Source organism: Dermacentor albipictus, chromosome 7 (genome assembly GCF_038994185.2).
Source record: "Dermacentor albipictus isolate Rhodes 1998 colony chromosome 7, USDA_Dalb.pri_finalv2, whole genome shotgun sequence".
In the NCBI taxonomy this organism is placed as follows: Eukaryota; Metazoa; Arthropoda; class Arachnida; order Ixodida; family Ixodidae; genus Dermacentor; species Dermacentor albipictus.
The window spans coordinates 115,713,932-115,777,063 of NC_091827.1; the positions used below are offsets into that span (position 1 = coordinate 115,713,932).

Below are 63,132 nucleotides of genomic sequence, written 5' to 3' on the forward strand. Positions count from 1 at the left end.
ACAACCACAATTACCAGCTCTGTTTCTGACACTAACAAAAGCCTGGCAAAACTCAGAAGAAGAAAGTCCCGCACTCACCAAACCTCGCAGCCAAGAATTCAGCGCAGTCGTTCCGCTGCAGGCAACCAGTCATCACACAGGGCTCGTTGCACTGCTCCCGGATGGTCGTTGTGCTGCTCAGCATACAGTCAACCGCATATCTTCGCTGCTGGCCTCCGTTGTCGCGATCTCACCGCTGGCAACCAGCTGTTTGAACCTCACTGATGGCACCGATTGTTGGAATCTCAGCGCTGCCACCAGCTATTGGAACCTCAGTGCTGACACCCGTTATTACAATCGGACCGCTGGCGCCCGTTGTTGCAAATGGGTCGCAAGCCCCAAGGGTAGCGTTGGCCTGGCGGCCTGGGGCACACTGCAAGCATCCGAAGGTCCCAGCAAAGCATGAGTCGACTGCTAACAGAACAACTTGTTTATTCTAGCATCGCAAAGAGCGGGCGGTCAGGTCGACCGAAGTAGAGAGACGGGAGAGCACGTTACTCAACAGAAGAAATCGGAGCCTCTCTCCTGGCGTCCGGGGGCAGCTGCTCTTATACTCTTGGCGTCGCGGGCAAGAAGGAAGGTCACGAGATGACACCACGTGACAGCGAGCTACGGACGGACTGAGAGACATGTAGAGACAAGGAGGTGACGCATCAGCCGGGCCGGCGCCGTTCAGACCTCCTCGCTTCACACTGGGGGAGCTCCTCTCCCCAGCTGCCGCGCTTTGACAAGCGTGGGCACACACACACACACGCACACACGAAGACACGTGGCACTGAAACATGCCGGGACGCGCTCGGCGGGGATGCGTCGCGGCCGCTCCGAACGGGCCAAAATGTCCGCCGCATGGAACGAAGCCCCGGCGTCCGTTGAATCCGCGCCGGCTACAGCGCGCGTCATAGGCGAAACGTAACAGCGGGCGACATTGTGTTGCGAGCTAACAAGCAAAGTGATTTGCAACGTCTGGCTAATATCTGTGGACACGAAGGCAACAATTTAGCTTTTTAATTTAGTGTTAGAAAATCAGGTGTTATGCTGTTTAATGGAAACAGTGAACAGACAGTGGCGACACAGGGCCAAAAAATACCTCGGGCAATTGAATATAATTACCTTGGTATATGGCTAAACGAAGGCAATAGATATATGGAAACATAGGAAAAAAACAATAGCAGTGATGGGGAAGAGAAATGCAGCCATAATGAAGCACAGAGAGCTATGGGGATACAATAGGTACGAGGTGCACCGAGGTATGTAGGAAGGTGTAATGGTTCCAGGACTTACTTTTGGAAATGCGGTTGTTTGCTGTAAATCCGGGGCACAATCAGGACTGGATGGGAACCAAAGGTCAGTGGTACGCCTCGCATTGGGGGCTCACAGGAAGACTACAAATGAAATTGTGCAGGGTGATATGCGCTGGACTAGTTTTGAAGTGAGGGAAGCTCGCAGTAAAATTGAATATGGAGAACCACTGAGGAATATGGAAGAAAGTAAATGGGCTGGGAGAGTGTTGAGGTATCTGTACAGGAAAAAGATTGATTCGCAGTGAAGGAAAAGAACTAGGAAGCTTACCAGCAAGTATGCGACCTGTAGGGTGGGCAACACAGCAACAAATAACGTCAAGGGAAAGTCAGAGAGGCTGGAATAATCTCATGGGTGGCGGCAATGGAAAACAAACCTGCCATGAGTAACTACTTAAGAAGAAAAACGAGATCAGGAAAGAAACAATTTATGATAGCTCAAAGGGAGGCTCATTACTTTTCGAAGCAAGATAGGGATGCCTTAGAACACGCACCTATGAAGCGAGATATAAGAAGGAAGAAGAAGCATGTGATTGCTGCGGTAAATCTAGGGAAATGATGGAGTATGTTTTATTAGAATGTGAAGACGTCTGCCCAGTGGTCGATTTAGGCACCACTGGCCTCCCTGAAGCCCTTCGGCTCAGCGAGAGGAGCAGAAAAGTAAACATGTCCTCAATAGGGATTAGTAAGAGGCGATTGGAGGATTGGTGGAAGAAAGGTAGGGAAACGACAAAAAAAAACGGAGATGCACAAAAGCACAGTTCGCAATAGGGGATCAGATAATATGGTTGTGGGAGTTAAGAGTTATTTTTTTCTTCTTTGCTGCGGCAGGGCATTAGGCAGTACAGTAGGAAAAGCTTGGTGGCGCAACCCACCGTCCGAATCCAAAGGGGACGTTCATAACATCCATTCATCCATCCATCGTAGGGTGCCTCGATGCGCGTGCCTCCGCTAGTGGTGGCGCGCGCATCGAGGCACTCTACTACATCGCCGTCCACGAAAGAGGCCACGTCTCTACCAGAAAAGTCGCCTTCGTGCATAGCGTTCGCCAACAGCGTTTCCCGGTAGACTGTACGGTTACATAAGGTGCAGCTGTAGGGAAGCGTGAGAACCAGTCAGGGATCTTTGAATGCTATCGCGTTGCACTCCTAAAGACGAAGTTTAATGTCCTTCATATTTTTAGCCCGTTGTTGGCATACCGTCTTCATGCCCTTCTCGTCATTTCGCTGCCGTCCTGACGTCGTCGTCACATCGTTGTCGCCATTGCACCGGCGCGATTATTTCGTCATTGTCGTCACACCACAATTGTCATCGCCCGGTCGTCACACAGTCGCCGTCCAGCCTTTATGGTCGTTTCTTCGGCTTGATTTTTCTAGGATCGTTCCACGCCGTCATTTCGTCGTCGTCACGCGCGGTATGCTTGGCAAAGCACAACAGTTGAACAAAGCGTTCCATATCTTTTTTTGAAATTGAAGATATTGCCCTACGCAGCACCCGATGTTTTATAAGTGACGACCGTTCTCACGATGAGCTGTTTGAACAGCAAAGCTAATTTCTCTCACTCTCTCTCTCTCTACCAGTGAAATGTGTCCAAGGTGGCCATGGGCTCTCTATTTGCAACTGGTTGCTATGCAATAACAGCGTTCTTCAGATTTCTTCCATTTTCTATTGCGAACCTCACTTCTTGTCTTTTGTTATGTTAGTATATTTGGGCACCTAACAAACTTTAGTGGCACGTACCCATTTTGGGGGATTGGCCAACAATGTTCACATGCCCAGAGGCACATACACAGTGGGTAAAGTTGTTGTCGCTCGAGCATGTACCGGTTCTTTTTTTTTAAAGCATACAAATTATTGAATGAAATAGATGGGCGTTCCAGTTACTTCAGTGCTGTAATGCATAAAACGGCTATGGGTTGAAAAAGTAAGGAAAAGAATAGTGCATATTACCCGCAAGTTTCGCAGCGCATATCTGCTAAACCGTTTGATACTTACGATTTATTCCAAGCGAATATGCCTTATCACCGGTTACAATCCATAAATCACATGTGTCCTACAAATAATTAATTGAAAAGCTAAGTAGTGACATGTTTTAGGTTAGTCGTGCATGCATTTCGATTTCTTGTTTGAGGAATGTCAGCCGCGTGGAATAATTTAGCTCAATGACCTCAATTATGCTACCTGCCACATGATCTCTAAAGAGTTGTGTATTGTCTAAAAAAATAACCGAAGATTACAGAACTCTCTCATGCGAAATTGGAGTGCAGCTCTATGAATGGTTATTTCGCGATATATTGGCTGACTGGACAATCTTTCTCATGCGGCACCCTGGAAACGGAGCGAAGTGTGGCGCGACTGCCTCGCTAATCGGGGAAGTGCAAGAGGCAGCGCTTGGGCGACGCGTAGGCGCTATTCGCAGCAGCCGTTGCAGATGTACCTCCACTCATACAGCGCTTTGTTTCCATATATGGTATTGGCGCACGCGCTCGCCGCATGCCATCGGTGAACAGACGACGGCGCCCTACTGTGGCCCACTCTCGTAGTAGTAGTTACAGCAGAGCCCGTCTGCACGGCACTACGATATTTTTTGTCGCGTTTTCGCCATATCCTCCTCCTCTGATTTCAGCCGCATGGTTGCACTGCAATCTCCTCCTCCTCCTCGCGCTCTCTTCGCTATCGTCATCTTTCAAGCGCCACTGCGCTTCGCGTTCGCTCGGTTACGCCGAGGGCCGACGCCGATGCGAAACGCAGGAACGGGCGCCTAAGAGCTTCGCTGTAAAAAAAAAAATAAAGAAAGAAGAAGAAGAACGCCCGTATAGCCAGCGGTATACATCCCGCGGCACATTCAGAGTGCTCCATGTTGTATACTCGGCAAGTTTCTGCAAAATGGTCGAAGGAGGCAAAAATGGCTCGTATTAAAATGTTTCATTCCTAATTGTAATGCTGCTTTGATTATCATTTTGGCATGCACACTATGGCACATGTTCATTCACAGAAACATTCAGGGTACATTCAGGGTACTAACGCACAAAATGTTAAACTTCAATGTAGTTATTGAACATCCAATTTTTAAACCCTTCACTAACTTTTCCTACCTTCTTACACTGAATCCCTGCAAGCCGAATTACCATCTTAAAGCGGAGCTGACTTTACTTATTGCGCACATTTTGCGCGTGCTGTCTGCTGCGCGGTTATCTATTATACAAACAAGACCACTGGGTATCGGGCCGAGCAAACTAGAATCATTGGACCCGCCGTGGTTGCTCAGTGGCTATGGTGTTGGGCTGCTGAGCACGAGGTCGCGGGATCGAATCCCGACCACGGCGGCCGCATTTCGATGGGGGCGAAATGCGAAAACACCCGTGTACTTAGATTTAGTTGCACGTTAAAGAACCCCAGGTGGTCAAAATTTCCGGAGTCCTCCACTACGGCGTGCCTCATAATCAGAAAGTGGTTTTGGCACGTAAAACCCCAAATATTATTATTATTATTATTATTATTAGAATCATTGGGTATTTCCAGCTGGGCATGTCCCACTTCTCGAGTATGTGCGCCAATAGACAACTTGCCCCATGGGGAATGTGCAACTGGGCATGTGTCACTGGGCATATGAAAATTCTTGGCCGATCTCCAAGATTGGCCATTGGCGACTGGGTCGGTACCCGAATATACAATTAGAAGAACATGCAACAAGCGAAGTAGGCGGCAACAATAGTACTTGGTTATGAATAAAAAAGGAAATGCAAAAATTGAAGGAGAGCATGCGTTGAGTGATAAGCGCTGATATTCATACAAGTGCAATCGAAGAAGTGACGCCATGTTAGTCAATGCGAAAAAAGGTTTATTTATTTTTATTATTGATTTATTAGGTATACCTACATCGCCTGTACGGCATTATCGTAGTGGGGTTAAAATGCAGGTGGTCACAATGGAAACATATTCAGCAACATCAAAAGAATACATCAGTAAATACAACATAGTTTAGGCACTGAAATTCGCAAAAGCAGAATAGAAACTAACAAAGTACAAAACAAAGTGAGTGACAAAGTAACTAACCAACAAAACAGAAAAAAAGTAGCGTATGTGCAAAGATGAATAGCAAAACAATCAAAGAATATGGCTCTCAATAGCATTTTCAAAACTAGAAGCTGCCATCACTTCATTAGGGAGCTCATTCCAATCACAAATCATGTTAGGAAAAAATGAATACTTAAACACATTGGTACGGCACTGATAAGCTCCAATGTTGTTAGCGTGGTCTCTCCTAGATGAAACGTAATGCGGCTCCTTGATGAACAGTGTTTTGTCGATACCAGTTTTACTTTTATATATATTATAAAGGAATTTCTATCTTAGGATTTTCCTGCGTGAAGAAAGAGTTTTCCAACCCAACCCTTCCCGTATTCTGGATCCTCTGGTAGTAAAATTATAATTTCCTGTTACGAAGCGTGCTGCTTGCTTTTGGACGGGTTCTAGTTTTTCTGTGAGGTTTTTAGTGTATGGATCCGAGATAACACATGCATATTCTAGAATAGGCCTTATGTTTGTTAAATACAAGGTTGCCTTCAGTGATGAAGGAGAATGCTAAAAATTTCGTCGGAAAAAGTGAAGAAGGCGGTAAGCTTTCGCGTTTATTAAGTTAACATGATTAGTCCAGTCAAGCGTTTCGGAAAACGTAACTCCGAGGTACTGAACATCATTAGCGGTACTGAGTGCAATATTATTTATGCAATAAGAAGTGGGAATTTTTTCTTTTTCTTTGTAAACTGCACATGGTAGCATTTACCAGTATTCAGAGTCATCGTGCCGCCGCTTGCACCAAACAGATACTTTTTCAAGGTCGTCCTGTAAGACAGACATATCGGCATAACATTTCACTGCACGATACATGACGCAGTCGTCGGCATACAGTCTAACTGTTGATTTAAGGCCTACTACTAAATCGTTAATATAAACTACGAACAAAACAGGCCCAAGCGCAGAGCCTTGAGGCACTCCCGAGAGCACGTGCATTGGAGCCGAGTTTACCCCATTAAGAACAGGTTGCTGTTTGCGCAGGTGTAAATAATCCTTTATCCAGCCAAAAATATGTTCAGGAAGGCCTAGGAATGATAATTTTAAGCAAAGTAGATTGTGCGGGACGACATCAAATGCTTTCCGCAGATCAACAAAGAGTGCATCTATCTGTTCACCATGATACAGACCGAGTGCAATGTCGTGAGTGAATTCGGCTAGTTGAGTTACGCGCGAAAAACCAGAGCGGAACCCATGCTGAGCCGAAGTGAAAAAGTTATTTGTTTGAAAATGTTTCATCAGATTAGAGTACAGGACATGTTCGAGACTTACAGCAAACGGAAGTTAAAGATATCGGCCTGTAATTGCCTACGTGTGTACGATCGCCCTCTTTAAATATCGGAGTCACGTTAGCTGTCTTCCAATCTTCGGGCAGTTTTTGATTACCTAGTGACTTGTTGAATAATATTACTAAGAAAGGCGCTATCTGTCTTGAACATTGTTTCAAAACATGATTAGAAATTCCATCGGGTCCATGAGCTGAATGCAGGTTTAGGTTAAACAACAAAGCCTCCACTCCGTCCTTGCTCACGGCGACGTTTTCCATTTCCGGTAATGGTGTTGGTGTGTAAGAAATAGCAATGCTACATGGCTTTGTAAAAACTGAATGAAAATACTTGTTCAATACTTCTGCTTTTCCTTTGTCCTCTTTAATTAGGTGACCATTATTTGTGATGGCTGGGATGCCAGTGTTATCCTTCTTGTTGCTCTTGATTTACCGCCAGACCTCTTTGGGATTTGTTTTTAGTTTATCTGCTAAGGCTTGTAGATATGCATCCTTCGCAACCTTCAATTCGCTTTTAAGTTTTGTGCTGATATCCCTTAGCTTTTTGTACATGCTTGGGTTTTTAGTTTTGCAATATATTTTGTTAGTTCTTGATTTTTTTCTGAATTGCTGAACGTAAATCCTTGTTAATCCAAGGTTTATCCTTGCGGAGCTTAGTCGAAACCACCTTAGACGCAACGAAATCTGAGGTCAATGAAAGCAGTTTATCCCTGAATATGACCCACAGACTGTCGATGCTACTAAATGAACTGTAAAGCACTAATATAGGCAGGAACTCATTTAACTCATTAGAAATAGCTTCGTAATTACCCCTTTCATAAAAGAGTACATTTTTCGGCCGCATTTTGGTAAATTCTATTTTTCTGCAACGAATAGCACCTGCAACTACTTCATGATCACTAATCCCTGGCAATGGTGCAATGAAGCCTATGATATCTTTATAGTTACTAAAGACCAAGTCCAACACATTTCCGTCTGTATATTCAAAACGAGTAGGAAAATCAACGAACTGGAAGAGCCCATAGGTCATTATTAGCTCGCAAAATGCAGACTGAAGCAATGACCTATTATTCTGTACAGGAGATAGGTCACGCCATTCAAGATCTGGCATGTTAAAATCACCACCCAGAATTATCGTTTCAGATGACAGGACTGAGAGTGACCTTGAAAGGCTGATAATTGGTTCAACAGTGTTCAAATTTGGTGGTCTGTAGAAAGAACCGAAAATAAGGGCGTTTCCATGTGAAAAGCATAGTCTGCACCATACAGACTCTCAGGTATCGTTAGCTATAAGAAATGGTGCACTTTAAATTGTGTCCCGAACTAGAACAAACACCCCCCCTCCCCGCGCATTTCGGTCCTTTCTATATGCAGCATAGTCTCATGGAAATACCTCAGAATCCGCAATGTCAGAGTCTAGCCAGGATTCGGTGGCGATAACAATGTCAGGCTTTGATATCGATAGAAGGCCTGCAAAATCATTAGTTTTATTCTTCAGGCTTCGGCATTTTACGACAATGAAAGAAAGTTGTTCGGGTCTATTTCTAGTAAATCGGGAAGAAGGCTGTGTTGTTTGCTATTGCGCACATTCTCGAACAGAACCACTAGAGCCATCAAAAATATATGTTTTCCCACCCATCACCAGCTTGTTATACCTAAGCGTGTACTTCGTTTTCCGTTCCCGTGCATATGCGAGCGGAGAATTTCTTGCCTGACGAACATGTTTAGAATAATCTTCGCTTATTGAAAAGTTAGTTCCCTTAATCTTAGAGGCAGCAGTCAAGACCCTTTGCTTATCTTTGAAAGCAGTGAACTTCACAATTACAGGCCTTTTTTTGTTAACTGCGCGTCTGCCAATTCTGTGCGCCCTCTCTATGGCGGAGGGGTTAATTTCTAGTTCGAGATTGTCTGCACAAAGCGAAATCACCTTGGACTCAGACTCGTTCCATGTTTCTTTTTCGGCGTCATCCAAACCAAAGAAAAGTAAATTATTTCTACGCGACCTGTTTTCACTATCGTCTTGTTTTGCCAATACATTGCGCACGGTATCAGCCAGATTAGTGTTGTGTGCCCGCAAACCTTCCCTTCCATTGCCCTCGGTCAGAGCTTCAACCTTTTTTGTCATCTGCTCAATTTGCTCATGCAGTGTTTTCTGCTGCGACCTCAAAACTTCAAGTTCCGCGAGTATCTTCTCTTGGCCCTCTAGTAGTTTTGGTAGGCATTCTATTGCCTTTAATAGCTCATGTTCTGCGTTTTCCGAAAAAGGGCCGGGATTTTCCTCAACATCTCCGGCCATGAGTAAAAGCGCTTTCATCAAAGAAAATGTTGAACACACAGCACACCACACATCAGGTTCGCTTATCACTGATTTCTACATACGCGTGGGATTCGCATACATTTTTACAGCAGCTGTATTAATACAGGGATACTGGGTGTGTTCGTTTCCTGTCCGTTTAAAAACATGTATTTTTTAATAGGATATGCACAAGAAGTCTTGCTCATTCTGTAATAAAAAATGGCCTAAAGAGGCGTGTCACAAAGATGTTGACAGGGAAAGAGCTTTCAGGAGTATGATCTGTTGTTGAATTGTAACTTTATTTTGTACGCTTAGATGTTTATGCCTATGCATGCTGTTGCTCTCGCCAACTGACGAAGCGTGTGCGCGTGTGCGCGTGCGTTCCCGCTGTGTCGGTCTATGTCTATGTCTATGTACACTGTGTCGGTCTATGCTAATACCTACCAACTCGCCCAACAACAAGTTCTACTAAACTATGTACGCACCTTCAGCAGTTATCTCGGACTGTGGTGTGGCTGGTTACGGAAATGCTGCAGCTGACTTGTCGTCTCGGTATGCCGGTGTGTCTTATAAAGCAAAGCTGTTAGCGTCTCATTAGTCGACCTGTTCATTCGGGGAGCGTAGGTGTCACTTGTAACCGAGAGAACAACCGCAACGAAAGACGACAGCGAATGCTGCGCAAAGCTAGAGATGAAAAAAACAAAAGTAGCAGTGTCACCCGGAAGGCGAACCACCGATTGCGATAGCAAATCAGTAGATAATTATAAGAAGTAAGGATAGCATTTTTAGCGGCCACATAAGCTTGTACGCATTTGCTTAACTAAATTAGCAAGCACGGTACCACGAACGCACAGGTAAACGTGAACACATCTCGCCCCAGGACAGCGGAAACTGCGTATGGAAACGCTGGAGTGAGGAATCGCGGTAGCAGCAGCAAGCGAATTTGCACTCGTGTATTTCTTGCTTCAACGCGAACGAAACTTCGAAAGCAATGCGCATACGAAGCTTCCGCCGCCCCGAAAACCCTGCAAACATCGTATGTCGCTTTGAAGGTGACGCCACAGAACACCTATACAAACTTCGAGAAGGGAAACTTTGCCTTCCACAGTGCTAAGGAAATAAGCGTAGCGGTGGCGTCATGAACTAAAGTATGCGACCACAGGTGGCGCTGTACAACAGGAAACGGAAGCGGGGTTTTGCACAGTATGGCCGCTTTACCAGGTCTTCTGTGGCTTTACTGGGTTTTTGGCTGCTGCGCCTTGATCGTGCTCCCGCCAGTTTAGTTGCTGTGTGAAAACGCAGCGTCTGCATATATATGTAGGCGCTACGTTTGCCACACCGCAACCAAACTGGCGGAAGCACGATCGAGGCGCAGCAGAATACATGTAGCGCTGAGTCATATCGAGTTAAGGCACACTCTGAACTGACTTTTAAGGGCATCCAGAGCGGTTTTTCGTTTATTACGCCGCCGTTACCCGAGTTGAGTCACCGCGCTCCAGCTGTTGCATATCGTGTAGGGCTACTGACAGAATGCGGTTTCCAGGTGGCACGATGGCCTCGACTGGAATAAACGCACACGACACCAAAGATTGAGTAAGCCTGAAAATATTTTATTTGCATTTTACAAGTACAACAAAAAGCACACGTCTACGCATCCACACAAACGCGGTTTTATAGTCAAGAACTGGCTCATTAATAAACAGCACAAACGCACAAGAAACGAGACCTAAGCTACAAAACGTACGGTCGGCTGCTAAGTATAATAATTTCCCTGTCACCACGTGTCACTTTTATACAGCATCTTTACAGCACTGCCAGGCCGGGTAGTTTGGCGGAAAGAACGCAACAGCTTACGGCCGTCAGCTGCCTCTTCCTTACGGGTGTCATAATTATCCTAATATCCGCATCAACGTCGTGCAAGTGCGCATACAGGTATCGGTATCTGAACCATATGTGTCAGCTTAATACATCTGTAGTGAAATTATGATAACCACTGGGTCTTATCAAACGTATTGGTTTTGCAAATGCGCATTACAGCTGACGCAATGACATACTGTAACTGAAGCACAAGAGAACAAGGACAAAAGGAGGATACAACAGTTGAAGAAGAAATGAAGAATTAGTAGGCGTACAGCAAACAAGCGCTGACGGAGAACACACAATGATGCATCGGGTGTTCTGTTACATCGGTTTGCATACTTACGGTGTTATGGAGATCAACGGCATAAAAACGTACCTTCAAGCGTACTCAGTCAACCTCCGCCGCATTCATTATGATAATCAACGCCTAAACAAAATGAGGCACTATTTTTTGCCACTAGTAGACCTCTTTACAGCAAGTCTATGTAATGACTCGCAGATGAAACCAGCATACTTTCGAAAATGTTTTACCGCCGTAGTATTCGAACGCCAACGGCCAGGAAACACATCGATACCAATAGGCTGTCGGCTGTCGGTGGTTAATCAAGTACAAAAACCTTGACGCTGACTAAAAAGCAGCTTCAACAATCAAATTAAAAAAAATCAACTGCCTCTTTGCCTGAGATAAAACAACATCCTTAGACGCCTCGAGTGTTTATGTCAATGGTTTGCGTAAAGTAAAAAATTCAGCATGATCAGCGCTCCCAGCAGAAAAAGCACAAATTAAAGTATGCGAGCAAATTACAGTAGCTCCACTTGCGCGCTTACGCTGAAACGCGCCTCGATTGATTTTTCGCTCTCTGTGGCCAATTGTTGAACTTGAGAGTGCGCCGGGCCTGGTGACGCCCGCGCGTCGCAGGTCGCCTTGAGAATACGGCGCGCTCACGGCCACGCAGTACGCAGCAGCCGCCGGAGAAGCAGGCCGCCGCTCTTCCCTCCCTCGCCCGAACCCATGCCTCACGCGCGACAGGAGAGAGTGCGCTTGAGCCCGCCTTCCTCGTTTGCGCGCGCGAGACTGAGCCGCGTTCACCGGCACACCATCGCGCGCTTTCACTCACACACGTGCTACATCGCCTGCGTCGCCGCCGCCGCTACAAATTGCCCTCCGCGCGAGACATCGTGGTCATGCCTTCTTTCAAAACACAGCCACAGAACTGGTGGGAATGCTTCGTCTGCCGCTGCTGCTGAACGAGCTGCCCGAGGAGAGGCTCAGTCACGCCGCCGAGAGAACTCGGTCATTCAGAATCCAATTCGGTGCTGCTACGATATATGGCGAATTCAAAACAGCTTCGCTCAAAATTGGCACTAGGGAGTTTAGTCAGTGTAATTTTTTTTTTGTCCGCTTCCCTTGGAAATAATGTAGGCCGATCGCAGAAGTAGCGCCATACCGGGCCGACACGCGGCGGAGGGGAAGCAGGTTTCAATGACTCAGCAAGCTGAAGTGAAAAATTAATGCGTTCTTTGTAATTACGCATACAACATACAGACCCCAGTCGTTTCAATAAACACAAGCAGAAAATAAGCGTCCGAACCACATATTTGATGACTAGTCGGCGAGAAAATCCTAAGGTCGTTCTATGCCACTTCTCGCTGTATGCGTCCGTGGCGTAATTATTTCAATATCGGGCTTCTCTACTAGCGGCCCTGTGTTCGAATGGTGCCGTCGGACAGTTTTAATGATGTTTATTTATTTATTACACAGTATGTTGTTGAAAATAAACGAGTCACAAAGTCACGAAGCCGTTTGAAGCAAGAAGGCCAAAGTTTAGGCAAACCCATAGAGTTACAATAATTCCCATGCCTGCTGAACAGCCCCGCCTGCAGTTCCCGTGGATAATCCCGTTGAAGCACTGCTATGGGTAGGACACTCCAGGCCACAGAAGTGTCAATGTCAACAACGGCGTCGTGCACGTGCCACAAATGAAGACGGAGCCCGAGAAGCCGAGTGCAAGCACCATGTCCTGGAGGAACCGAATGTTCTTGCTGGAAAAGTTCAGCGCAATAGACAAGCCCGGCAGGATGAAGGTGTCTAGGCCAGAGAAGCCGAGCACAAGTGACAAGCCCACCAGAAGCGACGATGAGCGCCGGTAAGCTGAGAACGCTGCGAAACGACAGAGGTACCACGTGGATTATCACTACAGTAATGACATCTCGTTTTATATAGCTCGCTGCGTCGTCCTCGAGCTATGGAAAGAAGAATCATAGGTGTAACGTTAAGGGTAAGAAAAGAGCAGATTCGGTGAGGGAACAAACGGAAGGTAATGACATCTTAGTTGAAATCAAGAAAAAGAAATGGGCATGGGCAGGACATGTAATGAGGAGGGAAGATAAGCGATGGTCATTATGGGTTACGGACTGGATTCCAAGGGAAGGGAAGCGTAGCAAGAGACGGCAGAGAGTTAGATGGGCGGATGAGATTAAGAAGTTTGGAGGGACAACGTGGCCACAATTAGTGCATGACTGGGGTAGTTGGAGAAGTATGGGAGAGGCCTTTGCCCTGCAGTGGGCGTAATCAGGCTGATGATGAAGAATAAGACATCTCATACCCTCATCAGCAGTTACGGTTTGCCTACAGCTTCAGCGGACACGAAGTTGGACATGTACTTCCGCAGGGCCGGGATGGTGAATCAATGTTTTCTAATGTGATTACTTTTCACGTCACAAGAATAAGCCACTTAAATAATTTGGGGAGTCATGCAGCCGGCGGCACCGTGAACTTCAACGGAACTGCAGCGTCGTCCGGTTCACTGTAGTTACAACGTCCGGCAGTTCTCGAACCTTTCTTCTGCGAGATTTGTTTGGCTATACACGTTTCTGTAGGACTTGAGGCACTGTATGAATGGTACTAGAATCCCTCCATTTTTTTAAAGAATAGTACCACAAGGCTGCCGTGCGCTCCCGCCACACATTGTGCTATATGTTAACCATGCTTTGTCATCTCGATCACTGTGTGATTTTAGCACAGTACGACCGATATAAATGCAATAATGTTTTCTACGTATGGGAACAGTACGGCAGTCGGAAGGGAAATTTCTAACCGCTGCGTGATTGCGTAAGAGTTTACTCCAACCGAGTATGAAAAATATCTCGTACTGACGACGCACGCATTCAGCCACACACCTTTCACTGACCGACTAGTTGCTTAACTAGTGGTTAGTGCAGTGTGCACGAGATCGAAGCATTGCATTTTATATCGCCTGCTTTTGCAGTTACACGCGTCTATTTTCTCCCTCGGGGCAATTACAAAACACACAGTAATTAGCGTATTCATGTACGACATCGCTGAAGCGGACACCATCCCTGTTAGAAGTGGTCGAACATGCTTCTCGTTTGGCTGAGTGTGAGCATCACACAATTATAGCAGTCCAAGTAACCATACCTTGCCCGAAAAAAAAATATAAAGTGAGATACTGAAGCGTGGTTTTCTCTGCTTCTATGTGCGCGAGACATATGCTGTTTTCTTTTTTCACAGTCACGAGTCATGCGAGTCATTTATGTGAATGTAAAGCACAGGGCACCAAAAACCGCCAAGTTCCATGAAGCCTTGTTTATTTCTCGTAACGGAGCAATTACTGCGCAAACTACGTAGCCGACACCCGAAGCTGAACGCATTCAGCTTACCTTCTTTTCGTGTCTGAAAGGCAGTTTTAGGTACGGGCAGAGCTTCATGGGTTTTCCGTACGGAAAGTGGACCGAGCATACTTGGAATAAAGACGCTCGAAAAGAACAAACGGCACTTTTATGCTGTTATCGCTGGCTCGCAAGCTTTCAGCGGGAAGGCAAGACGTGTAGTTCCCGACAAGAAAACGAATACCCACCCGAGGAAGCTCACTGGGCACGAAGTCGTTTGTCCATTTAAAGGCACTATCGTACAGTGTCATTTCTCAGTTAACGCAGCAGCCGTGGGCGAACAGCCGAATGCGATTCACACAAACACAGGCTTCTCCGGTCTCCGTGAATGTCGATCGAAGGGTTCTTTCATCAGCAGCTTCCTCGGTGGCTGGTTGGTGGTGCAGACAACAGCGTCACAGTGCCGCTCCTGTGAATAACCTTTGTACATACCGCTATCAAGGTGCGGTATGAACACGTCTAAGGCAAACACCTCAGCAGATGTGGCAAGAACACGTCTATAAACACAACGATGTGCGAACACGCACCGCAATTGCACCCATTTTCTCCCGTCTGTCGCTGTACGCACCCGAAGGTAGTATCTGGTGTCGTGAGTATAGTGGTGTGGCTGTAAAAAAACTGGGCACGTATTCGCAAAACGTACTAACGGTAAAAGCATTCGTGCCAACCAATAGTGATGTAGGACACATTATTATCGAAGGCGAGCAGCCAATGAAAAACATAACTTACGAACGAAAAGTTTTCCAAATTCGGCCCTTCGTCTTTATATTACCGTTATGGCTAAAGAAGTTAGAAATGCCTAAACGTAGCTAATTATGTGCCTGTACATATAACGGTCGTGATTATTTTATCGGCAAATATCACACATAGCCATCGTGCTCGTGACATTACTGCGTAGAGGTCTCACACTCTGATTCCACCTGATTAGGCGTTTCTTTTTCATCACAGCTTCTGAGCGGTCTATTCAGTTTCAGTTTCAGTTTCAGTTTATTGAGCGTTTGAAATGTTTTACAGAAGTAACTCTAGGAGGTCCCATAGTCAAAGACTGAGGAGGGACCTCCAACAAAAAATACATAGAAAAAGTTTACTTAATGCGGTTAACAGCAGTAGCAATCCTAGGCACAGTAAGTATTAACAAACAAAGTCGAGTCATAGTAATAACAACAAAGTATAAACACGAAAAGCAGATCCAAGGAGTATTATTCGACATACAGAAGCGTAAAAATTATACAACACAATCACTTTCCCAAGAAGTGGCGACGAATTTTTCTCTTAAATAAATGAATGGAAGGAGATGATTTAATGGAGGGTGGTAGTGAATTCCATATTGATGTTGCTAAAAAGTTCGCAGTAAGTTTGCCGTAGTTAGTCCTTGGTTGCGGTAGGAGGTAGTTATTATGGTGTGAAAATCGAGTGCCAGTGAAATGGGGAGTTTGGTCTTTTGATATCAACAAAATTGGTAGTTCTCCTCGACAAAATTTATAAGTAAGGACACTTAGACAACATTTATTTAAATCCACTACGGACAGAATATTATATGGGCGGAGTAATGGCAGAGCACTACATGAAAAATGGCTGTAACTTATTATTCTCAGAGCTTGGTTTTGTGTGTGTTGCAGGGGTGCCAAGTGAGTTGCGTAAGTATTACCCCAAGAAGAAATGCAGTAAGAGATGTGGCTGTGAATAAATGCGTAGTAGAGTGAAATTAATATACGTATAGGAAAATATGGGCGGACTTTGATTAGTATTCTGATACCATATGCTGCTTTACGCGTTAATAATGATATGTGATTTGTAAATTTTAAATGATTGTCCAGTTCAACTCCAAGAAATGTTGCATGGTCAACAGCCTGAAGCGAAGTCGAACCAATGTTAATGCATGGCTTCTCCTGTACACTTTTTTGCGCGGAAGAAAAAATTACAAATTTCGATTTAGTAGCATTAATACTGAGCATATTATCTCGGCACCAATTAACGATTTTAACCACGTCGGCATTAAGGTGAGATATTAGTGATACCAAGCAAGTGTTAGAAGAATAAATTGTTGTGTCATCAGCGTATAAAATACAACTGGAATGTGTAATGTATTCTGGAAGGTCATTGATGTACACGAGGAATAAAACTGGTCCTAGTATTGATACATTGTCATACCACATTGGTACATTGTCATACCACATAAGTGAATGTGGTATGACAATAAAGTGATCTGTGGAATCGACAGACATAAACATTGCATGAGCTTACGTGCACAGGATGAAAGTAAAACAATTTATCCACATTGCAGTCGGTTGTAACTTCTTCATGTCAACTTGTTGATTAAAGCTTCACTTCACATCAATTTCTACACGTGTGTTGAATCGGCATAACTTCCTAACATATCCAAGTTTTGCTTTAGACTATGGTACAGTTGAACCAAGAACGTGTTTTCCTTACCTTTTGTGGTTTTTAGTGTTGTATCTAACTTATTAATACATGTCGCAGCCAATGTGTTATTTATATGCTCTTCGGTACATGCCTGATGTTACAAGTCAAAATAAGCGTAGCCTAAAAATATTATGAATTTATTCTGTCAGCATGCACTGGAATAAATGTAGGTGGAAGGGCTAGAGGTAACGTGGAGCTTACGCCTCTTGAAGAGTGCTCTGCCTCTTTCAAAACAGTTTTGCAGCATTGCTTCCTATACGCGTTTCTTGTTAACCAACAAAAGTTTACTTATCTCGTATTGTTCTCCTACAATGCCACCGTTCCTGCATTTTCCACGATTTTAATTAAAATTGGCCTAGTCTAGTAAATTACTTAGGTGTGTTCAAACATGACCTGGTGGTAGAGGTTAATGCAGTGCTCTAGCTGAGTAAACGATTGCATCAAATGTTCGTAGCAGCTCAGCAACAACCTTACAACGCCGCAACTAGAACAATGCATGGCTACACGCCTTCTCTCATGGAATGAGAATCCAGCTATTGAGGCATGTCTGTTGCAATGAAACAGTACTGCTCCATTTTGTTGCTTTTCAGGCTAATGAAGTTACGCTTGGAGGGCGCGACAAGACCTCTGCGTATTTCTCGAAGAAATTAGCAAAATTAAATATGAACTCATGCAGTATACGATGTTTTATTACCTTCCTTGTACCATAAGTTATCCAACAATTTCAGAACTGCTACAATTGGTCACCTGACGTGAGGTATATCCTGTACGCCATCAGATGGTTCCGAGCCATGATGTCTGGGTGAATTCTACATCCTGCGAGACGGATCTGCATTGCTGCAAATAAAGACCTCCTAAGTACTTCACTATTTGTGTTTTATGTTTACTGCGTTCTATATGTCATATGTAGACATTCCCTTTATTAACCAAATCAGCGATGTTGGCCACGGCATTGCGCTGTAGAGTCAATAAATTGCGTTAATGTGTTGAAAAATTCAGTGACAATTACGATACGCCATAATGTAATACTTGCGCGCAGATCTATAGGTGTTTTCATTTCGCGCGTCAATATTCTGTGTTATGATTATATAGGTACACGGCTTATATTAGGAAGTGAACGCTGTGAGTAGATCGCTTTTGTTTCCATACACAGGAAGTGCGCTACTCTGGTGCCATATGGTAGTCATCGTCGCTGCACAGCCCGTCTTGCGCGGCACGGCGCTTTTCTTACGCTTTCGTTCCACTAACGACGGGAGCGGCTCTTAGTGCAGGGAAATCGTGCCACCAGCCGAAGCGGCGGCGACACCCAAAGGAGCGTCACATCGATTCTTACTCGTAGCCGCTCGCCATCGCCCCTTGCCGGAGCAGTGACGCTCTTCAGACACGCTCGTACCACGTACTGACCAAAGCAGCGGACGCCCAGGACAAGTGTAGCCCTCCCCACCTCAGGCCACCCTGCTCCTCCCCCTCGGAGGTGCAGATAAAATCGCCCACGCGGCGGCGGATGCCGCGACCGCCGGCAACTCAGGTCCCGCGCAGGCCGCTTCCCCTCCTATCCTTCTCCACTTTTCGCCTGATCCGTTCTCTGATTGTACCCTCCTTCTACCATCATGAGCGTCTCCAAGCCCTGCGGCCACTCGTGTGCCTAGGAGTGAGTTTTAACGCGACAGCGTTAAGGAGCTCGTGTCGAAGAAAAGCCGGTGTCGTCGATGTCGGCGTCGGCGGCGTTGGCCGTAAGCGATAAATCCTGGGAAGCACTTCATGTATAAAAAACATCTTGCAAGATGGGCTGGGTGAGAATCGCACCAGGGTCTCTGAAGTGTGAGACGGAGACGCTACCACTCAGCCACGAGCATGATGCTTCAAAGTGGTACAAAAGTGCCTCTAGTGAATGCGGTGTTGCCTTAGAAACGAGCCGTAAAAAGTTATACTGCGGCGTATATCGATAATTATGAACATGTAACACAGATGTCGCAGTTATACGAGTAGCGAAGTGCGTTTCCGCTACATTTCTTCTGCGCTTTCCCCAGAGGCAGAGGTATCTTGCAGCAAACACAGAAGACCCCCTCCCCTCAATGTACGGTGCTGCCCCGACAGGTGGCGCGCCACGCGCGCATTGGGGCTGTGGGGGGCCGGTGCGAGGGGCATCGCGGCCCGGACTCCCTCTCCCCTGACGACGCTTCGCCGTGCTCCCGCAAGGGTTGCAAAATCAAGCGTCCTTCCTTTCTTTAGGTCACTATCTGTCTATCTAACTGCCCGTGCCGATCCCGACGTTTGGCTGGCGTACATCGTTTCCCCCTTCGAGACACCGAGTTCTTTGGTTCGTTCCGCTTGCTCAGGCGCAGGTTTTGTTGCCGCGCCGAACGCTGCGTTGCTCGACGCTCACCGCGTGATTGGTGGGTGAAAAGTGCGATGCGGAGCGCATCGTAAGTGATCGCTGCGCCGTAGCGCATTATCTTATGTCCCTTGGCGGGTAGACGGGAACGCTGTCGCGTTCCACTCTTGAAGGCGAAGCTTAAGCGCCCTCGAATTTTTTTCCATCTCAAGTCCGGAAAAGAGGGAGTAAAGTCTTCGAGTTTTGTACTCCTCCACTATTAAAACACCCGGCACACGTATATGTGCGTGTCGAAATCGAGCGTGACGCATCGAAATCGGTCAGGAAAGAGCTTAAAAAGGTCTTTTTCCATCGTAAACAAAGCCAGGTGGCAGATATTGCCAACCTAGGAGAGACACTTCTCCTGATTTCAAGCTCAAATGAGGAAGAAAACGGAAGAAGAGGCTGTTTGATTGTCGCGAAGTGCTCTTGAGCCTATATGTAGCACACCCGCCGTGGTTGCTCAGTGGCTATGGTGTTGGGCTGCTGAGCACGATGTCGCGGGTTCGAATCCCGGCCACGGCGGCAACATTTCGATGGGGACGACATGCGATAACACCCGTGTACTTAGATTTAGGTGCACGTTGAAGAACACCAGGTGGTCAAAATTTCCGGAGTCCTCCACTACGGCGTGCCTCATAATCAGAAACTGGTTTTGGCACGTGAAATCCCAAATATTATTATTATATGTAGCAAAAAAAACGCTTGTCAGAACTGAAAAATTAAGAGAACAGTCAATATTCTCCGGCGGTTTCCCGCCAACACAGGGTGCCGCTTTCTTGCATCCTGTCACTTCGAGCTATCAACGCGGCTCGGTGAGTTTTGAATCTACAGCAAAGATTTTTGTATCTACGGAATCATAAAAAATATGGGCATGTTGGTAATAGAAAGCTGGAGACGCTGTGAGATTTCTGTGACCTGTAAAGAAGCTTCAGCTGCACCTACAGTTGAAAACCTGCTACGCACAGTTGCCGGACCAACTGGGGAAATTCCGCTAAGTTTTGTTGACCTGTGATTTTTTGCTTACCGGATCGTAGTACACTCGCAGATAAGTACAACAAGTAACTATGACTAGAAATTGACGAGGTTGTCAGAACAGGATGTGAGAATCCGCGAAGTCTGGTGAAAAACTGGCATCTCCAAGAAAAAAAAGACAGGAGAGAACGCGAATGAACAAACCCGACTCCTTTCTGGTCTTGGGGCTGCAATGTAAAAACAAAGTGAACATGAACCAGATTCCGACTTCCCAGAAAAGTCACAAGAATAACTTCAAGAAGAATAACACAGAAGTCGTGGGGAAACTGAAAACAAGAGATAGAAGCAAGTCCCGAAAAAGGGATGATACATCAAGAATGAGCTCGGGAGAACAAGCTATTCTCTTGTGGGATGCTTTTCGCACCTAGTGAGAGATCTCGAAATGTCGGAATGAAGTTCTGGAACCAGTGAAAACGTCAAGTGAAAGAGAAATCAAAGAAAAAGTTCAGGAAACAGTTTCTAAGGGAAATTTAACAGACAAGAATGAGTTTTTCATCAAATAAAGACACCTCGAAACTATCAGTCTCAAAAGGTGCGACAATGTCTTCATGAAGGCGTTGACAGGAATCATAGCAGCATAAGGAGGCGATGAAAAATCTCATGCCAGCTGGACGTCATCATGTCTGTATACATAAAATAGAAAACAATCACCTTACAGCGGCGCCATGAGGATAAATTTCTAGAAGGAAGACTAGTCAAGATGGAAGAAAGGACAAATGGCAAAAACTTTGCACAGGCACCTCGACAGGGTCTTGCTGATTGTCGTAATGAACAAGACGAAGGAAAGCAGAAGTCATATGCATTAATCATTACTTCGGACACCGAATAACCTACAGTCAGCACTGAAGAAGAAGATATAACCATTAAAGGTTGGTTTCACAGATGCAACTATGCGGACTGACAGTGAAGATGTAGTTGTAACCACTACCTCCTAAGGTGTCATGGAGAAGTTAAAAGGGGCAATTTACCAGAACAATGAAAAAAATGTACGTATCAAGACACCAAAATCAAGAAGACTGGAAATGAAGGTGGTGGGAATAGGCCAAGAAACAGGAATGGAATGCCCCAGTTAACGCGTCACCAATCAGGCTCCCCTCCTGCGCGACAGGGAGGATATAGAGTTCAGCAGACACTGGACGGGTAAGAACGGAGTGACTGCGATTTCGGCGCTAAGCACACGGGCTCCTTAGCACTTGGAAACAAGGGGAATTTGAACATCAACTGGAACTGACGTCCTATTTAGGGCAACATTTTCAACCCGCAGTGCACAAAATGTCTCCTTTTGGCGCACAAGAAACGAATGTCGGGAACGTCTTCGATGCGCCATCTGTCGTGAACAAGGCAGCGAAAAAAACGAGCGTTAAAACGAAGCAAAATGCAGGCCATGTGTGGAAAAACTTTCCCTTGGAGAGACCAAACACTCAATGTTGCCTTGGAAGTGTCCAACTTGCACCTTAACACTTCGAAGAGAGAAGACGGTTCTTCAGCTCATTTATTAACAAAACTCAATAACGTTAAAATGAAGCTCACACAAAAACTTGGCCCAATGTCATAGCAGAAAAACAAGCAAATACACATACAGGACAAAGAAAACAACACTTTAATACATATTGTCGCAGCACTGCGCGACTGAGGCAGAGAAAGAGGAAGTAGAGTGTGCGCGCGTGATAACGAGCGATGACGAGGTGATGGAGAACGTCGTTGTCGTGTCGGTGGTGGTGTCAGGCTGCGATCGGAAACGGGGGAGTCACTGCGATTCGCGCGTCCCTGCTGCAGCCGCTGGAGGGAACTGGGATACGGCCAGGGCTCGTCAGCAGGCACGCGGGGGGGAAGGAATTAAACCGTGGAGCACTCTGCTGGCGGCGGTGGCAATACCTAGCAATGTGTCCAGGCACACCGCAGCTGTAGCAAATGCGGGAGTCGCGGCTTGTCGCGGGTGACACCGGTGACATGGGTTTTATGGGTGGAAATGTACTCTCAGGCTGGTTGTAAGAGGGAAGAGCCCGCGGAACAAATCGTTGTTGTGCATCTTGTCAGCGTCCCAGACTTGTCGGTTGCGGTGGCAAGTTGCTGCTCTCCGTACGATCAGCATAGGTCCTGCGAGGTTCTCGGAAACTCTGAGATGCCCAGGTGGACGGTGGCACACGAGAACGATGACCAAATGCACACTGATGGCACGTATCAGCGTCGTCAACAACTTTAAGGCGTTCAAGCTCTTCTTTAGCCAATTGCCAAATCACTGAGGAGATGTCGTCGTGGGTTGGAACGGACACACTTGCAATAGTAGTAACATTGTCCAATCGTCCAAACTTTCGCCCAATCCTTCTCATTTTCAGCGCTTCAAACGCCCGGCAGTGTTTCCTCAGATCAGACGGAGTACTAAGATCTTCCTTCGTTATAAGAAAATTATAAACGTCTTCAGCGATTCCTTTAAGCAGATGTCCTACTTTGTCTTCGTCTGTCATGGTAGTGCTGACGATTCCGCATAATTTTAGAACAGCCTCTATGTACGTTGTACACGTTTCGCCAGGTATCTGAGCTCGTCGGGAAAGCGTCTGCTCAGCGTTATTTTTCTTAGAGATTGGGTCCCCGAAGCACTTGGTGAATTCTTCTACAAAACTGTCTCAGCTTGTCAGAACGCTCTCGTGGTTTTCAAACCAGAGGAGCGCGGTTCCAGCACGAAAAAAAACCACATTATCGAGCTGCTTCGTAGTGCTCCAGTGGTTGTGGCGACTCACTCTGTTGTAGTGTTTGAGCCAGTCGTCGACGTCTTCGTTCGCCTTCCCCGAAAAGATGGGTGGCTCTCGCAGCGGTGTCCAGAAGCCAGCCTGACCTGCGTGATTGCTGTCTGGTCCGCCACAGGTGGGGTCGTCACTGCCTTCTCCGGAATCGGCCATGTCTGCTGCTTGGGGTCGTAAGCCGGCCAAGCGCCTACTCCGTCGGATAGTTGGTAGAGCTGGGTCGTCCAGGATCGTCCAAGATTTACCTCGCACGTCCACCAAATACAGGCAAATCTGGCCACACCATTTAAAGCAATACAGTCACTCAGGAACTGCACGGATAAAGACGGACATGACATTACTGTTTTACAACTGCAGTGTTCCTTGATAAAAAATTACTTGTTTCCCTGTAATTAAAAATGGCAAATAATGCAGAAGTAGCCATTAAAATATATAACGAGGAAATGATAACGTTCTAAATCCTTATAGAGAATAAGATATTTGCCTCAAGAGTAGGGAAAGAAGAAAAAGAAATATTAATTCTAAAGCGTTACTGTCAGCCACAGGTTAAGATTGTTTCAATCTTGCTCAATATCGAGAATATATTAGAAAATGTTCCTTATAGAAGCATAATGATAATGGGCAACTTCAATGCCAAAAATAATACATGGGGTAGACTAAATAATGAGGCCAGAGGAAAGCAAATATTGTATTTTACACTTACGCACATTCTAAACATAATTAATGATAAACATTCATCACCTACATTTTAGGCAACTAAAGGAAAATGATGGCTCGACCTAACAGTACTAGACAAAAAATTAGCAGAGGACATATCAAATTGGAAGGGGCTGAAAAACTGCAATAACAATGACAATAGATATATTAGCGGAACAATCTGAAACAGGGTAACCTATTAACAGGTAGACATTGCTCTAGATGGCCAACAAAAAATACTGGAAGAGATGAAAACAGATAACTGGTACGACCATGTTCAAGATCATATTAAGAAGAGGATATCAAAAGGAATATAGGAATATCCTTAATAATTACAAATGTTCGAAAAGCCCACTAAAACATAAAAATTAAATCATACCTTTGGTGCTAAGTGCAATTAGAGCGAAAAGGACAAAAAGAGCGAGCCAAAGGAAGACGATTTCAAAGAGCTAAAACAGTTATAAGTTTACAATTTAAAAAAGAATACTACATGGAGTATGTAATATAGCAGAATATGATAGAAAATGCGAAAAACAAAAGTTGGCAAGGCACATACACTAAAAAAATACACAATCCTTGCAATCTACCCCATAATATAGTAGAAGACGAATTCAAAACAAAAGTAATGTTCACTAGCCCTAAAAAGAGGATGGTGAAAATAACACAAGCCTAGCGGAAAGATTAAGTTAAATTTTACAAAAACTTTTTTCCGACTTGTCCAAGAGTGGAGGAAAGTCATGTAGATGAAAAAGAATTGGGAGACCACATAACTAACCTACAAGAAAACTTGAATCAAGAAGTTCAATGCGTTTATTCAAATGATACAGGAGATAAAACAAGGGGGTGAAACATGATCAATCAAGTTCATGGGAATCAAAGTTGATTGCGTCTTCGAAACATTCGAGGACAAATGTGTCTCCAGGTGCAAACCACTTAAAGACCGTATTAATAAAAAAAATTACATAATTCACCTAATACCTTTTAATAAATCTGTTTAACGGATATTTAGAAACAGGATATTTCCCAAATAATTGAAATGATCAAGAATAATGCTAATACCTAAAGGTAAGTCAGCTCACAATTTCAGGCGAAAATAACTGCACGTCAGCAGGTGTAACTCAGTCGTCAGCAAAATTCTCGAGAAATTATTAAACGTCACGCGGTAATACTTTCTCTATATACGATGTCTTCTTCAAAGACACCACTATGGCTCGGCTCATAGAACATGCACAATATTAGAGCTAGAAGAAATTAAGAAAAGGCTTCAACAAGCAAAACTTGACGGATTTAAGTCATTAGTTAATTCATTAAATATCAAAATTCCTTTAACTTCATTCAAGCTTTAAATGTTACTGAGAAACTCGCACAATATAAATGTTATCCAAATCTTATGTCATCCACAAACATAAAAAACAAACAGAAATAACCTACATATTGACAATGTTTCTATTACGATGACACTAGAAACAGGCTCACCACAAGCTCACCTTCCAGTCCTCTCTTTTGGAATTTCGTTATTTCGGACATTTTAGTACCAAAAGAAACGCAGAGGGGCATATAGCAGCGCGTATACTACTAGCGAGCTTAAAAGGGAGCAAACGGTGCCTCTCCTGGTTCCCCGTTCACATGGGGAAAGACATTCACCCGCAAAAAGCTAACCTCAATGAAACGGCCCACGACTGTGCGCGAGAACTTGCCCGCCGCGACGGTCCCACGGCCTCCCAGGGCCTGGACATTCAGTTTAATGACCCGCTGCTCACTTATCAAGAAATCACCTCCCACTATCGGAAAGACAAAACCAAATTCCCGCTCCCACACGCCAAACTCGAACGGGCGCAGGCGGCCGCGTTTCGAATGCTACAAACAGACTCGTATCCGTCACGAGGCCTACTAAGTCACTATAACTCAGAAATCCCGGCGAATTGCCCAGACTGCCGAGAACTTTATTGCTCACTCTCGCGCATGCTATGGCAACGTACCGCGTTACCAAAGGGCCCTCTCTCCAGTGAGCTCGAATGCGAAGAAGCCCTCAAAAGCCCAGACCTCAAACTCCAACTCATGGCCGTCCAGAGGGCCCAAGAACTGGCGGAGCGTCACCACGTTCCCGTCCCGACTTGGGCGTCGCCTACGGTTTCTGCCGGAGGAGTTGCCCGCGTGGGATCTCCAACGGCTTGAAATTCCTCAGGACTTCAATAAAGTTCTTGACTGAGTGAGGGGCATATGCAGGCACTTGCAGGTGACATAATCGTTATAGTTATGTTACTTTCCGGAAATGAGGCGGATGTAAATTCGAATAACACACTAGGATAATTAAACGATGTGCCAAACAAATGGAAAATAAATTTATTTCAGAAGGATGGATGTGTGTTGTTTAGTGGCGCAAGGGCCAGGTGTGGCCAAAGAGCGCCATTACTGATAATGATGTGTTAAGCGCTGATTGGTGAGTTACGATGATGAGGTGTAACATGGCTGTAAAGTGGCCTAAAATTAGTCGCTATCGCAGAAGCATAAACCGATATATAGGTATAAAATTATGACAGTGATACGTGGAGTGGTCTCTGGGTATAGGACGAGTGACAAGTGATAATGGGGCTAAAATGTATGAATATGAAAATAGCACATATGCCTCCTTAAAGCCTTTGAGCCCAAAGGCTGGGAGGCAGGTGCTTTCTTTCAATGCAGCTACCGCAGCAGAAACCTCTGTGAGGAGGCTGTACTACGGATTTCCTGGCGCTATAGTATGAAAGCTATGTACAGCTTTTAAAAATTGAAACAGTGATTGATGTTTAAAGAGAGGTTCCATACCTATAATCATTTGGGGATGAAGTGGAATTTGTTGCCGGTGAGGTAATGGAAAATGCTTTTTCCTATTTGCATCTAATTCTCTGCATTGCATCAGGATGTGAAGCACGGTAAGTGGCTCACCACACTTATCACACATGGGTGGATCACCACCTGACAAGAGGTATGCATGTGTACTGTATGTGTGTCCTATTCTAAGTCTGCAAAGTATTACTTCCGTGTGGCGGTTCTTTGATACCGGCGGCCAGTTGCCAAGATATGGCTTGATAACATGCAGTTTATTTTCTGTTTCTTTATCCCATAACCGCTGCCAGAAAGCCCTGAGCGTTTTCCTTATGGAGGGCTTAAGGTCCATTACAGGGACAGTCGTGGAAATGTCTGCAGCGTTCGCGTGCACGGATGTGGCTAGCTGGTCAGCCAACACGTTTCCTTCAATCTCGCGGTGCCCCGGCACCCAGCATACTACGATATGCTGCCTGGACGCATAGGTGGTGCATAATGCTGAATAGAGAGATACAATTATAGGATTTTGATATTTCTTCACAGTTTTCAATGCGTTTACGACGCTCAAAGAGTCTGTGTATACCACTGCCTTTGGGATATTCAATTCTTTAATGTGTTTAACGGCAGCCAATATGGCGTAGGCCTCTGCTGTAAAGATACTTGTGTTCGTGTGCAGAAAACCGGTATCCGAAAAGGATGGACCGACTGCTGCGTAAGATACGCCAGAATTACTCTTTGATGCGTCTGTAAAGAATTCAGGACATGAGTATTTGTGTTGTAATTCCAGGAAGTACATTCGTATATGCGCGAGAGGAGCGCGTTTTGTAACAGTTATGAAGGATATATCACACTCTATTGGTTGCCACTGCCACGGTGGGGGCCGTATAGCAGGGGACATAGGATGGTATTCAAGCAGGGGAAAACTTGTTTCTTCAGCTATGTCTCTGACACGCAGTGAGAAAGGCTTTGCCACTGTGGGCCGATTGCGAAAAAGTTGACAACTGGACAAATCGTTTATAGTGGAATACGCGGGGTGCTGACTGTTTCCGTTTACTCTAAGAAAATACATGAAAGACGAGTATGTTCGCTGCAGATGAAGTGACCATTCATCCGATTCAACGTACAGACTTTCCACTGGGCTTGTTCTAAAGGCCCCTGTGGACAGGCGAATTCCTAAGTGGTGTACAGGGTCTAGCATCTTTAGAGCAGTTGGAGTAGCCGACTGGTAAACTATGGCTCCATAGTCTAGTCGTGTGCGTATGAGGCTTTTATATAGGTTCATGAGACATTTTCTATCACTGCCCCAGGTTGTGCGTGAGAGCACCTTTAAGATATTCATTGTTTTCATACATTTGATTTTAAGATACTTTATGTGCGGTACAAAGGTTAATTTGGCGTCTAAAATTATGCCTAAAAATTTATGTTCCTTGTTTACAGGCAGGCGCTCACCATGCAACAGAATTTCAGGATCAGCGTGCAGGCCTCTTTTTCTCGAGAAAACGACACATGTGCTTTTTTGTGGGTTCAGTCTGAACCTGTTCACGTCAGCCCATTTGGAGACCTTGTTAAGGCCAAGCTGGACCTGTCGCTCACAGATTGCAAGAGAACTTGATTGGAATCCTATCTGCACGTCGTCAACATACGTTGAATAGAAGATGTTATGTGGTATGTGTAGACGAAGAGAATTCATTTTTACTATAAAGAGCGTGCAGCTGAGCACACCGCCCTGCGGCACTCCTGTTTCCTGTATAAATTTCCGTGACAAGACATTGCCCACTCGAACACGGAATGTGCGATTAGACAGATAGCTTTCAATAACACTAAACATATTGCCATGTATACCTAACTGTGAGAGGTCTCTCAATATGCCAAACCGCCACGCAGTATCATAAGCTTTCTCCATATCTAAGAATACTGATAAAAAAAACTGCTTATGAACAAAAGCTTCACGAATACGTGCCTCGATACGTATGAGATGGTCACTAGTGGATCGACCCTCGCGAAACCCGCACTGGTATGGGTCGAGGAATTTATTTGATTCGAGGATATGTAGTAGGCGACAGTTAATCATTTTTTCGAATACTTTGCAGAGGCAACTTGTTAGCGCTATAGGTCGGTAACTTGATACAGAGGAAGGATCCTTCCCGTGTTTCAGAATTGGAATTACAATAGCCTCCTTCCAAACGGAGGGGATCTCGCCGGAAGACCATATAACGTTGTATAGGTAGAGGAGGGTTTTCTGTGTTTCGGGTGGTAGTTGTTTTAACATCTCATATATTACTCGGTCTGAACCTGGGGCGGATGTATTACAACAGTTTAGTGCTGCCTGCAGCTCTGCTATACAGAATGGATCGTTGTACGCCGCACTTTTAGCAGACTTTCTTTCTAATTTTTTCTGTTCTATTTGTGTTTTGTACTTTAGGAAGGTTTCGGAGTAGTGTGAAGAGCTCGATATGTATTCAAAATGTGCACCGAGAGAGTTGGCTTGGTCTTCAAGGCTTTCTCCGTGGCTATTTACTAGAGGTAAGGAATACGTTTGCTGCCCATTAACTTTATTCACTCTATTCCAGACTTTTCTCTCATCTGTGTACGAGTTGATACCTGATATAAACTTCGCCCAACTCTCTCGTCTTGCTTGCCGGCGCGTTCTCCTTGCCTGGGATTTGACATGTTTAAAGTTTTCCAGGTTTTCAGCTGTAGGAGAATCGCGAAATATCGCCCACGCTTTGTTCTGGTTCCTCCGTGCTTGCCTGCATGCATCGTTCCACCAGGGAACACGCCGCTTGGAACCCACGCCGCTCGTTTGTGTAATACATTTACAGGCGGCATCCAGTATAAAAGCTGTAAAATATGCAACAGCATCATCTATGGTTATACCAGACATCTCAGTCCACGTCATGTAAGTAAGAGTTCGGTACCGTTCCCAATCGGCTGAGTCAATCTTCCACCGAGGGACCAGCGGGGGAAGTTGATCTTGTTTCGGCGTGGTTAGGATTATTGGGAAGTGGTCACTCCCATACGGGTTGTTAAGCACATTCCATTTAAAATAGGGTAAAAGCGTCGGCGATAAAATGCTAAGATCTATGGCAGAGTATGATTTGTTGGGCAGGTTAAAATATGTGGGCTCCTTCGTGTTCAAGAGACATGTTCCGGAGGAAAAAAGTACCTGTTCAATGACGCGACCTCGTGCATCACAGCGTAAATCGCCCCACAAAGTACTGTGTGCATTAAAATCACCAAGAATAAAATAGGGGTCCGGGAGCTCATCTATTAATGACTCTAAGTCGCGTCTGTGAAGGTGATGATGTGGTGGTATATACAGAGAACAGATCGTAATGAGTTTATTTAAAAGTATCGCTTGAACGGCCACGGCCTCAAGGGCCGTTTGGAGCTTTAGATGCTGACACGCTACACTTTTGTCAGCAATAATAGCTACACCACCAGATGCTGCGACAGCATCCTCGCGGTCTTTGCGAAACGTAACGTGCTTTCGGAGAAAGTTTGTGTGTGTAGATTTTAAGTGGGTCTCCTGTAAACACAGCACTTTTGGATTGTGTTTATGGATAAGTTCTTGAACATCATCAAGATTCCTGAGTAGACCTCTGACATTCCATTGAATGATTTGTGTATCCATATTTTAAATTTAATTGGTGCTGAGTTTACGGGAACGGAAGGGATGTCTTAGATTACAGAGCCCTTTCGAGGCCCTGTAACGGGCGTTCTACTCTTTCTGGAGCGTTCGAGGGAGCCTCGCCGCTCCTTAGGCGCTGGGTGCGCCTTGAGGATAGTTGTAGTGTCCATTGCCTCTTGTGAGGCGCCGGACACGTGCTCTTGCGAGCGAGAATTTACCAGCGAGGGCCCTGCCTTGGAAGGCAAGACCCGTGCACCCACCAGCCCGGAGGTCGATGGGGCTCCGTGGGGGATTTGGCTGCGCTGGCTGTTGCCAGCGCTGGAAGGGGCCGCGGAGGCTGGGGCAGCCTCAGCTGCGCCCGCCTTCGGGGTCGGTGGCCCCGTCTGGTGGGTTGACGGAGCAGGGCTAGCTGCAACCGCCGCGGGGGCAGATGGCGTGACTGCCGACTCGCTGGTTGTGGGTCGGACAGCCGCCGGTGGCCGTTGTGTCGCTGCCCCCTGACGCGTCACATCGGCAAAACTTTTCTTGGGCAGGTATGAAACCCGCCTGCGTGCCTCTTTGAAGGATATATTCTCTTTTACTTTGATCGTTACAATTTCTTTTTCCTTCTTCCATGAGGGGCACGACCGCGAGTACGCGGCGTGATCCCCGTCACAGTTTACACAGTGGAAAGCGTTCTCACAAGCTTCAGAGGTGTGTTCTTGGGCACTACATTTAGCACAAGTCTGGCGGCCTCGGCAGCTCTGCGAGCTGTGGCCGAAGCGCTGGCATTTGAAACAACGGAGTGGGTTTGGCACGTACGGCCTAACACGGAGCTTGATGTACCCGGCCTCGATTGACTCGGGCAAGATACTTGATCCAAAAGTAATTATAAGGTGCTTCGTCTGAATCTCTTTACCGTCCCGCCTCATCTTAATTCTTCTGACGTTGATCACATTTTGTTCGCTGAAGCCCTCCAGGAGCTCCGCCTCAGTCAGGTCAATCAAATCATCATCTGACACAACACCACGGGTGGTGTTCATTGTACGGTGCGGGGTTACTGTTATGGGAGTCTCCCCAAATGACACTAGTTGCGATAGTTTCTCATATTGTTTTAAATCGCGGAGCTCCAAGAGGAGATCGCCGCTTGTCATCCTCGATACCTTATAACCTGGACCAAAAACATCAGTCAGGGACTTTGATACAAGGAATGGTGAAAGGTTTCGCACGGCTTTGTTTGGCTTTTCAGAATGAACAACGTGGAAGCGGGGAAAATTCTGGGTTTGGTGTCCAAAAAACTTGAAGACATCTTCGGTGCGCCCTCGTTTCTGAGGGCGATCAACAAGGGAAGGGAAAGAAGTTTCCATGAAGAAATATATACATTCGGCAACAGCGCCGACCACCCACCACGGAGCCCAACGAGGGGACGCGGCAGAGCTTGCATACAAGACTGCACGACGCCAGTCGTACGCCGTCACTATAACCGAATATGGTGTACCCAAGGTTGGATAGCCACACAGGGTTAACCCTCACCGCCAGGAGAAAGGAAGTAAACAGAAGAGAAAAGGAGACAGGAAAGGTCAAAAAGTGAGAGATAAAGACGAAGATTGAAGGAGGGAGAGACAGGAAAAGGCGACTGCCGATTTCCTCCGGGTGGGTCAGTCCGGGGGTGCCGTCTATGTGAAGCAGAGGCCAAAGGGGTGTGTTGCCTCCGCCGGGGGGCCTTAAAGGTCCAAACACCCAGCTTCGGCTCAACCCCCAGGATCCCCTTTTCCCCAGACACGGCTAAGCCGCGCACGGCTACACGCGGGAGGGGCCAACCCTCGTGTGCTCGGGTCCGTGGTGTCGCAACACACCAAACGCCTGCTTGCGCAGACGCCCCTGCGGGATTATTTCAGAAGTTTCATCATTCGTTGTAATGGGGAAAAATATTCTAGCCACGCCTTGCAGGTAATTCTAGGAGGAGATAGAAGAAAACAAGTAAATGAAATAAAAATATTACGCGTATTATTTGATTTAAATTTGTCCTTCATTCCACATTTAGAGTACGCCCAATGCCTCCCTTACTAGATACCTGCCGCGTCGCTAGTCTTTCCATTGGAGCGGAGGTTCCCGTAGTTCAGGGTAGTCGTGAAGAGACGGCGCTCGCAGCCGACCCACTTCCTGTTGCGGAGGAAGTGACGATTACTAGGCTGGCGCGCGCTCGACCAATGGCTTGACGAGAGACCGCGGGTCCTGCCTCCGGGATCGCAAAAGACGCCGTCAAAATCTCGGAGGCAGGGCTACGTAATTTAAGTTTGGAGCGGCCAACGCAGCTAGCGCTCGCATCCGACCCGGGTTAGGGCACCTCGATGCCAGCGCCGCCGTTCAGGGTGGTGGCATCCTTAGACCACCCCCCACGCCGCCTCTTTCTCGCTGCGACGCCATTTCGAATCACGGTGGGCGGTCAGAGTGGTCGCACTTGATCGGTGCTAACAGCTGAGCTTGCGTTGTTCGAGGCACTCGCTGGTGGTTCAACTTGTTTGACAGTGTTCGACTGCATGACTGACAAGCTTGTCAAGTCCACTGAGAGATCATGACGGGCCGTTGTGTGCCAATGTGCTCCGAGTCAACACGTAAAAGCCTGCGTTGTTCTCGCTTTCCCCGGGACTCGGAGCGAAGAAAGAAATGGGAAGCTCAAGTAAAGCGGGATCGGTGGAACGCAACTGAGAGCTAGTAAAAACAGTAAAGCCTTATCCATCCGTATTTTGCAATTAAAGCAAACTCGTGTACGCCGCAGCTGCATAGGCAGCGTATAGGTACGTGCGTACGTACGGGCGCGAGCGTGTTTTTTGTTTTGAACTTAGCTTTTCTACCCGAGTAGAGCCCTGATTTTAGAGCCGGACGACGGTGATTTTTATTCGCGGAATATTTAACACTAGCAAAATATCGTGACGTCGCACACCTGTTTTATATTTTCACAGGAAGCACTGCCGTCTCTTTTGCAAAGTTCGCGTCGCTGTTGTTTACACAGCAGAGTTACTGTTACGTTGAGCGAAAATAGACGAACCAAAAGTTAAGTGCTCCTTATTTGCTACTGAAGGCACACACTGCTTCGTCTGAAGAGTGCAGCTGTGGCACAGGTGCCACTCGAAGCCGTGCGGTTTTCTTTGAGATCTCAGTAGATAATTGCGGCTCTCATGTCAAAGTGCATAGAGGATTTTTTATTGGTATATAATTGCATCGTGGTATTCGAAAGCGACGTAGCCGATGTTATGATCGTGGGCATATTTGCACTACGCTATTCGTAAGCAGAGCTTATCGCTGCATGTTGATTCCCGATCGTGGTTAGTATTCTGTGGCGGAGCTAAATACCTAAGCAGGATGTACTCATGTAAGCGTGCAGCTAACGCACATTATGGGTGAAATTTTTCCTGAGCTTTCTGGCTCGGCGTCCGTCATAGCCTGCGCGTTGTTTGAAAACGTGCGAGGTTCGGTAATACAGCAACATTTTTTATGAACATTTCTGTTAAGCACCTTAAATAACTGGTTATTTTTACAAGTATTTTTGTATCAGTCCAAACAAACGTGAATAATCACATTTGACGTTTTATTTATTTTTTTAGCTCCACTTTCTTGAGTACCAGTTTGAAAGAAATCGACACGATGGACGCCACCTGTTAAAGTGTACAGCTCTCACAATTTATTTACAATTTATTTATTTATTAGTAAAAATACAGATAATTGCATGTGCGTAGTATACATAAGGAGGTCCCAAAGTCAAAGACTGTATCGGGACCTCCTGCTAAAGAGACTTGTGATGTTATACAAAGTTTAAAGCAACAGTAGTACAGATGAGAACTAAGAGTAATATCAAAACATCTTTATAGCATATGAGTAATAAGAACATTTGTTAACAGCAAGACAATATAAAAAAACGGAATACAAAAAAAAACAAGGAGACTTTCAGTAAGTATTTATAATGAATGATTTTAGTTCTTTTTTAACTTGGTATAAATTTTTTGCATTTTTGAGGATAGGGGGTAAAGTGTTCCAAAGCGATATTGCGGAAAATTCCGCAGTCTGTTTACCACAGTTAGTTCGCACTTTAGGTAGAAGAAAATTATTATTGAGTGCAAATCTAGTGTGACTATGAGCTATTAGGTCACAAGGTGAGAAGCAGATTGATGGTAGTTCCTTAGTCATATATTTGTAGAATAAAATTCCTAGATTATATTTGGTCAGTTCTGAAATGGTTAGGATGTTGTTTTCATGTAGTACGGATTTTCCATTAGCAAAGCGTGAACTGCTTGTAATTATTCTTATGGATTGGTTCTGGATTACCTGGAGGGATGCCAAGTGAGTGTTATAAGTGTTACCCCAGCATAGTATGCCGTAGTTAATATGAGAGTGAATGAATGAGTAGTATAGCGAGATTAATATATTATGTGTAAAGTAGGGACGAGTTTTAATTAGAACGCGAATACCGTATGCTATTTTCTTTTTGATGTGAGAAATGTGATCTTTATATTTCAAGCTGCAGTCAAGAGAAATCCCAAGAAAAGATGAGCATGGACTGGGAGAGATGGAGTGTGAGCCGAAAGTTAAAGAAGGGGAGAATGCCGAATGTTGTTGATGTGAGGAAAATACAACAAATTTAGTCTTAGTGGCATTAATGGATAATAGGTTGGCATTACACCAACTTAAAACATTTTGTAGATCAGTATTTAGCTTGTTAATAAGAAGTGACATGTGTTTATCAGAGGAAAATATGGTAGTATCATCAGCGTATAGAATGCACTTAGTAGAAGACAAACAGTTAGGTAGGTCATTGATATAAATCAAAAACAGTGTTGGTCCTAAGATGGATCCTTCAGGGACGTCAATGTTAGTGGTTTGTTCTCTGGAGTAGACGTTAGATACAGACAATATTTGAACCCTATTTGATAAGTAACTTTTTAATAATGAGAGCGCAGGACCACGAACACGGATAGCCTCAAGCTTAGCAAAAAGGATAATGTGGTTTAAGCCGTCGAATGCCTTTGTTAGATCAATGAAAACTGAACCTGCAAATAGACCATCGTCAATTATTTTTTTTAATTGGTCAGGTTGGCGTATAAGTGCCAAATCTGTGGAGTATCCATTACGAAAGCCAAATTGGCATGAAGAGAGAATATTAAATTTAGCGAGATATTTGGTTAGACGCATTGCGATTAATTTCTCCAGAACTTTGCCGAAAAAGGGTAAAATACAAATAGGGCGGTAGTTATGTATTAATGTACTGTCACCTTTTTTTAGAACTGGAATGACTTTACCGCGTTTAAGCTCGTTAGGAAACACACCAGTCTTGAGTATCCAATTAGTAATATGACACATGATATCAGAAATTAGGTGGGCAATCATTTTAATGGTAGCAGGTAGAACTTCATCTATTCCAGCACTGGTGGGTTTTAGGGGACATATAACGTTATATATTTCTTCTGGCGTTGTGGGGAAAAGAAAAAATGTGTGAGGGAGTCGATTAAGTTGAGTGACTTGTGAAGGAGAGGGTGTGTCATTATCAAAAAAGTAGGAGCTGAAGGCGTTGGCTATTTCGTTAGGGGAGTTATACTCTGAGTTATTGTATATAATTTTTGATAGCTGTTCTGGTTTAGAATTTCTGTTTAGAAAGGAGTTGACAATGTTCCATTTCAATTTGCTGTTATTGCCGGCTTGTAAGATTTTTTGTTAAAGATGTAATGGTTTTGCCACTTTTAACTGCTTGTTTGTAGAGTTACGTAACCTTTCATATCGTGCAATTAATTTGGTATTAACAGGCTGGTTTTTAGTTTTTTTGTACAGGTTATCGCGTTTACGCAAAGCTGCTAATAACTTTTTAGACATCCATGGATTGTGAGAGAATGCAATGGTTTTTTACATTTCCTTTTACAAGTGAATTTATGAATAAGTGATATAATTACAGTAACAAATTTAGAAAATGCTTTTTGAGGATCAATATAAGTTTTTATTTCAGACCAGTCTATATTAGCAATGGCAGTTATGAAGCTCTATTTGTCCAGAACGTATTTGAAGTGTGGAAGAGGGCAAGGAATCCAGTTATGTTTAAAACGTAGAAGCAATGGGTAGTGATCTGTTATGTCCATATCAAGAACTTTTGCCTCTGGTGAAGTTATTAAGTTAGATAGGACATGATCAATTAGCGTTCCTGTGCCACTAGGAAGCTGTCGTGTAGGAACATCAATTAAGCACTCATATCCGTACCTTTGTAGTAGACTGGTGCAAGAAATAACTGTTGGTGATATGTCATTGAGTAGGTAAATGTTGATATCACCCATTATAATGACATTTTTATTTTCTAGTGAAAGGGTATGCAAAGTATGATCAAGATTATAAAAAAAGTCGTCGACTGATGATGAAGGCGAACGATAAATGCATCCAAATATGAAATCGCTGTTATCATTAGAGGGAGAACAATTAACTATTTCAATCCAGACAGATTCGCAATTATTGATAGGTAAATGTAGGTCATGTCGTCTGCGATAAGTAAGATCAGGAGAGATATATAATGCCGCACCACCATGACTGCTAGTTAATCTGTTACAATATTCTGAATTGTAGTTAGGGAAGCAATAAAGATTTTTGTCATCGTCTGACAACCAAGTTTCAGTCAAGGCAATTAATGAGAATGAGCTAGAAGATGAAAAAAGGAAATGATCAATCTCCTCAAAGTGTTTGCGAAGGCTTCAAGCATTGAAATGAATGACCGAATGAAATCCACTTATGAAAGAGTTAACTTGATTAGGTTCCAGGAAAAAGGCCATGATAAGCGGTGAGACAGTGAACACTGGTTGCTATGGTATTAGTCTATTCTAGTCAAGTCGTAATGATCACGGATGCGCAGAACTCTGCTGTTAGTAGTCTTTCTAGCCTTGATTTGACAGTTGTCAGTCCAACGAAACATCCACTTCTTTTCTTTCTTCAGTGTTAGGGCTTTGGAAAACAGGGCCTTGTCACATGGGGTCAGATGATCGTTTACGAAGACAGGTGCGTTAGAAATACTGGAGAAGCCTAGGTCACTGACACAAAGCTTGGCCTTACGAGCTTTACTGATGAAGTCAGATTTTTTAGTTCGAGAGCAGAAACGAGCAATGACGTTTTTTTTTTGTCAGTAGACCGTGTGGGCACGCGATGAACAATGTCGAGATCATGAGGTGATATGGAACATCCAGCCTTCTCCCCTAGCCTTTCTATGATTGCGAGGCAGTCCTCTCTTTGGCAACAGGGAACGCCCTAGATCTCAACGTTGTTGAGGCGTGAATATTGCTCAAGTTCTTCCACCTTGCGAGTGAGTGAAGTGTTTTGAGATTTTAATTTTTTATTCTCGTTTACCACTGAGGTATTTTGGCCACGTAAGTCCTCGACAAGTTGATTCAAGTGTTGTGCACTTGATTGAAGGGATTCAACTTCCTTCTTTAACTCCGCAACATCAATGCCGGAATCTTTCATCTTTAGCAAAAATCTGCCGAACACCTTATCAGAGGTGTCACTAGCTAAACTGTTAATTTTAGCCTCTAGATCCTCGATTTTTTTTTTAGAGTTCAGCATTAGTTGGCATGGTATAAAAATAAAATACAAACTGAACACAAGCAGGAGGAAAACACAGTTGGTGGCAGCAGTGACAGTGGTATGGAAAAAGGAAAGAAAAAGAAAATAAAAGTTGGTATGAATACCTGCGTAAACGATGAACTTTTTAAAGATGTGGCTCATGCAATGCCACTGCTTCCAGTGAAGGGTGGGCGTCGGTGCGTGCCTATTTAAAGGGAAGGTGCTCGGGGCAGTGACCTCCAGTGGTAGTCTTGTTGATGATGTCAGCAGGCCACGATGAATCCACGCAGTCGCAGCTTCACCACGTGGCAATGATTCTTCCGGGAGGGCAGTACTTCGATCTGTCACCACGAAGATTGCTGCTTGAGACAGAGGGAGGTGGGTGAAAAGTGCCCGGTCAGGCTATCTGCGTAAACGATGAACTTTTTAAAGATGTGGCTCATGCAATGCCACTGCTGCCAGAGAAGGGTGGGCGTGGGTGCGTGCCTATTTAAAGGGAAGGTGCTCGGGGCAGTGACCTCCAGTGGTAGTCTTGTTGATGATGTCAGCAGGCCACGATGAATACACGCAGTCGCAGCTTCACCACGTGGCGATGATTCGTCCGGGAGGGCAGTACTTCGATCTGTCACCACGAAGATTGCTGCTTGAGACAGAGGGGGGTGGGTGAAAAGTGTCCGGTCAGGCTATCTGCGTAAACGATGAACTTTTTAAAGATGTGGCTCATGCAATGCCGCTGCTGCCAGTGGAGGGTTGGCGTCGGTGCGTGCCTATTTAAAGGGAAGGTGCTCGGGGCAGTGACCTCCAGTGGTAGCCTTGTTGATGATGTCAGCAGGCCACGATGAATCCACGCAGTCGCAGCTTCACCACGTGGCGATGATTCGTCCGGGAGGGCAGTACTTCGATCTGTCACCACGAAGAGTGCCGTTTGAGACAGACGGGGGTGGGTGAAAAGTTTCCGGTCAGGGTATCTGCGTAAACGATAAACTTTTTAAAGATGTCCTCATGCAATGCCCCTGCTGCCAGTCACGCTGCCCACGCTGTTCGACTTTAGACGCGAGCAATAATTGTAGTGGAGCGTATTATTTCCGCGATTTGCAGTTATTTCAATAAGCATTGAGACATGTCTTTTCTTTATTGTTATTATTAATTCAGCTCAACCTAAGCGAAGGTAACTCCCTATGAGATGGACTGCCGAATGTGGACTTGCTGGCGAGGAAGGCACCAACTCCTCCTCAACAGTTGCTACAGACGCTGACCAAGAAGACTCCGCAGAACTGAGTCGAGATAGTACCTCTTCTTTCGAAGAAAATTCAGTCGAGCGTGAGAGCAATGAATATATTTCCTCGCTCTTTATGTGAGCTACGAAAGGCTCTGCAATATGCGAAAAAGAAAAACACTGATTTGCATGAAAACTTGTCGATACCAAAAAAAGAAGTTGAGGACTGCTGCCAGGAAAACAAAGCGGTTAGAAAAAGACCTCTCAGCGCTGACCAAAAGTCTGGATTTCTTGAACGAGGACAATAAGGCTGCCTAGAAGAGAAAGAGCCGAGAAAGTAGTGCATGGAGTGCGGAAACCATAAAGAAAGCGCTTCAACTCAAATTTGCTTGCGGCTCTGCAGGCTGCGACTTACTTTTAGAACAGGGCAATCCTCCTCCCTCACGAAGAACACTTTGCAGACGACTGCAGCACCTGTCATTTAAGCCTGGCGTTTTGATTGATATAGTAAATATGATGATAGTGAATGTGCCCGCAATGTGAAACATTGAAAAAGACTGCGTCATATTTCTCGGTGAAATTGAGATTCGCAAGGGTGTCGAGCTAGACCGCAGTGGTGACGGCTTCCTTGGCAAAGTAACGCTCCCTGAAACCGACCGAGCAGCAAACCATGTACTCGTCTTTATGGTTGGGGGCCTAAACACCCGCTGGAATCAGGTGATTGCTTATCACTACACAGGTGCCTTTGTCAATGGAGATAAGCTGAGAGACTTTGTCTTCCATTTTATCAACCTTTGTGCAGACATTTCTTTGCGTGTGCTGTGCGTGACATGCGACATGGGGAGCTCCAACCGTACGATGTGGCGGAGCTTACCCCTATCAAGCTCCCGCTACTCTGTCAGTAGATGCACTGTTCCCCACCCATGTGACAATTCTGTGTCATTGTTTTTTATGCCGGACGCTTCACATGTACCAAAAGATATTACAGGGCACCTCGAGTGATAAGATCCCATGAAACTTAGTGACGAAATAGCGGCAAAGTACAATTTACGCAGCACTGATGTGTCGATCAGGACATGTAATGCGGGACATGTAATGAGGAGGGAAGATAACCGATGGTCATTAAGGGTGACGGACTGGATTCCAAGGGAAGGGAAGCGTAGCAGGGGGTGGCAGAAAGTTAGGTGGGCGGATGAGATCAAGAAGTTTGCAGGGACGACATGGCCACACTTAGTACATGCCCGGGGCTGTTGAAGAAGTGTGGGAGAGGCCTTTGCCCTGCAGTGGGCGTAACCTGGCTGATGATGACGATGATGATGTGTCGATTGACTACATAGAAGCAGTCCTAAAGATGGACTCAGAACAACTGAAGGTGGCACCTAACCTGAGTGCCGTGCACGTTTTCAAGAGCCACTTAACAAAGATGAAGGTTGGGGTAGCTGTTCAGTTATTCCGCGAAGCACCTGCAGCTATAAGGTACTTTGTAGAGCGCATGAAGCTGCCGCCCGAGGCTGAAACAACAGCCTTGGTTTGGGAAGTACTTTTCAAGTGGTACATAATCATGACTGCACTGCACCCTGTTTTTGCTCTGAGCTTATCAAATGAAAGCAAATATGAAGAGGCTATTGCAACGCTGAAACTCGCTTTTGAAGTCATTGAGAGCTTAGGCATTGGCATCAAAAAGGTCTGGAAGCCATGCCAGGCAGGGGTGCTAATGTCCACTGCTGTAGTACTTCAACTCCATGAATTTCTGCTAGAGAAATGTGGCTACGCATTCTCCTTGACAGGACGATTGGCCCAAGATTGCCTGGAGAACTTGTTTTCGGTCGTCCGGATGATTTCATTCGTGCCCAGTGCTATGATGTAAAATATGCGCTCAGAATTGTCAGTTATCCAGTTCGTCAAGGTACCTAAGAACTCTGGTTATGAAGCTGACGACAGGAACTACTTAGTGGATTTCTTCTCTGCAGAGATTCAAGAAGTGCAGAAAGAATTTCAAGAACCCTCGTACAATGATGATGACACAGAGGGTGAGCCATTGTCTCTTGTAGAAAATGATATCATTGCTCACTTGGCAGGGTATTTGGTGAAGTGTTTTATATGTACTAGCAAACAATGCTCCACCTGTACTGAGACCCTGATTGCTGATGAGGGTTCCGATGAGCATGTTCTTGTGCAGCTCAAGGAGTACAATCAAGGTTCCAGAAATTTGGTGTATGTAAGCCATACCATACTGCGCTTTGTTTCTTCCTGTGAATGTGCCTTTAAGAAGTTTTCACAGGGAAATGATATTTGTCATTTGGATCACCCAATCAATACATAGACTAGCCTTATTGAGCGATCAGTTTCTCTGCCACCTAGTGAATGCGCTGACCACCCAAGCGTTATGAGAAAACTGATGGGCCGTTTTATCGTCATGCGACTGCGTATCTACCTCCGCTGGCTGAACGAGCCTTATGATTCAGACGACGGTTATGGCAGCAAGGCTGCGGCTGGCGTGAACTTGCCGTAGAGTACCTTACTTTAAATCTTTCCCCACTCCGTAAATAGCTCCTTTTTTACCACTGACTTCCTGGCTTATTTTGTAGTTTGCATCTTTCATCATGCTTTGTTTTCATGTTTGTTGCAAAGGTAACACCACAGTGCATGTAGCACCTTTTTTCCCCTATATCGTGCTCGCTTATTTGGAGATTTGCATGTTTTCATGCTTTATTTTATGCTTTCCTTTTCAGGTTAAACCACACTGTACATACCCCACTTATCTGCCCCTCTGTCTTGCACACTTGGGGCGATATAACGTAAAACTATTCCAAACTTTTCTATTCCGATTCTGCAATCAGCCCACCGCGATTGGAGAACAACTTTTTTGGACCACCCCACTTCACCTGTCTGTCACGCGGCGTCACGAAAACTGAGATCGCGCTCCATCTGATATGACGTGTACACACTGATTATGCATGATTTACCGAACAAAACAAGAATAGTTATTTCTGATTCGACGCCTTTTTGCCATTAGCCCTCGGCTATTGGTCAAACGTTTTCGAGCGGCACCCACTTCACCTGCCTGACATGCGACTTCACAAAACCGCAGAAACTTACCGCGTCAAAGTGACGTGTACGCGTTAAAGATGCATTAATATGCCGAACAAAACTGAATTTTCTTCTGAATAGCCACAGGCTGCCCCGTTCCGGAAGGAATAAAAAATGGCTGCCACCGATCGCTCAGGCACTGGCTACTCGCACCTTCCGGAGAGCATGGGTTTATTTGCGTGTAAGAAGTGTATTTGCGTGACGGTGTGACGTTTTCGAGAACTTTCGGCACGTTTACGACCTCGTTCTGCCAACTCTTCTTTGCTGAGGATCTGTTTTATTGTCACTCTTAAGCTTCCGTTGCATGCCTCCGCGATTGTCGACGAGCCACCGCAAGCTAAGTTAGAGAAAGCAGAGCAATTGCACACGCCGGCACCACCCTCTTCATCCAGTTATCGATATTCAGTGCAGTGGCTCGGCCCCATCGAATCCCTCTCCACTTGAGCATGCTCCTCGCCTCTTGTGAGCCAATTAGATAAGACAAGCCGCTCAGTGCAATGTTATTCGTTTTTCAAGCAAACAAGGGTGACCTCCTGTGAAGAAGGAGAGCATTTGATTGGATTTTTCAGACATGCTTGCGTCGGCGGTTACGCAAGTTTGACGTCCGAATATTGGAATAGTTTAACGTTATACGGCCCTTGTATTGTAGTTTGCGTTTTTTCATGGTCGACTGCACTTGACGCTAAATAAATAATTTGCACTGTTTTTTTTTGTTGCCTTTGCTGTCTGTAAGGGGTGAGGTTTAAAAGCTAGGTTGCATATTTTTTTTCAGCACTAATGAAGCTGAACCTTTAGGGATCAGTTATTTTTAACAGACTAGCCCACCACACCCGATTTTGCAGGTGAAATAGGAATTACATGCACAGGCATCGTCAAAACTGCAGCTTCTTACTAAACCTTTTCTAGTCGAGTCTTTTTAACAAAGCATAAATTTGTAAAGCCGGTTACTTTTATTTCTGATTTAAAACTGTTAGAAAAGAATTACTGCAGTTATTTATTGACCTCAAATTCACCTTTTTTTGTGTAGGTGTAAAAGCATGGTTTATAAATGAGTAGAGAAGGGCATGAATAAAATAAAAACAATGAAAAATATATGCAGAAATGTGCTTCACAAACGGAGGAATCGTAGCAGAACAACCGGTGTGCATGTCCAGAGCGCAAGCGAAGTCTGCATATGAGCGCACGCAAGAACGCTCTGTGGTTGTGCGCCTGTCAGAAAAATTAAACGAGTGGGAAACTTGCAGTAGTGGTTTATCCTACCGCCAATGAGGCGCAATCAGTTTTCGTTGGCCTCGTGAAAGAAAACGCAGGCGCAGTGGCAACGTTGGTATACGCGGCATCGTTAGTATGTACCAGCACCAGCCTGTAAACAGATGTGATTGCACCCCTGTGGGTAATAAACAGGCGAGGAACTCGCAGTTACACTTTGAAAGATTAAAAAGTAGACAGGTTGTCTTCGCGAGTAAAACAAACGGAAACAGCTCGTGCGACAGAAGCGAGACCAACAGCCGCGCGCGAGCGGCCGATGACTCACGGCTGTTATCAAAGCGCAGGAATTGAAAAACCAAAAACAACGTAGAAAAAGAAAAAAAACAATTTCTTCCATTCGCACGGAGCGGTAGCACCTGCCCGGCAACGGATTTTTAATATGATAGCCTGTTTAAAAGGATAGCCAACTGACGGCACACTAATTGTTCAACCTCGACCACTCGGGGCCCTTAAATTAATTCGTGCAATTACGTCTTCAACCCTCGTATGTTAAAATTGCTATTATGAGTAAAAAGAAGCTCAGTGCAATTTTGATAAAAAGATTGTTCAAATCAAAGCACTGGAAGCACGCCGAGAGCATAAACGGCGCCGTTACGAACGCTAGCGCAGCCGATCCCATGTGCTTCAATATGGCGGCGCCGTTGAGGTTGTCTCCACCCTGAACGGCGGCGCTGGCATCGAGGTACCCTAACCCGGGTGGGTGAGAGCAAAGACGAGAGGGGCAGGAAGCAGCTCATCAGCTCACGCGGGAGGCATCGAGTCAAGGAGGCCTTGGTACACCAACCAAAATATATGTGACCTAACACACAAATTAGGCAGAATACTTAGAGCAATAGATTTGGGAAGTCCTAGAAGACTAAGCAACATTTACAAACAGCGAGTAGAAATAATGATGGTGATTGGAGCACCTGTCTGATATCTAAATAATCAGCTATACATAGGAAATCGCGATCGTTTTAAGAAATTTCTCTAATTATGATACCCAAGGATTGTAGGCATACTTACAACGTACGATTGAACATTCTTTGTAATATTCCACCAATATTCGGCACAATAGAAAGGAAGTAAAGAAGTACACGATTTATTTACCATAAAGGAAACTTTGTATGGAATAAAGCAGTGGTTACATCAAATGACGAGTAAAACAGATGATTGGTTGAAATATCCTTCTGAAAAGTTATACTTCAAATTTTAATCGAAGCAAATGAAACATGAAATTTTAGGATCTATACGGACGGTTCAGCGACAAGTGAATCGACCCGTGTGGGTTTTGTTGTTTTCCATCAAACAGGGAAAATTTGTCACATAAAAAAATTTGTTTCCTGATCGTAACAGGGATTTTGATTCGGAAGCTGTGGCTATACCAAAAGTATTAGAATATATAGAAGAAGCAGAACGACAAGGCAAGTTTCAAGTACACTCAGATAGTTTATGTGCTTTACATTTCTTGAAACGCCCTATACATCAGAATCCTATTATTGCAGATCTTAAAAGGAAAACTGAAAACAAAAGAAACCCAAATAAAACTTACATCGAGGTTCACAGTGGAGACCTAGATAACACATTTGCGAAATAGCTAGCAAACGAGGCAACAAAGACACTAGGGGAATTCCAAAACTTGCCAATACGGAAAAAATTAGTTAAAAGTAATTCGAATTCAATATTATAAAACAAATGGAAGATGATCTGGAATGAGGCAGGCAAAAATGGTTATCCCTACGAGTGGATCAAGAATGTTAATAACATTCCTAGACATTTTGCAACAAATTTTACCTTATCACAAGCTATATGAGAACCCGAAATATTTCCCTTCTACTTCCCAGAGTTTAACAATAAGCAAAATCCGCAGTGTCATTGCTAAATGTAATGTGTAAATTTTGATCATTATCTGGAACATTGCTCTACTGTGAAACGAGAACGCCCAACACTAGGACAAGTCCTCGGAAAACAACTAGCCGCCCGAAAAGTCAGAGAAAATTAAAATTCAAGAAAACGTCAAGAGTGCTGCAACGAATTTGTTTATTTATTTATTTATTTACTTATTTATTTATTATTACGTCAAAGGCCCCAGTGTGGGCTATTACATGAGGGATGGGTGACCAGTGGAATATGGAGTCAATGGCAGCCTTGAAATGATGTGGATTGGAGTGGTGCACGGCGTCGGCGGAAAGGTCATTCCAGTCCCGGGCAGTCTTCACAAAGAAAGAATGTAGGTGCGCAGTGGTCCGGGCAGGCGGAGGATACGCAGATTTTTCGTGACGTAATCGGTAAGACTGACGGTGTGCTGGAATGATGACTGAAGTACTAGGAGCAGAATGATAAAATTTGTAATAAAGACACAGTCTGAATACATGACGCCTTATATATAGATTGGAAATTCCTGCCTTTAATTTTAGCTGAGAGACACTAGTGTGGTAAGAATAATCAGAACAAATATAACGCGCTGCACGATTCTTAACTGCTTCTAGAGTGTTAGAAAGGCTGGCAGTAGAAGGGCTTCGTGTAAACTTCCGCTTCCAAACTAAATTAACAAACATGGTGCCAGCGCGCACCGGCAAACATGAACACATCAGACCCGATGTGTTCGCGGACGCTCGTTGTCAAAGAGCTGGCGCGAGCAATCGCGTTGTCTATCGTTTCAACGCGAACTGAGCGGCGAGAACAGAGGGCACCCAGAGCTAGGAGCCATCGGGCCCACCTAAACTGTGCCCGCAAAGGAGATTACTTTCAAGATATAGCCCGCGCAACCACGCGTGGCCCAAATACGACGCCCTCCTTTCACCCGTCTCCCGGTGCCATGAACGCGACGCAAAACGGCGCGCCTCCTCCCCCTTTGTCCCCTTCCGCACGCAAGGCTGAACCACCATCGTCGGCTCACCACAAGGAGAGGCGGGCTAGTTGGTGGTCGATACTGGATTGCATTATGTAACCGCGCAAACGAGAACGGACGAAGAAGGAAACACACAGGACAAGAGCTGAACTTCAACTCAGATTTACTCCAAGAAAGCCACGTATTTATACATGTATCATAATCACACTTGATTACCATCGAATAACCATCACTCTGCATTGGCATGAGGGGGTTAGTGGCACAAATTTGTATGTAAATAATCTAACTTTTTTCACTCAATGACACTGAAGAGCTGCTTTCGCAGCTGCCAAATTGCATTGTTATACAGTAAGCTTGATAGATTTCTCGGCTCAGCTGTGACGCAAACATCTTCAAGACTTTTGTGTCGCGGAACCTAGGCGTGCAATTACGACAGTGGAGACAATGGTCAGCCCAGTTTGCCGCCACCCGCCAATCCTTCTACTCCTGCGCGGTGCTCCTGCAGTCTGATTTTTAAACACCGTCCCGTCTGCCCTATGTAGCTGCTGCCACAAGAGAGGGTTATCTGGTACACTACCCTGTACACTACATAGTACACTACACATTGTCGAATGCTCAGATTCGTGAGCCACAGATATGCTGCTGCTTTGTTTTTCGCTTTCGGTTAAAAGTAAAACTGGCAATGTAATTAGACAAAGCGCCCAATTACAAAAATTTGGAGAAGCATCGTATAGAACTGAGAAGCACCGTATAGCAATCTTGACGCTGCGCCGTAGGGCGACAAAAAGAACGTCCATTCAAACTGCACTAAACAACACACCAACCCGACACATCCAGCACAGGTGTGGCAGAGGCTGCAGAGGCCCAAGCAGAAGCTCGCGACAATGATAGCGTGGCGAAAGACAGTGCAGGCGCAGTCGTGAAGTTGACTTTTCCTCAAAATGATGATTTTTGTGCATGTGGCCAGATTTGGTGAATAGGGGCGCGAGGAGCGCCTTTAATTAGACACGTAACTCTGCTCCCCAAGGGCAGCATGTGCAGTAATTCTGCAGCACACAGCTCTAGAATTACTGCTAGTACAAACTGCCCACCATCCTTCAACAAATCTGGTGTTACCAGATCCTCCCCAGCTGCCTTCCCCCTTTGGATAGCTCCCAAGGGTTTCTTTCCTTACGGCGTTACTTGTGGGGTGTCAAATTCTTCTAGGCTATTTCCTTTCCCATTATCGTCGTGGGTGCCACTGGTACTGTACCAATCTCTATAGAACTCCTCAGCCACTTGAACTATCTCATCCATATTAGCAACGATATTGCCAGCTTTGTCTCTTAACGCATACATGTGATTCTTGTCTATTCCTTGTTTCTTCTTCACTCCTTTAGGCTTCCTGCATTCCTGAGAGCATGTTTAATTCTAACCATATTATACTGGCTTATGTCAGCTGTCTTACGCTTGGTGATTACCTTCGAAAGTTCTGCAAGTTCTATTCTAGCTGCAGGTTTAGAGGCTTTCATACATTGGCGTTTGTTAATCAGATCTTTCGCCTCCTGCGATAGCTTACTGGTATCCTGTCTAACGAAATTACCATCGACTTCTATTGCACACTGCTTAATGATGCCCATAAAATCGTCGTTCATTGCTTCAACACTAATGTCGTCTTCTTGAGTTAAAGCCGAATACCGGTTCTGTAGCTTGATCCGGAGTTCCTATATTCTCTCTCTTACCGCTAACTCATTGATTGGCTTCTTATAAACTGGTTTTTTTCGTTCGCTCCTGAAGTCTAGGCTAATTCAAGTTCTTACCATCTTATGGTCACTGGAGCGCACCTTGCGGAGCACGTCCGCGTCTTGTATGATGCGAGTGTTAGCGCGGAGTATGAATTCTATTTCATTTCTAGTCCAGCCATTCGGGCTCCTCCACGTCCACTTTCGGCTATTTCGCTTGCGGAAGAAGGTATTTATTATCCGTATATTATTCCGTTCAGCAAACTATTCATAGAACCTATGCCGTATTCCCCAACTGACCTTTCGCCAGCCTGCTTCGTCTCTTCCCTGGCATTGAAGTAGCCCATCAGTATAGTGTATTTTGTTTTAACTTTGTCCATCGCCGATTCCACGTCGTCATAGAAGCTTTCGACTTCCAGGTCATCATTATTGGATATAGGGGCATAGGCTTCTACGACCTTCAATTTGTACCTCTTATTAAATTTCGCAAGGCCTGCCACCCTCTCGTTAATGTTAAAGAATTCCTGCATGTTACCAGCTATATCCTTATTAATAAGGAATCCGACTCCTAGTTCTGGTCTCGCCACTAAACCCCGGTAGCATAGGACGTGCCCGCTTGTTAACACTGTATGTGCTTTTTTTGTCCTCCTAACCTCACTGAGCGGTATATATCCCATTTACTGCCCGCTAATTCTTCCAATAGCACTACTAGACTCATCCGACTAGATAAAGTTCTAGCGTTAAACGTTGCCAGGTTCACAGTCACATTTAGTGCATTTCAACCTTGATCCACCCTTAATCCTGACTTGTGATCCATCACCCATGGGTGTGGCAGCTGTATTAGCTCACAACGATGCTCACAGACTCGAGCAACTTGTTGCATTTGCGTCAAGAACACTCACTAAGGCGGAATGTTTTTACGCTCAGATTGACCGCGAGGCTCTAGCTATTGTCTATGGCGCCCGTCAATTTCGCCAGTACATCTTTGGGCGAGGATTCCGCATCTTGACAGATCATAAGCCACTGCTCGGTATCTTTCAACGAGCCAAGAAGATTCCTGTTGTGTTGTCGCCGCGCGTGTTCAGGCGGTCTTTGTTGTTACCTGCTTACGAATACAAACTGGAGTATACAAGGACCCCAAGATCACGCAGACGCTGAATGTCTAAGCAGGCTACCGATAGCTGGTGACAGGAGGGACATCGAGCCTCCTGGCGACGTCCTTTCGTTGGAAGCAATGGAGTTCCCTCCTGTGAGCGCAATAGATGTCGCATCAGCCACTCTGCGTGATCCTTGCCTGTCGCGTGTGAAGAAATGGGTCGCAACTGGCTGGCCAGAACAAGGTGTGCCCCCAGAATATGCCACCTATCAGGTGAGGCACGAAGAGTTCTCTTTTCACTTTGACTGCCTTCTGTGTGGTAACAAGGTCATACTGCCAAAAGAACTGAGAGAAAATCACCTGGCCATTCAGCATCGAAGCACCCTGTCATAACGGCCATGAAAGCTCTGGCAAGGTTATATGTGTGGTGGCCGGAAATCGATTCCCAGATTGAAGATTTCGTGCGTCATTGCAAACTCTGGCAAGAGAACAGGGAAAGCGAACCTAAAACGCCTGTTCATTTCTGCACGAAACCCGACAGCCCATGGAGGAGAATTCATGGATTTTACAGAGCTGGTTACGGTCGTTTCTTTCGTGTTGTCGTGGACGCGCTATCAAACTGGACCGAGATCAAGATAATGCCATCGCTTTATTCCTCAGCTGTGACCGAAAATCTGCGAAGAATGTTTGCTTCATATGGATTGCCGGAGTTAATTGTTTCTGATAACAGTACCGCCTTCTGGAGCAACGAAATGCAATATTTCTTGAACAAAATGGCGTTCGCTACATGTACACAGCGCCATACCATCCCGCAAGCAACGGAAAGTCTGAGCGCATGGTTCGCGAGCTGAAGTGTGAGCTTCGAAAGCAGAGCCAGGGCGGAGTGGCGTGTAAAGCTTCTCATTTTTTATTCAAGCCAGAATCCACACCCCACTCGGAAACCGGGAGGATGCCAGCAGAACTCACGCTGGGCAGGAGCTTCCGCTCTGTCTTGTCGAGACTGCACCCTGACGTGAAAGGCCCTGGATGTACGAAGCCGTTATCCTCGAGGGAGTTTCTACACGGTGACCCCGTGTATGTGCGGAACTTTTCTCGTGGTCTGAAGCGGCTGGCCGCACGGAAACTGCATCGCTTGGGCCACGCCATGTACGGTATAGAGACTTCGGATGGTTCAGTACTCCGACGTCATCGCAACCTCGTTCGGAGAGCATGAGATGCTATACCGGTAGGCTATCACGCTAACCCTTGCTTCAAGCTTCCAGCGACTGAAACTGCAGTGCAGAGATCGCCTATCCTTCCACTGACGCAAACTGTAGTGCAGAGATCGCTTATACCAGTAGTTCCGCCAGCATGCCCTAGGTCTTCTCGTGTACGTCGATCAGTGCTTCGTTATGGCAGTGACTACTAGGTGGGAAGGGATGTGATAACACAGGGATGTGACTGGACTGACTATCCTGTGTGCATGCACCCGCCGCGGTTGCTCAGTGGCTATGGTGATAGGCTGCTAAGCACGAGGTCGCGGGATCGAACCCAAGCCACGGCGGCCGCATTTCGATGGGGGCGAAATGCGAAAACACCCGTGTACTTAGATTTAGGTGCACGTTAATGAACCCCAGGTGGTCGAAATTTCCGGAGTCCTCCACTACGGCGTGCCTCATAATCAGAAAGTGGTTTTGGCACGTAAAACCCCATAATTTAATTTTATCCTGTGTGCATGTGTTCCGTGTTTAAACCCATGGCACGTGTGCCGATAAGTGATGCACCGTGAATACATAAACCCTTGTTTTTTTGTACAATAAAGGAATCTTGCAAAAACTGCTGGCTGCAGCAGGACAAACCACAGCCAGCAGTCGGTGAGCTCCACATGGGCATACATGACCTCGGCGAGAATCGTAACTGCTCATCTCCGCGGCCCCTTGTTGTACGCTTATGGCACCACTTGCCAGCGTTGACTCCAGGCTGCAGCGACAGCTGACACTGCAGTAGAACGGAGTGCTCCAGCACTTTAGGCCGTCATTGCCAAAAGAGCCGCGTTTTCGCCGCCAGACGATACGCTGCCCTATTACAGCGCACCACAGGCAAAGTAGCCGATATGTTATCATCGAAAGAAACTAGCGAAAGCTTACATGACACTGCGCGAAAGAACCGCAAACCCTTACGCCATTCAACGCTGTCTAATTTTAATCGGTGAAATAACGCGCGACTTAAGAGATGAACGTCACATAGAGGCGGACGACTAAGAGCCAGCGTGAGCTGAAAACGCTGATAAAAGAGACGCGATGCAGTATCTCAGAACAAGACTGCATACCAACGACAGCTTGTTTAAATTATGCGTAATACTTCTTTAGAACGTACAATACTATGTTCAATAAAAAAAATCTATATAACTTCTGTTGATGATGCGGCGCTGCACCTCCGCCGGGCTATCTCAGCTATCAACAGCAAGAACGCGGTATCCCTGAAGACTAAACGCACCAAGGGCACGGGCACAGTCATGTTGACCTTCGATGGACTCAGGCTGCCCAATTTTGTCAAGTATGGTTCTATCCTTGTTAGATGCACGCTATATCGCGAGAAAGTGAACGCGTGTTTTCAACGTGGCACGCTGGGACATCGCGCCGACGTATGCCAAACGCCGGAAGTCAAGGCCTGCTGACAATGTGGAGCCCTTCAACCGCCAGTTAAGGGTGCTGCTCGATGAACTGCACGAGAAAAGTCGCCTGATCTTTTGAGACCCATGGCCCTTTTGCAGGCATTGTCTCTTTTTAAACTTGGGAATTTAAGCCGGCCCGCAGCAGAGTAAGAAATTCAGAGGCAAACATTCTGTCTAAGCTAAGCACCTGCATAAAGTGCTGGCTACGAATTCAGTTTTTTGCCTTTGATGGCACTAATGTAGAATAGTCACTGCTAGCATTTGCCGTTGTAGTAGCTTCTTTCTCGGAGCGTAACCGTCCGTGCAGGGGTGCCTGGCCCAGGTAGTATTACCGTTGCTGCGATCACTTTGACGAAGCTATTGTTCTGTCGTGGTGCTGCCCTATTGAAAGGTGCTGAGTGCCTTCACAGTTCTCGATCCACTATGTTGCAAAGTTTGTCCTCGGGTGTTAAGGATAATTCTTCTTGGCTCTTCCTAGAAAATTATCGCGCGTCAGTACATGCAGCGAAAACCACACGACAATGCAAGCACTACACGAGCAATATTTGTTCACCTCGCTCCTGTATCTCACGGCTCCTCCAAGGAGCGCAGATTCTTCTCACACGCAAGTATACCGCTGTGGGTCGCAATTAGTTGCGCTGCGTTACGGACAGACTAGAGGCCATCAGCTGTCGGGTAAACAGAGGCCGCCATTTCGTGTGCTCTCAACGGCATAGATTGGATGCACATGCGATTAATATGCGACTACGGCTTTAAAAATAGGAGTACTTGCATTTGCATTTGTTTAAGCTGCGGCCGCTTTTGCGTTGTAAGGTAACAACATGAATTTGTTTTACGCAGCATGGAAGTCTGCTTAAGTGTCGTTTTTGAAAACAAGTTTGCTATATAGCCCAGGAATACGAGAAGAGAATACGAAAGAAACATCCGGCCAATAAAGGCAGCTTCTGATTGGACTATCCAAAAAGACGTCGTGCATACGCAACCTCCATTTTCAATATCGCTGACGTCACGAGAAAATGCATTGGCATAAAAAAAGGCATTTCTACAATATCTCACCCCAGGCACACCAAGACACAAAAGCCCATGCAAAGCTCACCTCAGTACCCCTGGGAAACTATATGAAACTGAATGAACGTTCATTTTGATGAACGAGAAGGGAACTTCCATCGCAGGTTCTTAATAGGGAAAGCAATAGCATGGATTGGACCTTGCAGGATTGTTCGTTATCTGGGGGACTGGAACTATGAAGTTGCGTCTCACAAAACCCAGCTTTTTTCACGCAGCCCTTTGCGACCCTAGGTGGTTCACGTTATTCTTCTTAAGCCGTTCTACATTCTATAGGACTGTGCACGTTTCGTGTTTCAGCTTGCTTTTCAGTGTAACATTATTTTGTTTTGTGTTGCATTGGGGTGATGTGCTTGAACTGGGGCAGTAAAGTCTTCTTTTCGTTTGTTTTTCGCACAAGTCTGTCACAATAAATGTTCAGTTTGTTATTCGCTGCTGCATCGCTTGTCATTCATGACAATATGTCTGTTCTGACTTTTAGTTTTCAAACACAGGAAGCACCCACCCTGCATTCCTTTTTTTATAATCTGCAAATGTTGAGTAGCCACTTACTCGGTACCTTATAGTTGTACAGCAAACCTACCTCAACTCCTTGCAGTTGTTTGGGTTCGTTATTCCCATCTGTGCCTTCAGGTTGCTCAAGCGGTAGTGTGACTGCTGGTGCTGGAGAAGCTGGCACGTCAATGGTGGCCGTAGGTGGTGCAGCTTGCACCACGTTTGACAAAGATGATGAGGAGCGGGCAAGATCTGCAGCAGTTGTTGCGGCTGTTCTCCGCTTCTTAATTCTATGAAGCAAAATGCACACCGTAATTTCTTTAGATAATGGCAACGCAGACTGTCATTGAACGAGAAAATGTCTGTCTAATTAGGGAGGGGGGCTCTGCTACTGTAAGTTTTGACCAGTTGCAATCAGCAATGTTTGGCTCACAGAGACATAGCACACACGGACTGAGGTGTTGCTTTAGATTGCATTTAGATTGGAGGAATCTCGTTTACAGCCAACAGGTACATATCACGAAATTTCTCCCCCTTCTCTCCCTGTCATGCTCTGGTGAAAGACCAAAACTAGCAAAGAAACAAAAACTAACGACTGCCAGATCCCTTAAAACAAGAATAAAGAGACTACATTTTTATTCCGCTTGCAGATTTGTCTCCATGCTGCAGACTTTGCTCGTTTAATCACCCCCGGAATGAATACATACACCGCTGTTGACTCCCAAGTATGCACCACTCAAGGTGTGTGTGCACTTGGCCATCTCCTCTGTGTGAAGTCACTGCGCTTTTCTTTTTTGCGGAAAATATTGTTTAAGCCAAGATAGGCTCTAGCGACCTTTCAAAGCTTGCGAGTGCCGTACGGCTACCCCGCCATACTATTTCTGCGTTAATTATGGGAGCTCTTCGAGGAGTCGTGACCACAGCGTCCGGCGACCTCTCGGAGAGGGTTGTTCCCACCCCCAGTTTGCGCACGTCTACTCTAGCGGCTGCGCCTTTGCCAGCACTAGAGTGAAACCGGTCACACGAACCATCGAGCACACCGATGGACGAAATCTTGGCTCAGGTGTCGCCAAGAAATTATCGCATCTAATTGTATCAATACCTGAGAGCTAGTCTAAAAAGACAGTGCCTCTTTCGCGGAGTTCTCACCTTGCATAGCATCCAGCCTCATTCTCCAGAAGCACGGACAGCTTACGGTACTCGTCAAGAAATATCGTTGGCACGTACGACGGGGACGACACGTCATTGGACGGCGCACCCGCAATGAAATGGACGCTGCATATCTTCGTGTGCCGAGAGGGCTCCCAGTCTCTTCCGTCGGCACTGGAATGTGCCGGTTAGTGGCACAAGAAAAACAAAAACGCAGAACGCGAGACGGCCGAGAGAGAAGACACGGTCACGGGAACCAATCTTACTTTTTACGGCGCACAGCCGTGATCCACCGTTGCCGCTGCCCGACAAAGCACGGATGAGTTGAGAGACCGTGAAACGTGGTCCCCGCTGGGCACGACGTGTACCCGTTGCTACAGACGAGTACGCAGCCATTCATTATGCCAATAAACTACACGTTAACGACGCGGTCACAGCGTACGCGCCACCAAGGCGGCAGGGATTCGTATTCCGGTCGCAGAACGGAGACGTTTCTTTCTGCTCGGGTTCTCAACGAGTGTCTTCTCTCACAGCCGCACGGCTGTGCGCCAGTCGCAGCGCACGTAATTTATTTTCGCACGCGCAGTAATTGTTTTAAGTATTCATTCTTTCCTGGCACCATAGTCGACTGGAATAAGCTAACTAATGCAATTGCTTCAGCACCGTCCTTTTCTTAGAACGACAGAAAGCTGAGCTAGTCCGTCAGGATTCATTATGCAAGAAAAAGTGAGGCGTGCAGACAGGACACAAGTTGTTCGACATTTTGTTGTTTTCCTCACTAACTGAGGAATTCGCGAACTTATTAACCGAATTGCGTTGAAGTGAACTATATCTACTTGCATCCTATTCATTTATTTTTCATGTCATATATTTCCTCCGAATAAAGTTTTTAAGTACTTCGAAACGGACCCTCCATAACGTAAACATTGATGCATTTTTATTTCTTTTGCCTTTGATAGCTTGTATCTATCCTATCTATTGTGTAACCTGTATCTACTATATGTTCGTGTATGCGGCATTTTCTTGTGTACCACCCTACTAAAATTACCCATAAGTGATTGCACTATCTATAAATAAATATTTAAAAAAACTCGACCCGATCCTCCGAAGCACCACCTCCTCTCCACGGGTAAGATCGCGGGGGAGGTATTCCGCTCACGGAGGTATGACAGCACGTGTGAAGCGCCGAAGGTGCTCTTTTCTTGTTAAACGAAGGGTGGCACCATCTAGGGGAAGTGCTGAGCCAGTGACAATTTAGAGGTCGCTAGACGCGCCGCAGAATCCACACGGCTTTGGAAACTCAGGAGGTCGCGTGGGATCCACTCGATAGATATTTGCGGCGGCATGCGTACCGCCAGAAGATGGATGTGCTGACATATTCCAGGGCTGCAACTAACGCGTCGCAGGGGCGAGCCGCGTCACCTGGCGGGCATCAGTGCGGATGACGATGCTGGCCGTGGGGACCATGGGAAAGGCATCCACGGAGCACAGCACTTCTCGAACTGCGAGGTGCTTAGCACAAAAGGAGGAAGGAGGCTGTTGGATTTGAAACTGGGATGTCTTATTCAGGGTAGGTACGCAAGGGCAATAAAGTGCAGTGGTAGTTTCACAGTCCTGTATGCTTGTACCAACGTAAATAACGAAGGAACCAAGCGACAGGTGGGCCTCCACCTGTCGCCGCCTACCACCGCCACCGCCATCGCCATTTCTTCCTCCCTGGAGTTTTGTACATCTGAGTGATACCAAGCGAACAGATATACGCCGCCCGACATCAATTCACGCAGCGGCGTCGCTTCGTGTACAAACTACAGCTCAAGGGAGCGCGAGAAAGCGTAAATCCTGAGAGCACACGTTGCGTGTGAAAGGTTCGCCTTAAGCCTGCAAGCATCGCGTCGCTGCTGCACTAGCTCGCCTAGTGCATTCAGGTGTGAATTCTCTTGGAGAGCAATGATAGGGATGATGCGGGGAAGGGAAGTGATGACCATCATCGCCTCGCGATTACCAGCTTCAAAGCGATGCCATTGTGCCCCCGCCAGATGCTGGCATTGAGCTTGATAAAGAAGGCATGGCTGCACTACCGCCTTTACCAAGGTCGCAAAACGTATGAGCGGGCGCCGCCCGTTTTAGGAGCAACGCGCCTAATCAGACTCAACGTCTGAATTGCCTGCTTCTTAGCTCAGTAGATTCAAGCACTCCCCGTTCCCAACTCGAGGACCATCAAGTCCAGAATTTTTATAGTTGAACATTGTTGAAGGGGGTTCCGGATAGCTGACGACGAATGGGTGTTGCAGAGAGTTCGCGCCGTCTCCAGCGGTTGGCGACCGACATGTAAGCAGATTTGCTGTCGGAAAGCTTAAAGCCGGCCGGTGAAGCGTAAGGCGACGTAATATCTAAATCCGATTGAAGGGCAGCAGCTTGAGTTTGCAAGTGACGATGAGTGCTCCAAACCGAGATATCATCAGCGTGGAGTAAAAACTTTGTGTCAGGCACAGGGAGCAAGCGCCATATAAGCGGGATGAAAGCAATATTGAATAACGTGGGTGACAATACCGCTGCCCGGAGTACGGTGCGAGGAGGTACAAATGAGCAGATGGCGTCACCTCTGAAGCAGACTGCAAAGTCTCGCACTTGAAGGAAGGATTTGACAATATTACCTACTCAAGGGGGAAAATGCAGCATGTCAATTCAAGCCAAGATGGCAGCATGTCGGATCTTATCCAACGCCTTTTCGGCGTCCATAGCGAGGAAAGCATTAACGGTCTGATTGCGAGTTGACAATAAAACTGAGGAAGCCCCATCTTCAGTATCTATGGATGGAAGGAAGCCAATTTGATCATAGTGGTAGGAACGGTGACGCTCTAGCAACCATTACACTCATGTGGCTAGCATTTTCTCAGGAAGCTTGCAGATTATTGATGTTAGGAAAATGGGTCGGCTGTTTCCAAGGTCGGTCACCGGCTTACCTGGTTTCGAAACCGGGATCACAATAGCCGATTTCCAGCCCGAAGAGACAAGGCGCTCTAGCCAAACCTGGTTAACGGTGTCGAGGAGCTGAGGCAGTACAGCGGAACTCAGGTTCTTGTAAACCTCATAAGTAATAGAGGCTGGACCGGGTGTTGTCTTGCGACTGGCACCATCTATCACTGCAAGCTACTCAGCCATGGTGAAAGAGCTTGCGTGAATGGCATGGTGAAGGAACTTCCTCGGCGTCTGCTGTAGATGATAACTTGCCCATATGTGCTGCAATGCCTGGTAAGGAAGCACCATTGGCTCTTTAAAGCAAGCCGTTGTGCTGGGGGAGAAACTTCCGGGCTGCTTCTCTGGCGCTATCATCCGGCGATAAGCCAGCAACGAAGCAGGCTGTGGCCGCCGCGTTTGGACAGCGGCAACCGTGTTCCATGGCACGGAACGTTCGCCAGAGAGAAGCATTGGATGTCTTGGATGAAAACCGCTGACACCACTTACGCCAGTGCCACCGCGAGAGGTCAAGTTCATACCTTTGGGACTTTGCAGTAAGAAAATTGTCTTGTATGTGCTTGTGCAGAAGTGGGGTCTCGGGATGCTGCCAGCTCAGCTTCTCTGCGAGCAGCCCACAAGTTGAGCAGGCCGACATCCGGTGCATGTCGACCGATGTCTACCGATCTGATGGTTGTAGTTTCATTGAGCGTGCTTTGTATGCGTTCAAAAAGTAGCGATGACGTGTACACAGAGGTGACTTGGAGAAATGTGTTCCAGTTGACCACGCTGCACTTGCGCCGAGATCGCCGGGCCTGCGACGGATAAAGACTGACGACGATATCGTGGCTGTCTCTACCGCAGTAGTCGGACTCCAAGTGCCTAGTGTGAGTGCTGAGACCCGATCACCCTGTAAAATTCGGTGTGTATGTTGTAAATCAAGCCTGAGGCAAAGCCCGCGTTGCTGAATCGGGATGGTTCAGTAGAACAAACAACGCATCTGCGAACGTGGCCCGAACACGCCTACCTCGAGGGCTAGAAGTGGGGTACTGCCAATCTGGGTGAGGGGCGTTGAAGTCGCCACCAAGTAAAATGGGACACCTTAGGTTCGATATTCTTCAATAACAGCCCAGACATTCAATAACCAGCCCAGATTAATTCATGAAAAAGAGCCACCGGCTGGTCTTATGTAGTATGACACTACCACAACAGTTGCCTTGGTTAACTTCGCAGCAACTGCCACTACCTCCTTATAAGGGTTACAACAGTTTTCAAGAAAAAGGCGGACTTGAGTGTAACGTGTATCAGCATAGATTTTCGTTTTTCCTGGAGAGGCAGCCATGTGCACGTGACATCCGCTCATCGAATGAGACAGGCATCCATGAAACCCGGAATGTCAGGCAAGGCGTTGGTCTCCTGCAGCAACAGGGCCCATACCTGCAGCTTGTTCATCCAAAGACGGGATTTAATCTCCCCCAATTCCGCGGAGAGGCTTCTGCAGTTCCACTTCAGCGCACCACAAAAACCTGACCCACCATTTTGATTACGAGTCCAGGCGTTGTAAAATCACAGATGTTAGGTTTAATATCTAGCTGACCATGAACCGCAGAAGGGTCGTTAGGGAGTTATCCGGCAACGGAACAGAAGACTTGGTAGAATCAGTAAGCGATACTGCATGGCGCAACATAGACCATCACGCAGCGGAATAGATATTTGTGGTGGTGTGAGATTCCACTGCTCGTCTGCGACTCACAAGTAGTTCACGGTGTTGTTGGAGTTTGAATTCTCCGCGAGAAGGTAGGCAATTTGATTGCCAACTGCTGCCATATCATCACGCGGATGTTAGGCCATGCTTTGCTTCTGGGTAATCAGCTGGCAACGGAAATCATTGCGAACTTTTCACCGTAAGTCTGTTGAAAAGGGGGTGCAGGTGGGTCGGGCTCGGAAAGCTCTGGCCAGATGTCCTTATCCCACTGGAGCGCCGCAAACCTGTTAAATGCCTGCACTAGTCGTGTGATAGCAAGTTTGTGCATCGCTTATGAATACCGCAACAAACCTTTAGACTGGCTTTTTGCTTTGCGGGACAGGTTGGAGAGGTGATCTCGTGGTCGTCGGTCTTGCAGAATCCACATTGGTAAGACATTGCGCTGACTGGTACAGATTCATCTGGCATTCTAAACTGAAAGGATCGGCGAATGTCGCCAGGTCGGAAACAGCTGGCATAATAGTGCAGGCGAGCTGGTGGAGTAGGCGGTCCCAGCTGGTTGACGATGCAAGACCACCCCTTTCCCATGTAACGCGCTTGAATGAGACGGCGAGTAGGACATAGAGCCCACGCTGGAGAGCAGTCTCATCCTCGCAAACGTCAACGTTGTAAACAATACAGCGGTGTAAATCCGAACGCCCTACATGTAAGCCTGGACCGGCACCATGACATCGCTTGTGATTGAGACACGCTGAACCGTTTGTAAACGCTCCGCAGCAGCCAATATCGGAAGCCACACAGAGATTGTATATACTTCTTTCTGGCTGTGAAGCCGCGGAAGCTTCTTGCGCCAAGACACGCGTCTATATTCGCTTGAATAATCCTGTTCGGAATCTCCGTGAGGCTAGTGCGGGCCAGAGATTCAATGCTTGCTTCATAGCAAACCGAGCCAGGTGCGAGCCAGGTGTCGGCACAACTGGGGGGTCAGTCGTTAGCCAGGAACGCTTGCATTGGGAGCCGCTGTTTGCCGAAGATGAATCTGGTTCATAGTGTCCCGAAGGGCACTACTTAGAACCGCGGGGGGCCGGCGGCACAGATTGTAACGCAGAAGACTTGTCGGTAGGGGTACTGAATTCCTCGGGCACAACAATTGGAGCACCATTCCCGATGGGTGATTGGGAAGCCATTGCTGCCCTGAGGGCAGATCACTCACGGTCTCACACATTTTGAGAAGGCGGCGCGCGTGCTATAGCCGAAGGACTTGGAGCAGGAACCAGGAGCGGGGATACAGGCTCAGTTGTAAATTGTGCGGCCGGTAACACCGTCGTGACTAGTCACACCGGCGAAGCTACCACCGCCCCGCGTCAGCGGAGGCACTAGGCCTAGTCCCGGTGCATAATTCAGCTGCAGGGATGATGGAGTGATACTTGCTGAATTCGAGCAAACCAGACAGCGCATGAGCATTCGGAGCAACCTCAGATGCCTGGAGGTCTAATCTCTTGAAGTATGGAACGTATTTACGCGGATAGCTACATTTTTCACAGGAGCGATCAACAGCCACCTTAGCAGGGACACTTCGTCGTCTTCCATCGAGAACTATACTTGGCTCTTCTATTCTGCGGTTTGAAGTGTTTAGGCTGGAAAATATATTTCTCATGCATGCGCAGTAGTGTTATTGCAAATGGTGACTGGAGAAAAAACTAAAGGTGCATGTTTGCTTATACGGTACTTTGCAGCCAACCTTTAACATTTAAGAAATACAGCAAGTTGACCAGCAAATAAACACGAACATCTGGTTCTTTCATATTCTAGGCCCGAGGCTGCAAGAATACCATCAAATTACCTGGACGCCGGGCCACGCGGGGCTGGAGGGGAACGAAAGGGCGAACGCCCTAGCTCGAGCGCTAATCAACCGAGTGGTGCAAGACCAATCGCCTCATCTATCCCCACCCTTTACCTTCATGCCCCTGCCGTCCAATTACTGCGAACGACTCGAGATCCAGCGACACAACCACAGGATTTATCCTCCGCCTCACAGAAAGCTCAGCACTGAAGATGACGTAGCTCTCCGACTTATTCAGACAAAGCTATTTCCAAACCTATACAGTAACATGTTCCGAAAAACATATCACGGCATCTGCTCCTGGTGCGGCGACACACGCTCTACACTCTTTCACATCTCGTGGGGGTGCAGGGGCAAACCTGAACATTTAAAGACGCTTAGCACGTCATTTGAGCGGTGGGAGGTACAGCTGACCAGCGATACCCTGGCGGGAAAAGAAGCTCTCGACCAGCAAGTACGTTGAGCAGCCATGGCCAGTGGAGTCCTGGAATGAGGACACCACCCACTCGACCCCAGGAGCAACTACTTCGATGGTCCGAATAAATGTTTTGACTCTGTCTCTTTTTCAGTGCATTTCCAGCAACCTTCACGTGTAGTTTACCTTCGCTAAAAATTGCCTTTCCAAATGCTCGTCAGTCATCTGCGCTCATTTTATTGTGAAGTCGTCAGCAGCGACATTAAAAACAAGCTTGATGTGTGCGGTCAAGGGAAGGACGGTGTTGTAATATACGAGCACCTTGCACACATGATTGTCGATATTCACTGACAGAGTTCTGTGCATTACGAATCACGTATTTGTATACAGTTATATTTGCTAGGAGGTTTTTATTTGATTGTTCTTTTAGTCCGTAACGCTGACTCTAATTATATTTTACGCATTACTTCATTAAAGAGACAAGCTGTAACAGCACTTAAATTTAACAGGAACTGCAGTAGAACGCACGCGCTTGTGCAACGTTACCGCATCCGTAGATGTGCACACCCATACAGGGAAACCGGTCAGTCAATTTTGATGGCATGCAAGGTATTGCTCATCGAGTTTAGACGAATTTGACATACCTTGAATGTGGGTATCTTGTAAGTAACTTTAGGAAAAGAAAGCGGGTAGTTGGCTGACTTGTAGATGTATAATGAACGTGATTATAGTACTAAATCATACCTCGTCACGCCGAGATTAGGTAACGTAACATTAAAGGGAAGCTGAAGAGTCTGTCGAATTCAATAAGACGCTCATATACGGATGCGGGAACCTTATAAATCATGTAGGTAAAATTTGGTTTTTTTTTTCAATTAGGAGCGACGTAATAGTCGGTTGAAATTGCGCTGTAGCTCCGCCCCCCGTTGAGTGAGCGAGCGGAGCGGAGACCGGAAACCGCGGTGTTGTGACGTCAACTCTGTTTCGTTCCTTCGCAGCGTCCGCGACCATGCCTGACCGCGCTTGTTTCTGCGTGCGTGTCATCGTAATCTGCTTCGATCGACCCTGCATTCCTTTCTTGGTGCGTCTGCGTGTATGTAGAGTGTTAGTCAACGTTCGTGGTAGTCAACGTGAGTGGTAATCAACGTGAGTGGTAGTCAACGTGAGTGGTAGTCAACGTGAGTGGAAGTCAACAGATGAAGGTCACTACACGTACTGCGTGAACCGGGAAGCTTTTCACGCGTTTAAACCGTCTTTGTAGATTGCCGACAGCTTTGGACAGCGCACAAATGCCGACGATCGCATCCCGGCTTACGTTCCACGAGGAGGCATGCAGGAACACAACACTACAGTTGTTTGACTGAAAACGAGCTCACTAGATCGGCGAAAGATCGGCGAGATCACTAGATCGCTTTGAAAAAACATACTCACCAAAGAGCATTTCCAACACGAGATCCCAAGACTTTGCTTTTGTTCGCGTTGAAAGCACTGCTCGCACCAGCATCGTTTGCTTCTTCGAGAGGCCGGCTCTTCGCAATCGTTAGGACTGAGGTGAAACAGCGCGAAAAAGACGAGGACACAAGGAAGCAAATACCACAGACAAGCGCTGATTGCCAACTGGAAGTTTATTTGAAAATCACCGGACATTTATAGCTTTCATCAGCATAGGCATGCGCACATCATTCACAAAAACATCTGCAAATCATCATTTTAATCTTTCTTCCAAAAATGTTATTTCTTTTCCCGACAAGGCAAGAGAGGGAGTGCTCACACATTTATCGCCTCGTCTTTTCCGCGCTGTTTCACCTCAGTCCTAAGT

General features: G+C 46.1%; 1 protein-coding gene across 1 annotated transcript; it reads right to left on the reverse strand.

Moving 5' to 3' along the window:
* Positions 1 to 12,765: 12,765 nt before the first annotated feature.
* LOC139047898 (uncharacterized) lies at positions 12,766 to 54,795 on the reverse strand. Its single transcript, XM_070522075.1, has 5 exons — positions 54,662 to 54,795; positions 54,396 to 54,569; positions 53,335 to 53,536; positions 50,977 to 51,010; positions 12,766 to 13,013 (listed from the first exon to the last, which is right to left on the reverse strand). Exons 1-5 carry the CDS (start codon positions 54,793 to 54,795, stop codon positions 12,766 to 12,768), a joined length of 792 nt encoding a protein of 263 aa, XP_070378176.1.
* Between the last annotated feature and the right edge of the window lie 8,337 nt (positions 54,796 to 63,132).

What these genes read in the sequence shown, in the direction of transcription:
- LOC139047898 (XM_070522075.1), bottom strand. Translation starts at nt 54,795, where the DNA reads ATGAATGGCTGCGTACTCGTCTGTAGCAACGGGTACACGTCGTGCCCA. An exon ending in ACGGCTGTGCGCCGTAAAAA is followed by an intron (nt 54,570 to 54,661) that starts GTAAGATTGGTT and finishes GGCACATTCCAG; the next exon opens with TGCCGACGGAAGAGACTGGG. An exon ending in GCAGCCTGGAGTCAACGCTG is followed by an intron (nt 13,014 to 50,976) that starts GCAAGTGGTGCC and finishes GTCGTTTCGCAG; the next exon opens with CGTTCTCAGCTTACCGGCGC.